This window comes from Archocentrus centrarchus, chromosome 8 (assembly GCF_007364275.1).
Source record: "Archocentrus centrarchus isolate MPI-CPG fArcCen1 chromosome 8, fArcCen1, whole genome shotgun sequence".
NCBI lineage: Eukaryota > Metazoa > Chordata > Actinopteri > Cichliformes > Cichlidae > Archocentrus > Archocentrus centrarchus.
The window spans coordinates 29,646,113-29,701,369 of NC_044353.1; the positions used below are offsets into that span (position 1 = coordinate 29,646,113).

A 55,257-nucleotide genomic window follows, 5' to 3' on the forward strand; every position below is an offset into this window, starting at 1 on the left:
ATGAACTGTAAGATCATGTGAAGTGATGAGATTTGATTGTTTTGCCATTGTGATAAAGTCCTTGATGTGGATCACTAAATGCTCTGCGGGAGCATTAGTCCTGAATGCACCATTAATGTGATTCTTTTAAGATGTGGATTCCAAATTTTTTTTTTTTCAAAATCTACGTCTTGATCTTTGCTCTTCATTATCATAATAAAAAGCACAAGATCAAATTTGGATTCACTTAAGCAAAACTAATTCAAGTGACCCACCACCTCCCCTTCCCTTCCATCTCCCTCTTAGACCCATTTGAAGCCCACGATTAGCATTTTTATGAATAAATAACAGTTTGATCTGTGCTATTTTTTTTTTTTAAGAGCATGCATTTAGAATAGTTTTTGAGCCAAATGCATGTAGAATTTCCATACCCAAGTTTCTAACAAGGCCTAGATGTTCTATTGCGCTGTGTGGCCCATTAGGTGTTGTTTGGGCACACTCTGGGAGAATGATTAATTCATCAGTGCGCCGTCTTTAAATATGAAGATGCTCTCTTCTGTCCTGACAACAGAACTCACAGTAGGAGGGCTTTCTTTTTTGACTAAAAAAGATTAATGCGCAGGGTTCCTGCTAACTATAAATATTAGCAGTTACTAATTATGCTGTGCAGTTAACTATAGTCAGGATTTTAATGAGAAACATCTGCAGCGGCTGGAAGAATCCAGGAAAAACAAACAAATACCACGCACAGTGCGGAAATGGCCATGACTAGCGATATGATCTGAAAACCTCACATGAAGAACAAGTACAAAAAGTGCATGCTGTTCACCATGTTCATTTAATATGGCAGCAGGCCCATATGCTATGAACATCTTGAGGGGCAGAGGGATGACTTGCCTTACATAACTGTTAACGTTGGCACCATCTCAGCAGGAAGCAGAGAAGAAACCCTAATCTAGGGATTCACACGCCATTTTCCAATTATTTTTTTTTCAGATAGATTTGATTTTTGTTGTTGGATTTAATATGATACAAAATATGACATCTGGATTTCTAAATTACTTCCCTATTACATCCTCCCGCTGCTTGATATGCAAATTCAATTATAACTGAATTACAGCTTTCCTCATTTTGTTGGGTCGACTTCACTCTGGGAATATGTCAAGGGCCCCTGAAGGCGCCCTGAGGGACACCACTTTAAAAGCAACCACTCTCAATGCCTAAACCTATTCCCGACCGACCGCGGTGGGTCCTCATTATCCTGCTCATGATGTTATCATAAAACAGAGAAATATTTTTATGTGCGCCCTCTCTGCGTATACGAGGCCTGCAGGAATATCATAATCTAATCATGGCTCCAATAAGCCTATGTCTCATTCTAACAAGATCATGTCCTCTGTATACTTCAGCTGCTCTTCTCATGCTGCACACACACACACACACACACACACACACACACACACACACACACACACACACACACACACACACACACACACACACATGCACACCAGTCAGGTCCCTTCTTTTTGGCTCTAGCCGAACAACATTGACCTTCCATCCCGTCTCTGCTCTCCACCACTTGACATCCAAGCAACACCTCCTCCTCACACTACCCTATCCCCACCTCTACTCCCACTGTCTCTTCCATAAAAACGCCAACATTTTATGTGGCCCCCAACCCACCCACTACCAACACTACATCACCTCTCCAGGGGCATTTGCAGGAGTATCATTGTCTAATCATAGCCCCTAATAAGTCCAAACAGCATCCTGGTGCTTCCATGTACCCTGCAGGCTCTGCGAGGCCAATACCCTCCACACCATTCCCAGACCCCTCCATCCCTGCTTCCCACCAACACACACAAACACACACAAACACACACTCCAGCACCCACAGACCACTTCTCTCTCTCCTTTCCTCTATATGCCCCACATACATCAGTATGTCTTTAGCACTGGCTGGGCTGTACAGGCAGAGAGAGAGAAGAGACAGAGTATTAGTATTCAGAGCACAGGGAGGGGAAAAAAAAGGGAGAGGAATCGAGCAAGCAGCCGAGAGAGTGAGAGGGAGGGGATAGTGAAATAGAGAGGAGGAAAAAACACAAGGAGGGGGAAAATATAAGAGAAGAACACGGGAAACGGGAGGGAAAGAGGGGAGGGGAGAGATATCATATTGTTCATTTCTCTCTCTTAGTCTGCCATCCCGGTTGCGCGGCTTATTGCTCGGTGCCGTCTTGGAGAGAAGAGTGAGAGAGAGAGAGGTGAGGTGGCCAGAGCGGAAGAGGGCGGAATGCCCCTTTACAGGCGTCGCATCTTTGACTAAAACAGCGGAGAAGCTCATAAATCGGAAATTGGTCAGAGAGGAGGACACTGGTTTCTGCAACACCAAGGTAGGAAGATATTCCTTTTTGTCGCTTTTTTTGCCAGTGTGCATGCGGGTCTGTGATATCCGCGATGTGTGCGTTATTCGCATCATATCTCCTTTGATCCTGCATCCCGCACTGTGCTCTGCTGAATATGCCCTAAATCTCACAGCATGTGTCTATTTTCCATGAATATTTAATGTAGATTATTTGTGCATCACTCTGGCTCTTCTGTATTACATTCTGCCATTGCTCGGCATATTCAAGCCTATAGTGGGATGCATGTTGTGTGGAGGCAGTCTACAAGGTAACGGAGGCTGGACTAGCCTATATGAAAGATAACAGTAGCACAAGTGTATTACTGGCAGCTATCCTCATTGACGACAGTGATTAAACTTTTTTTTTCCACGAGAACGTTATGAGATATGAGACGAACAGACAGCGGGGTGCGCGCACGAACACGCAGAAAACACACAAGACAGGTTGACGTGCGTAAGACGTGCGTAATCCCCCGTCCACCCACACCCAGACCCCAACCACCGTACCCTACTCCCCCTCACCATCAAAGGCACAGTTGCCTTCCCACCACAGCGAAACATATTTATGCAAATGGTCAAAAAAAAAAAAAAAGCCGCTGAGACACACTGACTCACCGACTCTTACATAGTGCTAGGTGAAAAATGAAGTGAAGGCGGCCCGTTGTCTGTGTGTGTGCGTGTGTGTGTGTGATTACACTCCCTGTCTGTAAATAGGTCCCGCTCTGCAGCTCCACGGGCTGTGCAAGAGACAGGAAGAGCAGTACCAGTATCCCACGGTTCCTGGCTGGCCACTTGCTCTCTATTTCCTGTCCCATGTTATAGATAATTTAAACACTTGCAGCTTCAACAGACCCAGAGTGGCAGAAAGCTGTGAAAACCTCAGCAGCAACCTTGATATGTGTGAATGGTGGATAGAAATAAGTGGGGATAAAACGAGACACTGCCTTTTTGAAAGTGAAGAGGGTGTTTGGTTGCATGTTTATAGAGATATATGGTCTTTAGCTGATATTAACACTCACCCACCTCATGTTATTTATTGGCTGAGAGGGTTTCCAGGAGCTATTATAGGACTGGCTAAATTGGAACAACCTCGAGGCTGAGGCTGAGCAAAGCTATTACCTCTAGTCAATAGACATTAATATCCCCATGCTCAATCTCGGCCTCATCCAGCGCTGACTCTGTCCCGGTGAAACCGCTCCACTGGAGTAACCAAAAAGATGTGTTGTAGTAGCCCTATCTGTTTACCCTTGTGCATCAATCCGTCACAGCCGAATGAGCAGAGAGGAGCGATGATAGCATTGTCTCAGGCAGACATCACTGTGGCCTCAAAAGGAAGTGATGCAAAACAGAAAAGGAGGATACGCCAGCACTGGTGGAGAGAGGTCACGACCTCAGTGCATCAGGCATACTCCTGACGAATAGGGAATGATCTAAGGATACACGAGTACATCGATTTGAGGTGGTACACAACATGATACAGCCCAGCAGGGTAGAGCAGAGCCGACAGCATCAAAGTCCAGAATAGAGAGGAAGGGGTCGCAGGGCCAAGATGCCAGTCTGTGGAGTGTTACAGACTGGAGATGTTACTTTAAAGAAAGAAAGGAAGGAAGAAAGAAAACACTCTTAATGTGAAAACTGCCAAAACAGAAGAAGCGTGAAATTTGCTTAAACACTTAACCAAATTAGCAGACTTTAAAACAAAAAAACCATCAACAAAGCCATTCAGGGTTAAAACAAGCGGTCCAATTAGAGATGACTTCCAGGTACAGATGAAAACAAAAGAAAGAGCGTGGCAGCAGATAGAAAGACCTGAAAGCAGGTTCAATGAGATCTGCCTGAAACATCCTATTAGGTATAACCAATGGATTAGTCTTCTTTGTCTACAGAAGCATTATGTTCTGACACATAAAAAAAGGCTCTGACTGGTCTCTGTTTTGCAATTATGAAGGTGTTCAGTTTCAACCTCCATAAAAATAGTTTGACATTTTAGCAATAAACAGTAATTCCACTCAGGCAAAGCTAAATAAAGAGAGAGGAGCTAAATAGGAAGAATGTGGGTTTTTATGATCTTGTACCCTCCCAGACTGCAGGGTGGGGGTGGGGATGGAGAAAAAAACCCCAAAAAACTCGAGGTAATACTACAACTACTGTTTCCAGTGATGATAATATTGATCCAGGTGCCTCTGAACTGGAAAAACTAAAATTGTAGAAGACCTGCATGCGATAAATTTCATTCAGTACAAAGACAAATATATTATTATGTCAAATGATGATATGGGGTTGCAATAGATCAAAGTTTTGTGGTAAGCATCTTAATGTCTTCTGCTTCTTATTCAGCAGACGGCAGCGACTCAAATGTCTTATCACTGTAATTCCCAAACCCGGCTGAGGTGTGTGATTCTTCTGTCGGAGGCAGATTCCACATACAGATTTCAGCTTTCACTCCCGCTCTCCAGCATGATCCTTGTTACTGAAAAACCTGCCCCCTGGGTTTTATCAAATTCACATTCGCCACGCTCGAGGATTCCTGTTTGTTTGTAGCAGCTGTCGGTGAAATTTCTGAGCGAGGGAGAAAAACCCCTGGAATTCTTGTGTGAGGGAGGTGCTGCGCCAAAAAATAAGAAATCCAATACTCAAAAAAACAAGAAAAAAAAGTGAGGGAGTGAATTCAATATTAGATAAATATTTATTACACTATGCCCCAGCAATATGAAATGGGAGTACTGTGCTGAGTTGCTTTTTCACTCACACTTTGGACGTGCGTCCTCTTCAGAGCTTGTATATTTTATGTCTCGGCTCTTCGTGCACCTGAGAGGAGTTCCAAACCTGTCCCTACTGTGCAAATACAAGAATGATCCCTTCATTAAAAGGGAATGCAAACATAAATGCCTCATCTGCTTCATCACCACTTATCCTAAGTGATTAACTGGAGGGGGTGGCCAGGGGTTTGGTATCTTAGTTAAGAACACCTGTGTGGCTTTGAGCTTGTAGTCTCTTTCTTACTGATACACCTCTGAATGTGGGTTTATATCCATTAAAGCTACTAACGGGTGTCTAGTGTGACTGGCCCTTTTTTTCCTGGACAGATTTAGCTCATGATCTGATTGGCTTGCTTCATCTCATCCAGCTCCCATTTTCTTCCCGTTATGCGATTGGGCAGGACTGATTGTTTTTTCTTTCTCCGTGGTGTGATTAGACTGTGACCTTGCGCGCCGTCCTGTCTCCTCTGCCCAGTCGGACAGTGACCTTACTGGTCTACTGGTCTGTGTTGTGGCATATTCGTTCCCTGTGTGTATTGATCCCAGGCAGAACAGCAGTCAATGGAGCGTCTGTGGGAGGCTTAGTGCTGCTCTGTACAATAAAGTAGGAATGTGCGTTTCTGGGCATGCCGCTATCTGAGTTGAATGCTCCATCAACATGTTTCTGAAGGCATATTTATCTGTGAATAACCATCCTCTGTAAATATTTTGCTTGTAGCAAATTACATTGCCCAAAACCTTGATTACCATTGTTGCTGTGTCACCCTCACCGCCAGCTTCCTGTTTTTTTTCCCCTGCCCTTCTCTGCTCCAATTTTTTCCCCCTCCCTCTTTATCTGTCTCGCCTCCAATTTAATGTCAGCATCTCTCTTATCCCTCTTTCTCCGTCTCCCTATTCCACTGTCTCTTGGTATACAGTCGTTCTTTCTGTCTGTCTCCTCCATTTCTTTCTTGCCTCTCCCTCTTGATGCTCTCACTGGCATTTGAGGCGTACAGTTTTGTGCCAGACAGCCATTTCCCAGATTGAGATATCCCAGGTTTTAAGTCACTCAGACAGATTTGCTATCTTAATGGGAGAGAGTAAGGGTGGGGTTGTTGGAGGAGGGCTGTGTTGCTTTTTGATTTGCCAATTTTGGATTAATTTCTGTAATAGGTTGTGGTGAGATGGAAATATAAATGGACTCCATATTAACTGAGTTTACTGCACTGATAAAATGATCCAGCTTGTTTTATTGGTGTAAATCTAATGAAATGGTTTGTGTATAAACTACTTTTTTCGTATGGAAAAGTTTTCACATTTATCTGGTAATTTTTTAAAATGATATTTACTTAACTTTAACAGTTTCCAGTGTCTATTTTTAATTAAAACAAGTGAGATTCGATGTTTGGGAGTAACACGTCTATCTACTTACTTTTTCAAATTAAGCAACATTATTAGTGAAATTTAAATAGGATAACTTCTCATTACTTTTTGACTTGTATGAAATTAGTTTGAAGAGCAGTGAGTCACTGTTGACAGAGATCAACAACATGGCACATTTTACTTCCCAGTTCTCTGTGTTAACAATGAGAACAGCATCACTCTGATCACACATATCCGTGCTGACTCTGGGACTGAGCTCCGTCCAGCTACCCATTGCACTCAATGCATCGCAGCCTTGCTAATCTAACATAAAAGTAAATATCAGTCAACCTGGGCAACTGAACTGTAAACATATGGAGTCCATAAGCGTTGCTACTGCATATTCCCAACACCCCCCCCCCCCAGAGAAGCTATAATATTAATAAGCAACTGCAGACTGTAGAAGGCAAGCAGGTGTTGGTATTGTGTATTTATCCAGGTGTCTCCTGAGTTTAGTATAAAGTCCTTCTAGAAGCACATCTTGCAACTCGGCAGCCATCTTGGCAATGCCTTAAGAGAGGCCCGATATAAATGTTGGTGGTTACTGGGATCTCAGCAAAGCCAGAGCAGCATTTACCAAGACGAGGAAAGCCGACACTTTAAGCTACATTTGTTAAACTCGAACATCAAATCAGTGCTTCAAGTCAGAGTGGAGACATGGAGAACTATAAAAGCTGCCATGGTCAAAGTCCAGACTTTCACGAGCCAGTGCCTGTGACAAATCCTCTCAATCTGATGGCTAGAAAAAATTTGCAACATCAGCTCGTGGCAGCAGACAGGGCAACAGCCCAGGGAAGAAAGCTGGCAACCAACATCAAAAGATGGTCTCTGACCTGGAACCCACAAGGAAAAAGAAAAAGGGGACAGCCACGAAACACCTGGTGTCAGGACCTCATCACAGACATCAAAGTGACCGGACTGGGATGGGAATGGGTGGTAAAGGCGGCTCAGGACGGACATTGCTGGTAGGCAGTTGTGGCTGGCCTGTGCTCCAGGAGAAGTAAAGGGCCTTACTAACTTTTAACTGGGATATAAAAACTGCTCATAAAAAAGGTTCAAAATGTAAGGGCTCAATCCTGATTACCAACACGAACAGCATTTTTGTACATTCTTTATTCATGCTGAATAAATTCCATTCTGATTCACATTTCACAAACAATAAGCCATGTCCACCAACTTTCCTGTTACAAACTTCCTGACACAGCTTCTCAAGAAGTTACAATACCTGTTTATTGTTGAAAGCAAAATTCCAGGTGGGGAAAATATTCTGGACAATCCATTTCCTCAAGCTTTGTGATTCCATTGGAGCAGAGAAACCTGAACAACATGTTGCTTGCTGCCTGAAGAGCCTGCACTTGAAAAAAATGAGGATTCCATAAATATATCTTTGACAGAGGACCTATTTGCTAATAACTGTATTGCTGGACTCTGCTAGAGTAGCTTTGCATAATTCACTGTTCAAAAAAGCTATCTTAGCTCCTCTCCCATAAAGCCAACTTTCCTTTAAGCCAACCTTCTCCTGAGTGGCTGCCCCTTGCAAACAGATCTGAAAAGCAGGTGGGTGTGGCTTCTGTACTCACAGCAAAGGCTGTGTGCCTATGATGACCATATTAGCGATATCCGCTCTCACTTAGTTCATACACAAGAGAGGTGAAGAAGAGAGTGGAGGCAAGGTGGAGTGGATGGAGATGAGTGTTGGGGGAATTGTGACAGAAGGAGATCAGCAAGAGTGAAAGGGAAAGTTTACAAGATGGTAGTGAGACATGCTATGATGTAGGGTTTGGAGACAAAAAGGCTGGAGGCAGAGTTGGAGGTGGCAGAGTTGAAGATCTTAAGATTTTCATTGGGAGTGACCAGGGTGGACAGCATTAGAAATGACTATGTCAGAGGTAGAGCTCAAGTCGACTGCTTGGGAGACAAAGTTAGAGAGGCAAGGCTGAGATGGTTTGGACACGTGCAGAGCAGAGATAGAGGATGCTGAATAGGGAGCTGCCTGGCAGGAGGAAAAGAGGAAGGTGACAGAGGAGTTTTGTGGATGTAGTGAAGGAAGACATGCAGAGGTTTGGTGTGACAGAGGTGGATGCTAGAGATAAAGTGAGATGGATGGAGGCAGATGTAATAAAGAAGAAACTGGGAAAACCGTAACAGGTCACCTTTAAGAAAAAAAATTATACGTGTCTTGAACAAACTAAGATAATGAGGTATATTCAAGACACTGCTACATTTTTTATAGTTAATGATCCTGATTTAACCCTGTTCCACTTCTTTTCCTCAGATTTATTTTTTTCAGTGTATGGACTGACCGACTTTCATAATGTGATAGTTTCTCAAAACAGTCCGAGGGCAAACAAGACAGGGAAAGTGTGTTTCTGTCTTCAAGCAGAGGAACAGAAAACTTGAAAGGGTTTGGAAGCATTTCTTGTTTCGGATCTTGTTCGGAGTGAAATATGTCTTTGCCTAATGCGGTGATTGATTGAAGGCTGGGAGACAGATGGACACATAAGGAGCACTTTGCTAGGGAGGTGCCACTCAGTGCACAAAGACTGACGCTGACATTTCACAGAACAACATACATCAAATGATCAATAGTCCTTCCCCTGTCTGACGAGGTACCTTGCTTGAGAAATAGGACTGCTGCTTTACAAGGACAAAACAGCTCAGAGGAAAAGTGAGCTGACCTCTCACCACGAACGTTGTTTTTCCAGTGATTTATTATCCAACCACACCACTTGTACAAGATAAGATTTTTGCCAAGACGTGTTCAATACTAGTGGTTTTTGCAGCAAATCTGTATTATCAGACACAACTTTGCATACATTCTCTTTGGTGAGAGTCCTAGGAGACTCACACTGTAAGAAGCTGGAGTTTGGGCACTGACCTGTTTTTATTTTGACAGAATGAGATCGAAAATAAAGGCTGAAGTGCTCTAAAGAAGGCCTGTTTCCTTTGAATGAAAGGCTCATGAGCAAACATTTAAGGGAGTCAGACGTAATGCATCTAAATATATCCCGGTGTGATGTTTGTGAGATTTTTGAGTCCCCTGTTGTCTTCATGCACCTTACTGATTGTTGGGCTGTGCAACTAATTGAATTTTGATTTTGATTTTGGCTCCAAATGATCACAAAAATAGTGTAATAACCAAAAACTGAAAAATCATTTGTCACATTACGCTCTGCAAGTAAACTCGTAGCCCTGATTTATGCTGCAGTGTTGAGTCTTTGTGAGACCTACAACGTAAGTGGCCACGTACGGAAGTGGCCAGTGAGTTGCCGGCACTTAGGCTTGTGCAGATGCATTTTGTGTTAACTGCTGTTAATTATAGAGTGGGAAATCTATGCTGTAACCCACATCGTAACCTGACCTGCACCTCCCAAGAAATTTTGGGGCAACACAGCCCGCAGCATTGGCCTGTTCAGCACCATCGGTTCCTCCTGTGCATTCCCGGCTATTTTTACAGCAGTTTTTAATTTATCAGTGATAGAATAAAATCATCATCTTAATATAAGGAAAAATAATCAGTATTCAGTAATCAGTAACCAGTATTTGCTGTGTCGGCCTGAATAATTCTGATTTAGTATGAAGCTGGACATGTTTTTTCTTTGCTCTGGACTGTGTTGGGCCAGCCTGACTGGAATCAGGGGCATAGAATTATGTAGGGATGGTAGGGGCACATCCCTACCAATATCAAATAACCTCCGTTATGTCCCTATCAGTCACGGGGCATGATTAGCAAAGGATGGCAGGGTGATGTTCCACCAACATTTTCTCTGTGGGTGTAATTAGCATTGGACTGGACCCCGATTTGTCACCCCCCCACCCGGAAAACGTTTTGAATCAGGTTCCTAACAATGCTAATATCAAACCTTTTGAATACATGTGCAGGATCTGTCAGTATACTGTGGCACTAAAATGTGAGCAAAGTTATTTGGTCTAAATAACTTGGTCCTATTTCTTCCTAGTATTTTTAGTCGTGATAACTGGCATAACCTTTCTATTTATTTATTATTTGTGTTTCATTTATAATGTATTTATTTATATATTATATATATATTATTTATATATTCTTTATTTTATTTTCAATCTAGTGTTTATTTTCAAGAGATTGTAGAAGGCCACTAGATTTCGAGGTATTCACTGTTCTTTAATAAATGCAAAATTCAATAAATGCAGTGTTTACAAAGTCAATGAGTAATCGCGATTTCAGTATTGACCAAAATAATCGGGATTATGACTTTTTCCATAATCAAGCAGCCCTAACTGATTGAGTGATTCCTAATGTTCTTTCAGGTTCTGTTGGAAGGCTTTGAAAAATATCCACAAATCTGACTGGCCTCCAGTTCCCACTGATGTGCTGGCAAGGCCAAGGACACCGACGCGTTCCACCAATTCCTGTTGGAGCTAGATGACTAAGAACTCAACCCAACAGGCTCCCATTTCTGATCTTGGAAAGATTAGGAAAATATCAAGATAAAGTTTATGCATGCACTGCAGGTATAACTCCACGCTCCAAAGCCAAATCTGTCTGCAAAGAAAATTTCACGCACAGTGTCTTCATGCAGGCTTGCAACATGGCCCAGAACTTGAAGAGTTGAGTACAATAAAGGTAAAAACACACAAATGATATATTTAATTCTGATTTTCCTTTCAGTACAATGTGAATTTTGGTACACATTTTTTTTTAATCTGTGAAAAAAAAAAAAAGCCAGAAACCAGGCTTACTCTCTTGAAGTGTTTGTGGTTTCAGTACATTTATGTTTTAGAGACTCGGTGCAAGAGCGCTCACAATTATCTAAATTACTCTGTAATTACTGTAAAAAGTGTTTTTGTTTGAAGCGTGACATACGATTCCAAAATGTCTGACCCACTGGTCAGTTTTAGACAACAAACTAATCATGTATCCCCAGGAGATAATTGACAGCAAGGCCCTGTGCAATTAAGTGTGCACCATATTGAGTGAAGGCTCCTGCATTATTCAAACCAGGCTGCTGTTTAAGGCATAGTAAATGAAACTCGTTCTATGTATTTCTCTATAAAATACACAGTTTCTGCTGTATAATGTTGCTCATAGTTTAATTTCTTCATTTCTGCAAGTGGTGTGTAAATGCATATCCATCATCCATCCATCCATCCATCTTCTTAACTACTCAATCAGTTCAGATTTGCAGTAGGGCTTCAAACTGTCATAGAGCAAATGGTAGGGTACACCCTAGATAGGTCACCAGTCTCTGGTGACCTGGTGAAATATACATATACTTTGCAATTCTAACTTCATTTAAGTTTAATCTGAATTAATTACTTTTAATTCAATTTGATTAAGAATCAAGAATCAAGAAGAATTTAAATATTATTTATTTAGTGACATTTCACAACAACTAATCATCTCAAGTTGTTTTATTTTGAAAAGTAAAAATCCTACAATATTAGAGAGAAAACCCCAACAATCAGACAGCAAACACTTGGTGACAGTGGGAATGAAGATCTCCCTTTTAACAGGAAAAGACCTCTAGCAAGGAGAGGCAGTAATCTGCCACAGCAGGTGGGGAGTGAGGGAAAAGGTAAGAGAGAAAAGAACAGCACAGACAGAGCACGAACAGCAAACAGGACTAAACCCGAGCTACAGGAGAGAGAAAACAAACGCTAACGTAACACAGCATACAACCCCAACTTGGAAAACGTTGGAACGCTGTGTAAAATGTGAATAAAAACAGAATGTAATGATTTGCAAATCTCACAAACCCATATTTTATTCACAATAGACCATACTAAATACATTTTTAAGAAAAAATAAGGTATATTTGAATAGATGGCCACAACAGGGCCATATTGGCTGTAGCTCAGTAGGTAGAGCAGGTCACCTACTGATCAGAAGGTCAGCGGTTCGATTCCTGGCTACTCCAGGCTACATGCCAATGTATCCTTGGGCAAGATACTTAACCCCAAGTTGCTCTCCGACCGTCCCGTCGGAGTATGAATGTGTGTGAATGATAGTTAATTAAAAGCACTTAGCTTAGTACATATGGAAGTGCTTGTATGAATGGGAGTGCATGGGTGAATGTAAACATGTTGTAATAGCGCTTTGAGTGCTCTGACTGAGTAGAAAAGCGCTATATAAGAGCTAGTCCATTTACCATTTACCTCTTTGTACCATCCCCTCTTCTTTTAACAAAAGTCCATAAATGTCTGGGATCTGAGGAAACCAGATGCTGGACTTTTGGAAGAGGAATGTTGTCCCATTCGTGTCTGATAGAGGATTCTAGCTGCTCAACAGTCCTGGGTCTTCTTTGTCATATTTTTTGTTTCACGATGCACCTAATGCGTTCAATTCGTCAAAGGTCCGAACTGCAGGCATGTCTATTCAGCACCCAGACTCTTCTACTACAAAGCTATGCTGTTGTAATAGATAATAGTATGCGGTTTAGCTGAAATATGCAAGGTCTTCCCTGAAAGAGAAATTGTATGTTGCTCTAAAACCTGTATACACCTCTCAGCACTGATGGTGCATTTCCAGATGTGCAAGCTGCCAGTTCCATAGGCACTGATGCACTCTCACAACATCAGAGATGCAGGGTTTTGAACTGAGTGCTGATAAGAAACCAGATGGCTCTCTTTATTCTGGAGGATGTGTTGTCCATGTTTTCCAAAAAGAATTTCAAATTTTCAATTGTCTGACCACAGAACAGTTTTGCCTATTTTGTCTCACTTCATCTTAAATGAGCTTTGGTCCAGAGAAGGCGGTGACATTCTAGATCGTGGCTTCTTTCTTGCATGATAGAGCTTTAACCTACATTTGTGGATGGCACGGTGCACTGTGTTCACAGACAGTGATTTCTGGAAGTGTTCCTGAACCCATGCAGTGATTTCCATGTTTGTTTTTTTATGCACTGTCGCCCGAAGGCCCGAAGATCACGGGCATCCAGTATTGATTTTCAGCCTTGTCTCTTATGTGCTGACTATTTTGGTGATAATATGTATTGTAGATTATGACACATTTAAAGTCGTCACAGTTTTAGATTGAAGAACATTATTCTGAAATTGTTCCACAATTTGTAGGTCCATTTTTTTTGCAGACTTTTTTTTGCAGACTGGTGCCCATCTTTGCTTCTGAGAAACTCTGCCTCCCTAAGATGATATTTTTTATGCCCAATCATGTTACTGACCTGTTGCCAATTAATCTAATTAGTTGCAAAAAAAAAGTTCCTCCAGCTGTTTATTTTTAGCATTGCTTACTTTTTGAGCCTTTTATTGCCCCCAACTTTTTTAGATGGGTTCCTGCCATCAAATTCAAAATGACCTTATTTTTTTCTTAAGATGATACATTTTCTCTTAAATATTTCATGTTCTGCTGTGAATAAACTATGGTTTTATAAGATTTGCAAATGATTGGATTCTGTTTTTATTAGTGAACTAATGTCATCCATTGTCGTGCGCTGTGCTCTCCACGTGAAATTACACAAAAACTGTTCAGTGGATTTTTCTCAAATTAGGCAGAAACATTCATTGGGGATCAGAGAGGAAAAGATAAGCTTTGGGGTACCCCCCCAACCCACCCAACCCCGCCGCGAGTGTGCCAGAAATAGCACTTTGCTTAATTGTAGAAAAACTGTTCAGTAACTTTTTTTCTAAGTTCCCACAATTATTGGTAATAATAATAATAATAATAATAATAATACCTTGAATATGAATGTAGTTTGATTGGGCTTGAATCATTCTGAGGGTAACCCCCCTCGCCCCCATTGTACATGCACCCAAAAAAATGAACCTTTGCATACTTTGCAATTTCTTTCTTGAAGGATACACTGTAATTTTTTCTGGTAGTGATTGTTGAATGTTGAGGGATTCAGTATAAATTTTGCCACCACTGATGCATTTTTTGTACCCCTAATGCCCCACCAAATCACAATTATGTAGATTTTTTTTATATAAATACATTTATTACAAATACATTATGAATGTTTTTATGAGTGTCAATGTATTCTGCAAAAACAGAGTAAAATAGAGAAACTAGAGTTTGATTCTCTATAGGGCTCCCATGACCCCCAAAATGGGGGGTGAAATCATTCATTCTAATTGGTTATTCTCAGTTCCTGAAAAATCAGTGATCTTTTTGTGTTCTAGTGATTATTGCTAATAATACCTCTATTTAAAAAATAAAGTTCTATTTGCTGTGATCTTAACAATGATGCTCCTTGCTGTTCCTATCATGTTCCAGGGTTTTTTTTTTTAATCATCTTACTGGAACTATGAATGTCCACAGGACTTCAGGGTCTTCGTGACCCTATTTTTTTTTTTTTTTTTTTTACATTTTGGAATTGACATTGTATAAACACAAGGCCGAATTAACTTAGTTAACTTAGAGTTTAATCCACTGGACCCCACACATCTTCATTTGAATTCATAATGCTTACATATAGCTTAACATGTCATATAAGGCTCATTAATTTATCAGTTTGGGCTACTGACCATATGGTGCCTTTATTTGCCCAAGGGCCTTCTGTTGCCATCTCTGAAAAGGAGAGGTAAATAGAAAGTCATTTGTGATTCTCAAAGCATTTGAGCAACGTGCCCTACCTGCAGGAACATTCAAGATATTCCACATTTGTAAATGTTAAGTTTTTATGTGTATTTTCTACCATGACCAACAGTAGGGCCTATGGCAGTACCTAAATATTAACCACGCATCGGAATTTAGTTTTTTCCTCAACCAGATCAAATTTTCTCACTTTTCTTGACTTTTCTCCAATGACTCTTCATAGTGTATGCTAAAGCAATAATATGGAGGCAATCATCTATCAGGGATATGCTGATGGTTCTGGCATCTTAATGGCTAAGGTGACCAGTCTGCTAGAAACTTGATTTGTCTGCTTTTATGTCCTCACACTCACATTTTCTCTTATTTTATCTCTTTCAGGGAAGGTGAGAGGGGAGGGTTCTGCTCACTCATACATGGGCACATCAGTCTGGTCTCTGTGATCCAGACCAAGACACCCTGCAGAGCCCCTCCCGTTCTTTCTTCATCACTGCTGCCCCACAGCTTCCTCTGCCCAATCATTCTTAGCTCACACCTTGTAAAAGGTGGACAGCCCAAAACTGTGCTTACCCAAGCGCCGTCCGATAGGTGTGGGCGGCCAGGGCTGCGCTGTCATTGGCTGACTGCTGGTGAGAGTGCGATGCGGATTGGAGGATGTCGGGGGACTGGGATGAAGACCTGTGTAAGAAGGCGCTGGTGTTGGTGGAGGAGCTGTGCTTCAACACGAGGGGTTACAGCCAAAGCGAACGCTGCCAGGAGTTCAGCTACCTGCTGAGGGGTCGGAACAGACAGCTGGACACAGGTAACACACACACTTGGAGCTTCTTATGAACATAGACTGTATAAAAGGTGGAAGTAGCTTCCAGATTAGGAAAGTGAAATCAATGTGGAAATGCCTTAAACTTACATTCTCTTTAATGGTCAACAGGGGGCGCCTCCTCTGGTTGGAAAAACATTTTCCGTTGTTTAGAAGTCAGAGGGAAAATGGCCCTCCGTTTCCTTCCTTGGTTACCTCAATAAATGCCTTTTGAATGATGTTAGAGGCCATCCATTAGTTCCACTGAATAAAACAGGAAGTTCAACTTGTAAATTTCTATTATTAACCCAGGGTATCCAGAGTATGAAGTGCTGTCTGTTACTAAGTCAGATCCCCCCTTGTTTGTCAAAGCATCATTGCAGCAATGGCAAAAACCATCAGCTAGAGGCTTCAAAATTTGTCTTTACCACCACGGTGGGTAACACCACAGTGGCTACATCAATATGTATAATATATATAGGCTATGCTTATGAATCACTTTTGGCAATTTATTGATGTAGTTTATATAAAACCACAGTGCAATCTGCCTCTCTCTGCTTTATTCTGGGTTTAGACAATATGATAGCACCCTGATTATTCCCAGAAGACATAAGGTATCAGTCAGCAACAAAAATGGATTGCATGGTGTATAATAGTCAACAGGCTGAAATTAATGTAGAGCTTGTCTGAGCATTCAAAGTGCTTTCACACTACACATTGACTTCACATATTCATACAGCCTTTATCTGGGGTTCAGGGTCTTCTCAAGGAATGCGTTGACTGGAGAAGCCGGGGAGTGAACCTTCTGAGCCACAACTGCAACTGTAAACGTGATGAAGCGAAAGAGTAGTGATGTTGCTGGTGTAGCTGAAGGGGACTGAAATGAAGTCATTGTCGAAATCACTAGCTAACGCTTCCTTGCTGATGACGTCAAACACATTGTGATGGAATGATTGCTCTGTCTCAGTCACAAAATAGTAAGATTTTATTACTCTATAATCACCTAATGTGACACAGCAACCAAAAAGCAAGAAATATTAGGCAGTCTGTGCTCAGCATTGAAGTAACACTTCACTCGAGAAATACCCTTGAAGTATCAAAGACTCACCCCTGCACTTGGCAGTTTCCTCCTTCACGCTGAGCAGGAACAGCCTGATTTAATTCAGTTTAAATGTACAGTAAAAATAACGAGCTCTCACCGTGGACAAAGTATCGAAACTTTTCAAGCATCTGCAGCAGAATAAATATCCCCTCTGATGTGCATCCATATGCTCAGTATATTTCAAAAACTCACAGTCTTAGCAAAATATGACTAAATATTCAAAAACTTGACATGGGTGCTCTGTATGTTTTGATACTTTTTCCACCCACCCATCCAAAGTTAGCTTTGATTTGCAATTTAATGTATTCAGAAGGACCACAGCGACTGAACTCTCTGAGGGAGGAAAATGAGAACTTAACAGACACCTTTCAAGCCTGAGGGGAATGTTTGATACTAAAAAAAGATTTGGGGTATTGCTTCAAGGAACTGCTCATTTTAATATAGACATCATCGAAGATTTAAGTATCCCATTAAGGTCTAAATGAGGCTTTACACCCAAAATTTTCTTATAACACTGGAAGTCTTTTGTAGGTTTTGTCCCCAAAGTGGTAAGAGCAAAAGATTCTTTTTAGGATGACACGTCACGGTGACTTTGAGGTATGATGAGGCAAATGTTAAGAAGATTGCTCACATTTAGAGATGGTTAGAGGTACTCTGCACTCACAACAACAGACCATGAAATATTCATGTGCTAGACTGAAGTTACTAAGGTACAAGTCCATCCCATTTCTTTTATGATCCCCAAAAGAGTGTTGCATAGAATTCTGATTGTTACCTCAGAGCCGAATTTTTTATATATATATATATATATATATATATATATATATATATATACACATATATATCCTTAAACCAGGTCCTTGTGGCTTTGGCACTGTGTGCAGGTGCCAAGTCCTGTTGGAAAATGAAATCTGCATCTCCATAAAGTTGGTCAGTAGCAGGAAGCATGAAGTGCTCTAAAACTTCCTGGTAGACGGCTGTGTTGACCTTGGACCTCAGAAAACACAGTGGACCAACACCAACAGATGACATGGCACCCCAAACCATCACTGACTGTGGAAACTTTACACTGGACCTCAAGCAACGTGGATTCTGTGCCTCTCCTCTCTTCCTCCAGACTCTGGGACCTTGATTTCCAAAGGAAATGCAAAATTTACTTTGATCAGAGAACATAACTTTGGATCACTCAGCAGCAGTCCGGTCCTTTGTGTCTTTAGCCCAGGCAATATGCTTCTGACACTGTCTCTTGTTCAAGAGTGGCTTGACACAAGGACTGCGAAAGCTGAATCCCATGTCTTGCATACATCTGTGTGTGGTGGTTCTTGAAGCACTGACTCCAGCTGCAGTCCACTCTTTGTGAATCTCCCCCACATTTTTGAATGGGTTTTGTTTCACGGTCCTCTCCAGGGTGCGGTTATCCCTATTGCTTATACACTTTTTTTTGTACCACATCTTTTCCTTCCCTTCGCCTCTCTATTAATGTGCTTGGACACAGAGCTCTGTGAACAGCCAGCCTCTTTAGCAATGACCTTTTGTGTCTCGCCCTCCTTGTGCAAGGTGTCAGTGGTCGTCTTTTGGACAACTGTCAAGTCAGCAGTCTTCCCCATGATTGTGTAGCCTACAGAACTAGACTGAGAGACCATTTAAAGGCCTTTGCAGGTGTTTTGAGTTAATTAGCTGATTAGAGTGTGGCACCAGGGGTCTTCAATATTGAACTTTTTCACAATATTCAAATTTTCTGAGATACTGAATTTGGGGTTTTCATCAATTGTCAGTTATAATCATCAAAATTAAAAGAAACAAACATTTGAAATATATCAGTCTGTGTGTAATGAATAAATATAATCATTCACTTTTTGAATGAAACTACTGAAATAAATCAACTTTTTCATGATATTCTAATTTTCACACAGCACGTGTGTGTGTGTGTGTGTGTGTGTATATATATATATATAAACACACACACTTTAGCAGACTGAGTAGGTACACCCTGCTGCACTGTGGAGTGAGTATTGTGCGTAGGTTCTTAGTGAGGTATTTGGAAGTGCTCTGTGCTGTTATGCAGATTAGCATGGATCTGTGGCTCAGCATAGATTAGCCTGGATTGCCTGTGTGTTGCCTCCAGAGATTTGGATGGCTCTGGGAAGAAATGTCATGCCATGGTTTCAGGCGTTGGCCCCTACCACTTACCAGCTGTGAGTTTTCAGTGTGTGCTGATGGAAGTCCACGATCCCTCAGAGGACCGCGACCGCCAAAAGCTGTCAGTGAATGACTTGTGTAAGCAGCGGAGATGTGTTTGATGTGGAGCAGTGTACGACTCCCAGTGGGCTTGCATCAGTTGCTGATTGACAGGGAGACTCAGTCCCTCTTCACGGCGTACTACAGAGGCCTTCTACCCACACACCTACCCGCCTGCTGACTTGCTTTTTATGCTTTGTGGATTAGCGATAGATCTTTGGCAGGATCAGTGCTCAGGAAGGTACAGCGGCTGCCCTAAAGAGAGACAAATGGAGGAGAGTGGCTTGGCCCCCGACGGTCCCTGCACACATTTGATCACAGCCACGTCTTATCAGTGCACCCTGATCTGCCAAATGCACACAACCTACTCCACTGGTTCCTCGCTTTGTTTTTTCCCCTCTAGATCAATACATTAACCTTTCTCATCTTCAGACTCCTCCCCTCTTTAGGTTTTGCTCTAAATCACTGTCAGCTTGTTTTCTTCAATCTCTCCCTTTCCCTGACTCTTTCTCTCTCTAGCATTTCCTGTTTGGTTTCAAGCCTTTTACACGTGTGTGATAATTGTATCAACTTTATCAACCCTCCCTTGCCCCTCCCCGTGCTCTGTAGAACCAAAAAAGAAATAATTGACCCAGTCAGCTTAAATGTCTGTTGCAACATGTGCCCCAATCTGTTTTCAAGCTTTTCTCTGTCTGTAACAGCCCTGCGTTTTTCTTCTGTCTCATCACTACTGTCTTTATTTCATTTTTGCCTCATTCCTTCACCATCTTTTCCTCTTCTCCCCTCCGTCATTTCTTCCTTCCTGTCTGCTGATCTCAGTCATCATGTTCTCTCATGCTTTGCTTTCTCTTTCTTTTTTCCCCCATTCTTCATTCCTCACTTCCCACCTCATCATGTTCTCCACCACAACCAATCTATGTCCCCTCACCCATCCTCCACCTCCACAGCCCCCCAATCATATCTTTTGAACAAGTGCTGATTAATGACATACAGGCTGATGAATAATTCACCAAAAAGAAGCTGTGGCAAAGCAGGGGGGAGACAGATAGAAGGTTGGGGTGAAGAACAAAGAGAAAGAGAGAGCATGCAGAGGCAGACAGCATGGGAAAAGAAATGACAGCGAGGAAAGACGGGTGTTTGAGGGGATTACATAGACGTGAAAAAGAAAGTGAGGGAGGGCGGATGGAGACAGCAGGCGAACCGAGTTCCAGAAGACGTAGCCCTGGGCTGAAGGATTGGCTTCTGTTGTCTTGTTTTCATTCATTTGCTCTCAGTCTTGTTGTCAGCCGGTTACAGATAAAATTTAATTCTTCTTTGTTTGATTTAACAGTGCTTATGTCTTTGTCATGCCCATAAAAGCACTCTGAAACAAAGTAAATTAAGAGGAAAGGGAGGTTAGGGCCTTTGTGTGAGACTTTTGGAGGTTTGGAAAACATTTTCTTCTGTGGGTGAGACAGAGTTATTCTACACAGAGGTCGTGCCTGGCCCGCCTGCAGACAGGAAAGAAGCTTAATTGGTGGCCCTGTGGTCTGGATGCAGCTCAAGAGGGCAAAAGGTAAAAATTTTTACTCAGATGCCGCAAGGTGGAAAGAAGTACACAGTCTGTGAAATCTGAACGCTGTGTCTTGGTCTACTTACAGTTAATGAATATTCATGTTCAGGGCTCTGAGCTTGTAGTCCATTGTGGGATCTGATTGGTCCTTTTGTCATGAAAGTCATCAGACCAAAAGATGCTATTTATAAAATGACTTCACATGGTTCAGGATAATAATAAATATTCATTGTATATCTGGTCTATTTATTTATAAGTACTCATAGAATATTCATAAGGTGTTTACAAATGTATAAATTTATCATGAATTTACGAATCAGAGGGTCTGACATTCGCAGATGTACCCACTCCTCAGCAGAAGTTAGAAAGTTCCCAGACTCATGTTGCCTCTCCTGCATCTGCGCTCTCTGACAGAGGCTGTTGCTGGAACTGTCCAGCAATTGGTGCTGAAATGGCTCTTTTCTTTTATTCTGCACACTTTCTCCATACGGATGAGTCATACTCCACCATCCCAAACACCCACATCCTCACCCTGACATATCCACACACAGCACCCCCCCCCCCCCCCCCCCCCCGACACCCCCACCCCATTCCATGGTCACAATCCTCCAGCCGTCACAGATTAAAAAGCTCATAACCACGAGGAAATTCGGGATGACATTGCATAGAGGCATCACTGTGGGTGTTCGTGTTTTTTTAATTGTTCCACCCCCACCCCCACCCCCACCCCACAAACCCTACACCGCCTCCTCCTCTTCTTCTCTAAGAACATCCACTCTCCCAACATTTGCCCTCATTTTAAGCTCAGGATTCAAATTTGGGATGTGAGCTTCAGGGGATGGCTGCATATTGCAATTTACGCCTAGAGCAGGTTTCCTTTCCTGCCTCTGCTGCTCCGTGATGTGTGATTTGCAGTTAATGTGATGTTTGGAATGATGTGTGCGTGTGCTGTTGATCATGTAGTGGCTTATTGTTGATTTCTGAGACATATGTATACATAATGTGTTAATATATTAATGTATAAAATACCAGACACATACTGATAAGCAGGTTGCTGTTGCCCCCACCCCCCACCCCCTGCATTTTTTTTAAATGTCTCAACCACTATTGGGTTATGTCTTGGTACACACAGTCATGTTAGAATTGATCTTGTGGGCATGCTCAAACCACTGCTGAACATAGACTGTATACAGAAATGTACGTAGCTACTGTGACATTTTGTTGTAAAGCCTCGATCTAAACATTTTAGCCATTGCAGTCTTGGTTTTTTAAACCGGACATGATAGGCACAGACTACATTTTACTAAGAAACTCATGGTAGCAATGTTACAACTGGACCTAGGGAAAATCCTTGTGACAACATGAAACATGAAACTCTCCTCTCCCTTTAGCCTTTTTACAGGTTTATTTAGCTCTTGACTTCAGGGGCAACTAATGTACTGCAGCCTAAGCTTACCTAACCCCAAATCAAATGAACAAACAGACAAGTGATTAACCTTACTCCTTGCTTATTAAAACATGCAAAAAAGGATTAAATAAAAACACTTGCCTGTCCCTACCAGGGCTGTTACGTTATTAGTATGATTGAGGTTTACAGCCTACACATAAGTCAAATGAGGATCACAGCATACCCTGCTTTATCGTCTTTTTTTATTTTAATGGGCACCATAATGTACCAAATAATGATCGTGTTGTAGACAATTAGACATGAAATTTGCAAATGAGACCATCACAAAAGTATTTACTGAGAGCCAAAGTACTATTTCCACATAAATTTTGATACAGCTGGATGCCTTTGTGAAACCAGATGGGTTGCCCCCTGCTGGCCTTTAGAAAGAGTCCAGGATTAAGGTATTTCTGCATTGGCTTCTCTTTTCAGATGTCTGTATTCCCGGTTAGCATTATTGCTTCACAGTGAGAAAGTCCTGGCAGGGCTGAGCTTGCAAGGATATTCTCTTAGAAATTGGATCAGAAACATTCAGGGATAACCCTGTCAGTTTCAGCCCAGTACAATCTTGCAAAAATCTCAAGAGTCTCACTTGTTGGTTAAATAAAGGTTACAAAAAGTGTACACTCAAAGAGCTGTTGTCTTCTAAGTGTTAATACAATTTTCATCTCTTTACCTTCTTCTTCCGGTTCTCTGCAGAGATCTCTGTCAGTCTGCTGTCAGTCATTGTGACATTCTGCGGCATCGTCCTCCTCTCTGTCTCCCTCTTTGTTTCCTGGAAGCTCTGCTGGCTACCATGGCGGGACAAGGAGGGGGGAGGTCTGAGTCTGACATCAGGGTTGCTGCCTGGAACTGCTGGTGTCGGAAACCTTGCAGCTGCCGGGGGCTCGTCGCTCTTACCCCCGCTGCTGCAGAGGAAAGAGGGCCACTCCTCATCCTCATTGTACCCCACACTTGGCCAGCAGGGCCAGCACCACCCCCATTTCTCTGATCTGGTGGGGCTGGAGAGGGGTGAGGTCGGAGGGGTAGTTGGAGGGCCACATGAGACCCAGGAGCACTCCTACCTGGACATGGATTCCTACCCCAACAATGCTGGTGAGACAGAGGGAAGACTCACAGATATTAATCTCAGCCTGATCGAAAGAGCAATGCAATGGCTCCGTCAATAACATCATTTTAATATACTCACAGAGTACTGAATTTAATACATTTACCTGCATGCTCTAAAATAATTTGTCTGAACTGCACCACACAACTGTGATGAATACTGACCATTACTCTGTGTGTGTGTGTGTGTGTGTGTGTGTGTGTGTGTGTGTGTGTGTGTGTGTGTGTGTGTGTGTGTGTGTGTGTGTGTGTGTGTGTGTGTAAATGGGTTTCTTTCAGTGGTGCTACATTCTAGGAATATTACTTTTTCATCTTACTGGGCAGGTCTTTTATTACAGACATTTATTTAGTAGTAATGTTTAGAATGAGTGGCACACAGCAACTTTTAGCATCTAAATGACCAAAATCTAACTGCAAATTAATTTGTTTATACTTAAAAATTTTTGGACTATATGGTGCTGAGGAGTGACTTATTGCAACTGAAAGACCTTTGTTTCTGGCCAACTGATAAATGTATCTTTCCAGTTATCTTTGAATACTATAAATATATAAATTCACTAGTAGCTCCTTGGCTGCTAAATTTTCCTCTGCAGCTATTTTTATCAGATCATGCTCGCAGGAAACACCTGCATCTAGATCACAGGTGTCAGTCTCATTTTAGCTCATGCGCCACATACAGCCTAATTTGATCTCAAGTAGGATGGACTGGTAAAACCACTGCCTAATAACCTGTAAAGAGACCCTGTCCAAAACATTCCTTTTCTTTGGTGTAAAGCTGTGCACATACATTCTGAAAACAGTCAGATTTAATCAGCCATCCATTTATATAATAGATGATGAACAGCCGGAGATGTCTCAAGAAAAATGAGCGCCATTTCAGCAATATGTCTCTGTTTTTTTCCCATATTCAGTCACTCTTCTGTCATTATAAAGAAACACTGCAAAATTAAGGAAACACACAGTCCATTAATGAGCTGCAGCTCAATGCTTCCTTTTGTGAAACAGTAAAAATTCTCAAACCTCTGCAACTTTCACGCTTTGCAAAAACCATTCAAGGGGCCAGTTCTGGACCCCCCACACCTGCTGCCCTAAACAAAAAAACATGAGCAACAATTAGAGGATGAGCTGCCACTATTTTGATTATCAGTTAACTTAATATTGTCCTTGTCTCAAATTCCCAAATTGAATTTAATATTAATATTAAACATATTAAGGATGCTCAATGGAATTTGCACTGCATTATTATGATGGTAAAAAAATATTCACTATGAGGATAATAATGCAATATCTGTAGAAAATGTGGAAAAAGTAAGTGCTAATTATTTTAGAATAATATATCATTATTAGTAAAAATATAATAATTATAATGATAATAATCAAATTAAACTGTAGCTTTGTTTTTTTTTTAGCAGATTAAATAAACTCAAAATCCAGTCAGCAATAGGGTTACTATACAAATATTTAATTTTCAATTTCAGATATCACAATTATCATCAATACACGATTAATGCATTAATGTAATTTCGCTCTGATTTAAAGCTGTTTATGCATACTCACTGATTTCTGGTGTTTTGACTCAACAATAATAAAAAGGTGGCCTTAAAACAGGCGCCCAACTTTAAGACGTCCTGTGATGATGGGCTGTTTGGAACTGGCTTGTCAGCTGAGCTCAACATTAAATAAAAATAGGCAGCAATTAAAATAAGAAGCTAAAATAGAAAATTTTGTCAGAGATATTTTGGACCTGAATTTATAAAAAAAACAGCTCTTAGTTTTCATCCTTGAGTTTTATTTATGCTGGCTGTCATCTCTGGCGCACGCTGTTTATCATTATTCAATATCAAATGTTTGCTGGCTGCCTTTATTGCAGTTTGATGTAGCCTTGTTTCACATCTCTCTATGTCTTTAATGCTGGCTCATGTTCCGCTATTGTAAATATGTCTGCTCATTCCTTCACTCCCCTCTGCTGGTAAATCACTGCCTGCTAAATCAAAGTACTACAATCAATGAGATCAATGTTGCTGTCAAAAATGCAGGTCTTTAGTGCCACTGTAACAAAACAAAACAAGCGTGTGAGTCACCAAAGATTTTATACTCCTGTAGGAACTCTGAAGCTGAGTCAGACGTCTCCAGACGTTCCCAACTCAGAGGGTGGAGCCCATAAAGACCTGCCGAACGCTCACTCGCAGCAGCAGGTCACCTCGCGGTCAGTATCGAGTGTGTGTGTGTTTATTTTTCATTTAAGTCTCTTAGTCCTGACGTTTTCGCCCACATATTCAAAGACAAAGTGGTGAATAAAAACAGGAGGGAACTTTAACCTCAGTGCTGGTGATCATTACCTTACATCCATTAAAAAAAACAAATCAATAAGAGGAGGACTCTACCTTTAAAAATGTTTTTTGAAAAGCAGTCCTAAAAATCACATTACTCAGATAATAGTGGTTTTAATCTTGCTCTTCTTTAATGAACACTTTTGAGGTCTTGTTTTGAACAGTTTTGCATGATGTCTCACCTTATGAATGCATGGATTTTTTTCCAAAGCAAAGGCACAAATATTAACGCTACAAAAACTAAGGTGCACAGTTCCTGACATTTTTATGTTTTTTTTGAAGAAAATCATCATCATGCAGCTAGCCTTACTGTCTTAAGCCTGCTTTTATTTATATTTTATTTATATATTTTCATTCATCTAAGCATGCCAATTTTATTGGAAAAATATGTGTACCAAAGGTGTGGAAATTCTGAGGCAAATATAAACTGTGAGTAAACTCCAATTTAGAAGGTTTACCCACGACTACATCTCTGATAAGGCTGCTGAATCACTCTGCTGCACAGCATCTTTTTTGTGTGTGTGCATATATATCTGCATTCGGTGCTGTTCACTTAATATTCACCCTCTGAGCTCTTTTATCTGTGTTTAGGCCCAAGCCCATGACTCACCAGCTCTCCAGTCCCGATTTCCACGGAGAGGAGAAGGAGCAGGTAACCAGCATTGGGCAGATTAAACCAGAGCTCTACAGACCCAAGGGCGACCAGGGTGATGGCAAACAGGGCGACACCTGCGGCAAGATCAGCTTCCTCCTGCGCTACGCCTTCAAGTAAGTCAGCAAGTCTGTACCAAAAGCAACCTGCTCACCCTGCCAGTGTCTTCTTATGTAAAAAGTGGAGAATTTTAACATTAATAAATCATTTACAATATAAAGTTTTATGGTAAATGGTGCTGCTATTACATCACCACACAGTCAGGCTGCACTAGCAGTGAGGCTGTTATTGACTGTGCATACTGTGCATACTGTGCTTTCAGCAAAGAGGTAAAAACACACGTACACAGTAAACTTTTCTTTTCTATCATAAGACATTCAGCACAATCCACCACAGAATGCAACAGCTTCATTAGTTTTGAGCGTTACCACACTAATATATATGTATATTTGCATTTTCAGTTATAGATTTGCATTTGTGTTGAGTACTAATAAGCACATATGCTAATTAATGGTAAGATTAAGAAATATGCAATGCAAATGCAGAATTGAATGGCAATCCATCTTACAGTAGTTGGGGAATTTTAGTCAGGAGAACTGGCTGTAAATTGAAGATGTAACCACTAAGATCTCACCCATTGGTTTGTGAAGCTCTGCTTCGTGAACATTTTGGGATGTGACTGGAGAGTTGTATAAGTACCAGAATTTTACCATTAATAAAGTATTTGTTATTTTCAGGTGATTCCAGTCCATATGTGATATGTTACATATGAGGTGTAATTTCATCAAGTGTAATTTCATTATGGTCATTTTATGACTACATGAAAAAATCCCTAATTTCTGCTACTTTTGGCCAAAAAAGTGGATTGGAAGAATTTTTGGACCTTTATATCTTAAATCATGGACTTCCTGTTGCCCTGAAAAAAAATGAGGCTAGCTAAGACTGCATATTAGATTAGAAATATATGCTTTTCTTACCTCTTCAGAGTCCTTTCTTGAAATAAAGGGAATCGCAAAAACACCACCTGGACCTTTTGACAGTGCCGAAGTTTGGAAAAAAAAAAAGTTTTTTTAAACTTCTGTAAATTAAAATTTTGAATTTCCATGAATCTGAGCCTGTGATATATTGGTCAGAAATTATTAGAAAATGACAATAAATCTGTTTAAATATACATAATATTTATTTTCTAGGACTTATACACTGCTAAATACAGTTTTGCATAGGGCAAAATCAGGGGGGTACCCGACGTGCCATATCTCAAACACCGTAAGTTGAAATTTTCCACGATCCTTTTTGACAACAAAATGAAACAAAAATAACTTGACTTTACAATGATTTTGAAAATTTGGCTGCCAGTACCCACTATTAGCACAGCTACAGTGACAGTGAGACAAATTATTAATTATATATTTACCTGATACTCTAATAGGTGTCAACACCACAAATACAGTTGAGAGGTCCAGTTCAGTGGTTAATTTAGAGGAGGTGATGCTGAGCAGACATCTGCTGGCTTAAGGATCTACCTGTTAGCCACCTGCTCCTAGCTCCTAATTAAATTGGGTGAGTTATAGAAAAAATACCACTCTGTACAGTTTTTATGACAGAGGAAATAAGCTCTAGAGACCAAAACCATTTTTAGCAGACTAAAAGATGCTTGTTGGTATTGGGTAAGTTGGGTATTTTATTATTGGGAGTCTATAAGGATTGACTAGCCTCACCTCGAGTGGCCACTGCAGGTATTATAATTTCTAGCACTTTCACGTTGTCTTAATTTTTCGGCTCTGGAAGTTACTGCCTGGTCTGGACTAACAGACCAGTGGTGCCATGCATAAAACAAGACCACTAGCCTGGTTAAAAGATGAGCAGATGAATAAATTCAGCACCCTGTAGATTCTTGTGAAAGCAGGGATTTGTATGTGTAGAATTTAAACCCTGAGAACAACTTCTCAGCTTTGTATGATGAAACCAAAACTGGTCTGAACTACCAACGCGTCTCTGTTGAACGCCGAACCACTTTGATCGTGCAAGGTTGTAAAGCTGTTCAAATACTAAGTCAGGTGCCACAAACAGGCACTGATTTGCTGGATTTCTTCATGGCACAGAACAAAGAGGACGCTTCTCAGGAAAATATCTTCCAGCGTGTTTCTCCACTTCAGTAGACACAAAAAGAAATCCTCCAACTGAAGTAGAAAATTGAGCTCGACACAGCAAGCGCCCTCATTCTGAAAAACACCAGCTAACTTATCACTAGCATGAGACGTGAGAGTTGTTGTCTCAGCTGTGCTCTCATTTGTTTATGGTAATAAACTGAAATATTAATGTTTAAAAATGTGAAAGTGGTACCATTAAATGTGACCAAGCTTCATCTGTGTCTATATATACTGTGTGGCACAGACTTTGTCCTCCGCAGTTGCTTTCATGTTGTTCCTTTGACGGCACTCAGTTGAATGCTCTCTGCTGGAGAGCACGGGTCTGCTGGCTCTAAGTGTTTAGCTGTTGGCTGCCATGCTGTGTGGACTGGGTGTGTACATGAATGTGAATGCAAGTCAGGTCGCTGGTGGGTTGTGGGAAGGAGTGTGTCTGCTGCTCAGCTGGCAGCCCCCATCTCTGCCTGCCTTGACATGTAGAAACACTGCGATGGGCGAAAGTGCTGATGGTCAGAAAAGAAAGGGAGCGAGAGGCCGTTTCAGTCATGAATTATATATGGAGAGCCACTTTAAACAGCAACCATGTCAACACATAATAACGCCAGACTGTGTTATAGCTGAAGTTACAGATACAGAGAATTAGCAAGGGAGCTGGTTGGAGGAGGGGGGGTAGTGGATGGTGAAAATGATTTGTGTGTACCTTTTTTCCCCATTTATACAGTCACATGATAACATGGCAATCTGTACTCGCTTGGCATACATTACATTGCTTCATTAAGACCAATGAGAACATGTGAGTGAAGAGGAAAGGTCTGAGACGTGGCAAAACAAGTGTGGGCAGGTGTGCATGCACGAGGAGGTGTGTTAGTGTTGCAGCTGTGATAAGATTGGTATGTTAATGTGTGAAAGCCCGCTGTTTGGAGTGTAACAGTCAGAACAACAATGTCAGTCTTCCTCAGATCCTGTGGGAAAGGCAATTCTATTGACAATCCCATTAAAAGCTGACACATTTCCTCTGTGGGAATAACAGCTAGCTTTTGGGCATTGTCTGCCAGGAATAAGGCCGTGAATTTCACTCCCTGTTCGAGCAGTAATAGGTATATTCTCTGCAGGATGCCTCAGGGATTGTGTAAAAAACCTGGGGTTTGGTTCAAGCTCATGTATTGCGCTGTAAAAAGACATATGAGTGCAGGAAAACCTGCAGCCATGTTATTCTATCAAGTAACAAGTAATGGAAAATTCATAATAATAAAGGAGAAGTAGATTTGTTTTTTTGTGTGCACAAGCTTCCTGTCATTTCAAATTATTGTACATAAGAGCGACGCTGTGAACTGCACTGATGTATTGTGGTGACTGCAGAATCTTGGCTGCCAACGTATCCCAAAATCATACAGAATCAAGTGATTATTAGATGCAGTTTTTAAATGACTTTCAGGTTCGTTCATGTTAAAATATTTTCCTGCTTGGAAATCTAATTTCCTGCAGCAGTTCTTCTCCCTGATTCGATGTGATCGTAAACTCGTAGGCATGTTTATCCGATCGCTGTAATTGGATGTGATACAGAGGTAAACACATGTCTGGATCGGCCACGGCTGTACTGAATGCTCCACATGAACAGGAGACATTACAACTGCCAGGGTCACTGCTGGCGTTTGCCCTGCTGATCCTTCCTCGGCCCCAAAGTTCACGCTGTTCTCCTTAAGCAGCTAATGAAGTGCTGACACACTGGTTAACTCGTGGAGACACAGTCTAACGAGGTCTGATTAAAAGCCTCCGAGCCATCTTCATCTTCATCTGCTAATTAAATACATAATAAATGACTTGGGAGATGCAGCCATGATGGTGTGATGGCGCATTCAGATGTCAAGGCATGTGCGTCAGCCTGCTTGTGTGTGCGTGTGTGCGCGTGTGTGCGCGTGCGTGTGTGTGTGTATGTTGCATGCGTGTTTCTTTGCGTGATGAAAAAATACTCACAGTCCAGCTACAGTGCTTACGTGTGCATTTATGAGTGAGCGTTTGCTTTGTTGACATGAAAGAGTCGGAAGTGTTATTTTTGGATCAAAGCTGCTGACAGTATGATTTTTTATTTTTTTTTATTTGGAGAAAGAAAACATGTCATATACATGTACAATATAAGATTCTTTTTATTTTCTCCTCAAGCAGCACTTTGAGCTCAGGATATTAAAACCTTCACAAGGCCAGAGCCCGTATTAGCTTTTTGGCCACATAAAATAATTGCGAGGTTTCTGATACTTTGATTAGTTTACTGGAAGAAAAATAATCAGAAACTATTTTAATAGCTGACTTATTAAAAAAAAAAATCCACTGGTGCATAATGTTAAAATAATCAGCAGATTAATGGTTAGTGAAAGTAATTGTTAGCTACAACCTGTTTCTATTTATGTATTTATATTACAGTTATAATTGAAAAACATGCGACCATTTTACATATCTTTAATGAAACAATCCTTTAAACAGCAACACTATTGATTGTGACATTTAGTTGTATGAAAATACCCATCAATCAACGTGGAAGTGATAGACACATGCAAATGTTGGTGTGTGACATACACTTTGTTCACAGTTAAATTACCAATGAAATGAAAACAAAAAAATAAATAAAACAACCCATGTTGCTGATGATCACGCTCCATTCAGGATTCCTTTGGGTTTGATTTCCTAACCCACCCAAAAACACTTGAGATCTTTGGGGTTGCACATCCTTTTTAATTCAATCATTTTAGTCCCTAAGAGGTAAAAGCTTGCAGTATGTAAAAGAAAAACAAATGTCTGCTGCACTGCTGTAAGGTATAGTTCTCAACCTGAGCCATACATCACACATTTAATCTTATTAATGAGAGTAATGTAAGGTGAACAAATATAATATCTGCATAAATACTACAAGTTAAAGATTTTCTTTAGGATGATTTTATTTGAATTATTTTCAACTACACTAGTCGTCTGACAACTTCTTTAGATTCAGCTCAGGACCTCTCCTGGAGCTCGTACTCCCTGTTTGGGAACCACTGCCTTAGGCAATCACTGTAGTATTGATTAAATGTACGAGAAATATGCAATCAGTCAAACAAATGTGTTTACACTGATGGCACTGGCAGCTCAATGCTTGCATGTTTTAGTATTTTTTTTTTGTATGGATTTTGAATCTGTCTCTTGTGTAAAGCTGCAGCTAATGACTTATCAGACTAATTATTTTTTGATTAATTGTCTGTGAAGTATGAGAAAATATGAAAAAGTGCCCAGATTTCCAAAGCTGACACCTTCAGATCGCTTGTTTTGTCAGACCGACCGTCCGAAACCAAAGATGTGATTTATTATCACGTGTGACAAAGAAAAGCTGCAGCTTCTCACATTTTAGAAGCAAAGTTTAAACATGCAAGCCTAAAACATTTGTTAAAATGATTAATCTATACTGCTGTGAAATATATTAATTCTCTTGTTATTGGGTGATAAATTATTCATCTTTTCTGCTCTACACTTATGCACCAACATCTCTATGACCCAAGTGACTACAGATTAAGGGGTACTGTGTTAAGGTTAATTAATGAGCTCAGCTTTGGACAGACGCGCTGGCTGAACATCTGTGCTTGCTGTGCTTACATTGCTGATAGTGCAACCAAGATACAGCTGCACGGATGAGACACAAACACACACACACACACACACACAAGCTATTCTGGATACTCTTTGCTCTAGAGACACTGAACCTCCCACGCCATTATGCGTGTATGAGTTCTGCCTAGGTGTTTGTGTGTGTGGGGAGGCTGACCCTGTCTAGGTCTCATGTGTGTTTGTGTAAATTTGGGTGCCCCTTGGCTTCGTGCTTTTTTATATATAAGTTTAATGGAGTTTTCTGTGTATGTTTGTCTCAGTACGGAGCAGTTGGTGGTGAAGATACTGAAAGCTTTGGACCTGCCAGCGAAGGATGCCAACGGCTTCTCTGACCCTTACGTGAAGATTTACCTACTGCCAGACAGGAAGAAGAAATTCCAGACAAAGGTGCTTCTCACTCCCACCACACTCATCCTCTGTGGCAAACTGCTCACTTAATGCTGTGCAAAAAACAAACAAGCTAAAAGAATCCCCTCAACATTTAAACAGCAGGTCTGGCTTTTTGTTTTCTCTCTGCTTGTTTCCTGGTGCTATTATGACCCAGCCTCCCCATGGAGAATCATTACAGCTCCACTAATGTAATCTAATCTAATCTGGGGCATAATTTATTCAGGATAATGTTCTTCAGACTATTACAGGGCTCTGCTGCTCAACTCCTCTGTGTTATTCTGGTGTTTGAGGACAGCTGAGTCAATATTTGAGTACATTTCAGGACATTCTGTACCAGGAAATGTACCCTTAGCCCTTGAAAAATCCTCCTCTCTTTTAATTTATTCTCTGTGGAGAGGCTCAGAACTTATGAGCTCAGTGGCCTCACAAATATGAGTTGTCGTTCTCTGTGTTAGCCCTATAAACATCACTGGTAGGGCCCTGTTTCTGAACTTGGGGATCTGTGTAACGTGTAAGTAAAAACAGAATTAAATGATGTGTATTTAACACTGACTGAGCAGGGGTGTCAAATTCAGTTTCTCCAAAGGCCACAATGGGAAATGAGAATCACATCAAGGGCCAGATATGCTTTAATCACATCGAGGTCTATTGACACTCGACAGTCCACACAGCAGTTTATTAGCCTTCATAACCGTTACTCAAAAAAAAAAGATCTTTGATCATGTAGCTCACCTTTGTCATACAGCAGAGATGTCTGCCATGAAACCTGCTCCGTCTCTTTGAGATTGGGCCATTGTGCTGCAGCTGCATTTCAGTTCAGCTACATTCTGAAGCCTTCATTCCCAGTCTGTGAATCGATATCTCAGGTGGATTCAGTCATCAAAATGACGACGCAAACGGTGTTCTTTGAAAACAGAAATTGTCTCATGGCAATGGATAAAGGGGGCTCTCTTCACACCCAGCTACACTGCTGTTTAAAAGCCTGCAGATCATGGCTTTACTGAAAAGATTTCATTGGATATTTTATTTTATTCTTACTGTAGATGATGAAATCCCCAATTTTTTAAAACTTTTTGACCATGGAGTCTTTCACAGCTCTCCATCTTTACTCCATCTCGACTTACTTTCTCTTAAGCATTCGATATTTAGAAGTCCTGTTGTCAGTTAACGCTATTGATTGGGAGACGTTCACTACATGGTTCGCTTTTGGTCTTTTGCAATTTTTTCTCATCAAATTTAAAGGTACAGTGTGTAAAATATCACCGCTATATATCAGTTGGTTGCAGATTACAGTCAGTTGAATCCTGTTTTCTTACCCTTATCAATTCAAGTGCATAATCCAAGCTACGGTGGCCACAAATAACTTTGGCTGCTGTTCATCTGCAGTGAGTATATTTACTCTGGAAAACTTTGAAAAAAGGCTGTAAAACTTTGTGTAAGGAGTCCGAGGTGAGTCCAAGAGTCAGTGAAGCTCAATTCTGTCCAGTGACAGCGATACTGAGGTGAGGTTGTGAGAATATCCTGACCTTTCCTGTTGGTAAGCACTGCTGCCACTGTTAGCCTCTATTAGCTGCTGTTAGCTGGCATTAGTGAAACTTTCTTTGACGTGGCTCTAACATTGTTGGACTTGGGCGCCTAGCAAATAAATTCTCACATGAGAATGTAATCAAACTGTTTTCCAGAGGCAACGTGTGGTTTTAGGACACTCGTTCCTAACATAAGCTGGCATAATGTTAGCTTATAATGAGCTGCTGTTGTTGTTTAGTTGGATCACTGTCAGCTGTCCGGAGACGAGAGGATCACATGTCTAATCTGCTGACAAAAAGTAACTGTGACAATTGTGTGTAAATAAGCACGTTTATGCACGTTTTAGAGTTTCAGTTCTGGAGATGAGGCTTGAGGTGAGGATGAGGATGAGGATGAGGATGAGATGAAATGAAAGTGAGGGAGGAAAGACAGTGAAAGTGGAGGAAAGTGGTGAATGAGGAGAAAGACATAAACTGAAAGAAATGATAAAAATATACATGTACAAATATTAAATGGACATGTATAGTTTGCAAGAGCTATTTGTGATCTTAAAATTGAAATTAACATTATGACCAGTGTATTGAAGATGACGGGGCAACATGGCAGCTTCCACAAACCTCCTATGTATTTTTAATGGATGACAATGCATCAATTTGCCGGAAGATGTAATTACACACTCATCAATGTGTATTCATGAGTAAAACATTCTCAACATGACTGCTCCTCCCTGAGCCTGGGTCAGCTGGAGGTTCCTTCCTGTTAAAAGGGAGTTTTTTAAGGTTTAGTAAACCCTTCCTACATTCCTATAAACCGACCTACTCTCTTACTACAACTTGATAAATGATAAAGATGATGAATTATGTAGCTGTGCAGTACTGATGGCGATGAAGGTGATGACGATGAGATGAATGTACAGTACCGCACAACCATGAAGAGCATTACAGCTCTTCTGAAGGCACCACTCCATCAGGTGCTTCAACAGGTGGTGCAGCATCTTCGCCCTCGGCTGTTACTTCTATTTCCACTAAAGGGGTAGGGGGCAACTGATCTCTTCATCCGAGTGATGAACATAGTTATGGGGAGTTATACCTATATACCACAAAAACCCAAGATATAGGGAAAATTCTGCAATACAGAATTAGATATATTTTTAAAAAAATACAGTGAAGCTGCAATAAGTAAATGGCAATATAGCAAGGGATGTAATTACTGTATGGTCTTAACCAGGGTTATAATAGTTTTGGATTTTACATTATAGTTTAGTTTTAGTTAGTTTTTACTTTTTTTTCTCTAATTCAGTTAGTTTTAATTAGTTTTCAGAGCGGTTTTTCTCGTTTTTATTAGTTTTTATTTTTGGTTTCATGCTTAGTTTTAGTTAGTTTCAGTTAGTTTCAGTATTAGTTTTAGTATTTTCATACCTAATCAGGTGCAAGACTCAAGGCGCAAAAGTGAATATTGTGTAATGAAAACTTCACAAAAGATACCGTTTAAAGAAATATATTCAACACCCAACAGTTCACAAGACATGCTAAATTTGTGTAATATTAAGGACACACATGAACATCAACAGGGAGAAACAAAGAAAAACATGAACTCCCAAACTCAATAAATTCTACAATAAACTCCTCAATAAACTTCAGCATCAGTGCAGCAGATTAATAACGCCTACCTGTGGTGTTAAACAAAAACAAACTCTTTGAAGGAGTCAAAGCTCAAATCCAGCTGCATCCTGATGTTCTCACCACCTGATGCTGCTTCTCTTTTGGAGCTAGCTTGGTTAGATGCTGCTAATTAAACTTGCAGGGTCTTTGTACACAACCTACGGAAGTGTCCGACCTCATGTCCACATTTATGCTTGTGTAGCTGGATTGTGTGTGTTAATTACCTTGTGGTCGTGTGCAGGTGTTTTATATGCAGCGCAGGCTGGGACTTCTTTTTTGGTCCTCGCTCTTTGTGCTCAGTTTTTTGGCTGCAAACATATTTGTCCCTGTTTTTTTTCACTTTCTTCATTCCTTCACGTCCATCCTGATAGTTTCAGCAGTCTCCTACCAGGAATTTGCTGACAGTTGTGAGTCCTTATATTGATGCTTTGATTATTATTCCTGATTGTTATTCTCTCACTGATAAAGTAGCCGGAAACGCACAAGGACGCAACAGTTTGAGGTGGACTTTGATGTTGCTGGTTTTTCCTGACTGAGAAATGTTCCGCACATTTTTCATCTCCACAACAAGACTTTCGATTCTATCTGTGCTCTTGTACTCAAAGAACCTCCATACGGGACTCTGCCGCTTTCTCGGCAGACCGCAGCCATTACAGCGTGGTGAGCGCACGCACATGCGCACTCACACAGTTGTCCTGTGGCGCTCCCAGCTTAAACTCGGAGAGCAGAAAAAATGATTTCATATCAATCCACAAGGCTTAAAAAAGAAAAAAAACAAACCAGTAAATGAAAGTCAGTTTATCGATAATTTCAGTTAGTTTTAGTTAGTTTTGTAAACTCACAATTCAGTTTTAATTAGTTATCGTTTTTTCCTTTTAATTATAGTTTTTATTTATTTCAGTTAACGACAATGTTTTTTCAATTTCAGTTTTCGTTATTTCGTTCGTTTTCGTTAACTATAATAACCCTGGTCTTAACCTTGCAATATAAAGCACCCAAAGGCAACTGTTTGTTGTGATTTGGTGCTATATAAGTAAAATCAAATTGAATAAATTGAAATGAAATTCTTTTTTTCTATTAAATAACTTAAAAAATGACTTATTGTAACTTTAAATATTATATTAGTCAAAAAAGAAACAAGTTTTATATTGTCAAATACGTTTTCAGTCTTTGTTTTAAATCTATTTCTCAGTACATCATTTTAATCCCAGTTGATTGGTTAGTCACTGGCAGGATTGGTAATTTGTTCACCAAACACAAATGCACAAATCAACCTCGCTGTCATCGCTGTCATCGCTGTCATCGCTGTCATCGCTGTCATCAGTGTCATCAGTGTCATCAATGCCTCGACTGACTGAAGCTGACTGAAGCTGGACTGCTGCCATGCTGGATGTTGGCATGCGTGTTTCATGTGCTTGGGAGCACCATTTCTGAATGTTTGTTCTTGGTGGAAATCTGACTTGACAAACGTAACAAGATGAGGTGCTCCAATGTGTATTTGTGCCATCCTTGCAACACCCCACCCTGCGGCTGTTTCAGCAGGACAATGCCCGTCCCCACACTGTCAGAGCAGTGCAGGGCTTTCTGGATCTGCAGCATATCCAGACACTTCCTAGGCCAGCATTTAGTCCTGACATGGCTCCTGTTGAATATGCCTCAGACATGCTGGGTTGATCTGTTTATCAGAGGCAGCCCCAAGCATTGCACAGCTGCAGGCTACAGTCGTCCAGTAATGGAGAATAATTCCTCAACAACATTTCTGGACACTTGTGCAGTCCATGCACAGATGGGCGATTGCTTACATCACGTCCAGAGAAGGCCATTCCTTCTATTAAATGTCTTCTATATACATGCTATATTAGAGGCTTAGTATATACAATCTGCATTTCTTTTTTAACTAGCATGTTTTCTTTTTCTTTTTTTTGGAAATGGGGTTGCACAGCTTTGGGATAAAATGAATCAAATAGGGTTGGGAAAGTGTGAAAAGTAAGCTTTCAGTGACAATGAAACTGTATGAGTTGGAAATTTCTCCCTTTTGTGTGACTGTCTCCTGCACATCAAAAGCCCCTTCAACCACTGAAAAGCATGAATGCTCCAGTCATTTGCATAATACAGCTCCTCTTTTGTTTGGAGTGCAGGTGATTGTTTAATTTCAATCACATCCTCACTAACATTGAATTTTTACACCACTCATATTTTGCAACGCTTTTATCCCTCCAACCGATTTCAAAAGAGAAACACGCATCACCTACATGTAGATGTTAGGGCTTGTGTTACGGTTTCAGAACTCAAAGCGCCTCCATCAGCTGCATGTTTAATCCAAAGCTAACAAGTAATCATCAAGTGCTAATAAGCTGGAGTGACAGACCCGCTTATGCAGTGACAAAAGTTGGATTTGGAAAACTGTGTGCATCACATTTTAATTTTCACATGCTTTACAACATGACATCATTCACATCAAATGCTTTCATAGCAAATAAATCCCACTGGTAAATAGCAAATAGCAAAATTATGTGTTGGAGACTGAATGAGGTTGAAGACAGATTTACAAATGAAGCCCACGATGTGCTACAATATGGCAAGGAGGAAATTATAGCTGTCGTCTTTCCATGAGACTGAATTGATGTGGTGTGAAAAGAGTTATATAAGATATGGTTTAAAGAAAAGCACTGTACCTTGTACATTTTAGGCATAAAGAAAACATCGAGTTTTAAATTTAGTTTTAGGTCTTTATTTAATTTCACAACTATGATTGGGTCTTCCATCCCAAAGGCAAAGGTGAAATTCACTTTTCTCACCCTAGCAAACGAAGAAGGTCAGCCAGTGTGTTAGATGATAATTATGTTGCCCAAGGACATTTTAGCAAGCACACCACTCTATTAATCACATCCCTCTGTCATATCCTGTGTCCTAATATGTCCAGTTTTTGAAATATTGTCAATCATTAAAAAAAACAAAAAAACATCTAGATATGGGGCTGATTTTGCTGCATTGATTCCTATAAGCAGTTAAAGCTTTTAAGTTGTCAACAAGAAGCTCTCTCTGGCTTCTGATTTGTTTCAAACAAAAGTGAAGAAAATGATTTGAAAACACAACCTGCTGAAACTCAAATTCAACAAAAGATTAAATACAAAAAACAGCAATAAGGCCTCAGTGTCAGAGGTGTGGCTTTAAAATACAAGGATCCTGGAGATTACTGCTTTCAAGGAAAAGGATTCAGAGCAAATACAGCTCAGTTTGTGTCTCCAAGGAAAGCATTTTGAACCGTTTGCATTGTTTCATTCAAGTAACACATAAAAGCCACAAGACAAACTCTGAAAAATTCAGCAGGTCATTTGAAGCCACAAATCCTCAGTGACTCCCCTCCTCTGCTGAACCACCCCCCCCCCCCCCCCCCCCCCCCCCCCCCCCCCCCCAAAAAAAAAACATCCTGTTTGTTTGGTTGAAGAAACAGAGTGGCACTTTGTGAAACCGGCTAAAAATACTTTACTTTGTGGCAGATTAAAATGATTTTTCATAGATTCTGCCAAGGCTTCTGGGTGCATTATCAAAAGAGCATTAACTATTGTCAAAGAACATGCAGGGTTTTATTTTTTTAACGCATTTTTAAAAAATGTCTTGGGTCTTTTACTGGAATGAAAGAATCAATAAAAAAGGGGCAATGAGAAAATAACTGTTATTTATGTATACATATATATGTTTATATAAAAACACAGCCTAGAGACCAATAAGCAACCACATTGGGAAAATTTTCCCAGCAAGTTGGCATTGGGTTGCTTGCAGTTTTCAATTTAAGTTGGTTGGAAACAGGTATATAGTGCTTCACTGAAAACTTCCTTGAGATTCTTTTGGTTGGAAGCAGATTGCTGCAGTTCCCTGTAGTCTGCATGGAAGATGCCCATTCATCTGCAAACACACACAACCTCCTCCCCGAGCTGTAGTGAAACTTGAAAAGGCAGACAAGTCTATGTAAACTGCAGGCAATGGCAGCAATCTGCTAGTGACCAAAGCAATCACAAGGAGGCTTTCACTGAAGCACTGTTTACCCCTTTGCAACCAATTTCACCCAGTGACTACCAGCAACCTCCAGCAGCAACTTAACCAGTCGAGGAATGCACATTTTTCCCTAGCAAGCTGTGGTTGCTGGGGGGGGTCACGGATCAGTCTGTTGGCCTGTGTGACTGAGGCCTAAAATAAGCCATTCTGGATCCCTTCCCCCTCCCTTTAAGACAATTTTTTTCTGATTGGCTGCCTCTTATAAGCAAAATGTTAGAACTCACAGCTCACAAGTAGAGTTGTGTGCTGAGAAATAACCATATAAGGATATCCTCTCTCACTGACATCACACAGAGCCAAGCGTCATTTGAGGTAGGAACTATTGGCTTACAGTATAAATATTGCTTGCACTTATGTGAAACTTTTTTGAGTTATTTTAGATGATGTCATTGGCATTGCTTTTTAGTAACAGCAAACTATTGAGAGACAGCAATGAAAATATGGGCAGTAGCACTCTTATTACAGTGCAAGTCCAGAGTCTGTGAGCCGTAAAATATAGGAGTCTCTTGCTACTTATTCATTCCCCATTCCTGCATGAAAATTTTACCTACCCATCAATTATTTCATTGGCACCACATGAGTACAAAATATTCACACTGTATTTTTCCAGCTATGATCTAAACAGTAAATTCTGTCTGTCTTTCAGGTCCACAGAAAGACCTTAAACCCAGTGTTCAATGAGACATTTCAGTTTGGCGTGCCGCTGAATGAGCTACATTCCAGGAAGCTGCATTTCTCCGTGTATGACTTCGACCGCTTCTCCAGACACGACCTTATAGGACAGGTAGTGGTGGACAACCTGCTGGACTTCAGCGAGGGCAGCGGGGACAAACCCATCTGGAGGGACATTGTGGAGGGCACTGCGGTAAGAAATAACCCAAAATAGATGTGCTCATTTGGAGGAGATCCCCACTGTAGATTAGATTTGATGAAATTTGAATGAGCCTTGTGGTGCATTTGGGCCGATGCAGCTGCAAATTATGGGCCAAAGCTGTGATAAATAGAACTGAACCAGAAATGGAGCATATCAGACCTGACACAAGTGACAGCTTCTATTTGAGATTTTAGCTCGGAAGAAAGAGAAAAGAAATATAGCCGTATAAAGGCAAGAGGCAGACACAAACACAGTGAATCAGAGTTATTATTATCATTAGACCTTATTTTTATTATATTTTAAACTTTTATTTTTAATTCAGTTTACTTTCAGTTTTGCTCATTTCAACTTGTTTTTAACATTAACAAATTACTTTTATTTTAGTTATAATTCATTTCAGTGTCAGTTTTATTTCTTTATATTGAAATGTGAAGAATGTGCAAACCTCAGGCTTCTTGTGTTCATATATTTAGCCAAATTGGCAACTCATAAGTTTCAAAATTTTTTATTGGCAGATAAATGCATTTTTAGTTTTGGCACTGGAGCCACTGCCAAAAATTTTGACTGTGACTGTTTTTTTGCTGTTGGACAAAAAGATGCATAAAGTAAAAATGTCAAATAATGACAACAGAAATGCAGTAAACAGAAAGAAAGGAGTAAATCATCTGCCTTTAACTACATCTCTTGGGTACACTCACACAGTAATTTGCAGGTAGGTTATCAAAGCAACTTGAAGAACGTGCCACAGTTCTGTGGATTCCAGTTGTCTCAGGTGCATCTTTGTCTTGATGTAATCCCAGACTGACTCCAGGCGGGACCAAACCATCTGTTTGTCGTTCTGGTGGCTGGAGATGGCTCTTTAGAACTCTGTTTGTGCTTGTTGTCCTGCTTCAGAATGAATTTGAGGCCAGACATCTCCCTGATGCTCACGTGTGATGGAAAATAATCTCCCCAAAACTTCTGCACAGTATTTTACATGCATGTCACTGAGAATACAGAATTAATAGTAGAAATAATATCCAATTCAATAAAATCTGTAATCAAAGTGGCAAAATACTTACAAAATATGTTATTTAAATACCTGAAGTCAATGCACTGATTGTTTTTTGTTTTTTTTTTAAGTTTAAAAATCTGAAATTTATCTGAAATGATGTGGTCTGGAATCCTGTCTTTGGAATTTCCAGATCATTAAAAACTGTAAATACATGATTATTGAAATGTTTTTGTGGCTTCACAAAGACTCAAAAAGCTGTAATCAGGTTTCTGCAAACATTTCTGGACTGCTGGCCTGCTGCATAGGTTCATTCAGAGTCTGGTAAAGTAACAAAGCAGCTCAGAAGAGTCCAGATAGATTACTGGAAGGGCAATGTGAGCCACTTTCAAACTTTATATCAGGCAATGTCCAAGTAGATTTATATGAAATATTCATAGAAGGCTATTAGCAAATTAGTTGGAGCAAAGTCTTAAAAAAATTTTGGCATGGAGGTTTAATTTATTAAATAAGTTTAAAGCATCAGCGTCTTGGCTTATTTCAGTGTTTCACTGGGGGAAGTATTGATTAGTGAGGCTCAAAGCCACTAAGGAACCATCACACCACAGTGTGATCTGAATACCGCCGATGTCATTACTGAGGTGCCACCGAGAGCACGGGCAGATCAGTAGATAGGACTGGAGGGAGAGATATAAAAAGCCCGGAACGTCGTCGCTTCTGTTTAACTCTTTCCTGCTCGGGGACTTTGACAGATCGGTGCATGATTCATTTACAGTGACAGCACTTCCCCTGTGCCTGAACGCTCCTCCTGTCCACATCAGAGCACCTGCTGTCACCCGCTGTCAGTCACAGATGCAACGCTTTTCAAACCACAGATAGCAAACCACAGAACTCCTACCTCTCTGCTTCTGATGTTGTGTGTGATATGTCTGACCTTGCCCCATTTCTGAGCTCTGCTTGCATTTATATTGACCTACAGGAGAAGGCTGATCTCGGGGAACTTAATTTCTCGCTGTGTTACCTGCCTACCGCAGGCAGGCTCACCATTACAATCATCAAGGCCACCAACCTCAAAGCCATGGACCTGACTGGTTTCTCAGGTAAAGGATTAACACATTCACACACATCATGCTGCCACGAGACCTCCAGCGAGGACTCTGACTGGAAACTCATTTACAGGAAAAATATGACAGAAAACAGCTTAAGCGCTGTCCTGAAAAACAGCTGCTGGTGATAAATGTTTCTTTCCTGAGTGCTTTTAGCTTTATATCTTGATCTGACTGATAACAGGCCAGATGTACACTATAATAACGGGCATGAAGCCGTGCAGAGATATTTTTCTTCTCTGGGTAAACATCATTGTTAAACATGGTGCTAGATCCTTTTCGATAAAATAGTAATTTACATGCCATTTAGCAACAAATGAAGAAGAAAGTTTTCTCTAACAGAGGCCGCCCCCACAGATCTGAGTGTAATGCAGCTTTGTGACACGTGGTGTTGCATCTGGGTGGAGGAATCCTGCTCCTGTTTTTCTAGTGTTATCTCCACTTTCAATAAAACCAACAGGCATGCATGCAACATGTTTTCATAAGGTAATTTCTCAAAAACTAATAAGTCACTTACAGATGCAGACGAAGCATGAAGAGACAAATTACTGCAAATCTTTGCCAAATATTCCCTGAATATACAGAGCGTCATCTGTAACTGTGAGAGCAGAGCTTCATGGAGTAGAAGTGGAGTATATATGACCTGAAGGTATAAAAAGCAGACATAGAAATGTGATTTCAAACTCCAATATTTAATTAACAATTATATTAAAAAGAGGTTTTAGTTATCCTTCACTTAAAAGCTTGATGATTGCCCTCTCCGATTAAGCGAGATCTGAAATGTTAATGATCTCACGCTGTTATTATTCCACACTGATTCCGACATGATTGCGGCCCCTGAAAGATGCTTAAATGCAGCATAAAAACAGAATCGTGGGTGTGTGTGTTTTCCTTGGCTGCTGTCGTCAAGCTGCACATGTTGAATGGATAACTGAGGTGATTCAACCTGTGCTGCTTTTCTCCCTTTGTGTTCTTAATCCAGCTTTGCCAAGGTGACTTGATTTTCATGCCTTTTATGTGTTACAGATGCGGATACCTGTGAACATAATACCTAACAGGGTTCACAGGAGTCTCCTCTTATCTTATTTTCTCTGCTCCCCCCTCCTCTCTCTCCGCCTCTTTCTTCTCCTTCTTTGCTGCTTCCCACCACACCACCCCCTCTTCCTTTTCCCACCACCTGCTTTCTTTCCCTTCCCATCTTCCTTGTCTTTCTCTCCCTGTCTCTGCTTCAGATCCGTACGTGAAGGCCTCTCTGATATGTGACGGGCGGAGGCTAAAAAAGAGGAAGACCTCCATCAAGAAGAACACACTGAATCCCACGTACAACGAGGCGCTGGTGTTTGACATTCCCAATGAAAATATAGAAAATGTATCTATCATCATTGCGGTGATGGACTATGACTGGTGAGCAAGCTGAGGTGTTATTATATTCAAGCGTGCTCCAGGGGATTTAAGATCAATTGGACCATTGCTGTGAAGTAGCTGCTTATTGAATGTGCGCTTTGCACATGCGGCACGATGCTGCTTTTGGGTCATCACATTTTGACGTGCTGCAGCTGTGTTGAACACGATGAGGGCCCCCTTGTGAGTCAGCCTCCTTGTGGATGTTCCCTGTTTTACATAGACGGGCACCTCATGAATAAGAATGATTTATGCTAATGGTGAAGAAAGAAGTGTAACCCTGCCAGTGTTTGGCTGTCTGATGCTTGCAGCAACACTTGGCTGCTTGATGTGTTTGTGTACAAATGCGCCTCCTCCCTATTATGTAGCCTGCCCTCCATTTGGCATCTCTATAGGTGTGTGCTTTTGTATGTTTGTGCTCATGCCTGCATCCTTACTGAAGAGATTTCATACAGGCCTGTGTGCATTTGCGAGCTGCTATTCAATTTCCTTCCTCAACTGCTGTATTCTTTTCCTAGTACTCACGGTTGATAAATGAGACTCTATGCTTGCTTCTTACAAGCCCTGTCTTCCTCTCCTTCTGCTTTTCTAATCCCTCTCTTCAACCCCTTCCTTTTCTTTCTGCTTCTCTCTCATCCGTGCTCCCGTCCCTCCCACCCTTGCTGTGTGTCAGCATTGGTCATAACGAGGTTATAGGGATGTGTCGTGTGGGCAGTGATGCTGACGGTCCAGGGAGGGAGCATTGGACTGCCATGCTGGCCAATCCTCGCAAACCAATAGAGCACTGGCATCAGCTTGTGGAGGTAATGAGCATACAATCATGTCTGCTTGTGTGTGTATCCATGTGTTCTGAGTATATGCTTGGGTACAGAGCATAACTATAATGTTTTATATCATATGATGATAATTATGCATCATTAGAAGTAGTGGTAGCATTAAGAACCCTAATACATGAAGAATAGTGGAGTAGCAGTGACAGTAATATAGAAGAAATGGTATGGTTTCAGTGGAAGCAGCATCAGTTATGGAATAATTATTCAGCTTTAATTTAACCTATTCCTCTCTAATGGGTCCAGGCTATCTGTTATAAAAGCACAACCGACAGCCTTTTTCCAAAGCTTGTAGAGCATGGCACATTCTCTTAAGAGGCCACATAGTACTGCTTTGAGTGAAACTGAAGCAGCTGTTATTGCATTTAGATTTTGTTGCATTGGATTTGGTACAAAGGGTTCCCAAACATCTGCGTTCCTCTGATTTAGTTCTTATTAGGTGAAATTTGAGAGGTTAAATCCTCAATATTCACTGGAGTTTATTTAGATTAACTCTGGAATGGTGATAAGATTAAGAGGAGTTACTGCATTTCAAAATTCTTGACCCAGTGTTTCTGTTTCACAGAACTCAAAGTTGTTTATTTAAAAAAAAAAGGTTCAGTTGTTAGTGATTTTATTTGTTTTTAGAAGTTAAGAAAAACCAAAAACATTCTACCATAGGAAAAGTCCCATCTACTTAAATATGAAAGTTAAAAAGTAATTAATATGCAGGATGTGCCATTGTGTGGAACAACTCCTAATCTCTATAATGCATAATTCTATATAGATAAACGTAGATAAACTTCATCAATTCAGGCAGACAGATTTTTGTGTCTTTCTTCGGAGACAGGTAAACTGTTTCCCACACTGCACATGTCCCCCATATGAAACAGCTGCTGGCTCTTTCATATTAATTGTTGCACTGTTCCTTTAAAGTGGCAGTTCACCCCAAACTAAATATATGCGCTTCTCTCTGGCATGTAGTGATATTCATCCATTTCGATTGCTTTGGTGTGAGTCGTCCGGTTTGGGAGATTTGACTGCGGACTGTAGAAATGTCTGCACTTGCCTTGTTGTGGCGCTTTAGAAACCTCTGCAGAAATGTCTCATTGCAGAAACCTGGTTATTCACAAAAATCCTCAAACCCGAGCAGCTTCACGTAGGAGGCATTTTCTTTCTACGGAACAACACCTGCCAGCCAAAGGAAGTGTGCAGCTAGCTACCGTTACAGCTCAGCTGAGGGAGACGCCATTAGTGTTTACATCCTGTCACGCTTTCACAAGCACGAGCCTCTCGTCACAGGTAGAGGCGCTTTGCCTTCTGCGCTGTGATGTGGTCGGTGTAGTTCAGTAGACACAAAATAGTCTCTCTCTTGATTTCTAGAAAATAAGATTTCTTTTATCTAATTTATTTTTTAGCGCTCATAAGAAAAAATGTTCATTTCCAACTCCACTTTAGTTTTTGTTTGTAGCTTCTGGTTTTGCATTAGTCAAAGTTAGATTTGCTGATTAACTGTTCCTCAGTGTATGAGACATATGACAATACTTCCAAAAGTGTGATAAAACAATAGCTGTCGTAGTGGTGCTTCAGCATAAAATATAACATTTATTTAATGTTTTTCCCACTGAATGTGTTGAAAGTGTTTTCTTTGCCAAATGTGTTCTTCCTTGCAGGAAAAAGCAATCGGTACATTTGTGTCAAAGAGTTCTGCCACATCCTCCCCAAAGCCACACATCGTGGTGGACAGTCCCCACTCCGAATAAAACTGTAAGCCTCTTCTTTCCACAGCATGGTTTTTAAGCATACTGTTATTTTTTTTGGCATCATTTGTGTCATCACTCGGGTAGCAATAAAACATCTCCTGGATTTCAGCTTGTAAAGTGGATGCACCTTTTGGAAATCGTAAAGTGTAGTAGGATGTGTACGTGACGTGTAGCAGATGCAGATTTACACCGGAAAACTAGTCAAGTCTTTAAAAGCATGACCTAACTGGGAGCGAGTGATAAAGTAGAAGCTGTGGAGCTGTCAGATGTAGGAGCTCTGAGGCACAGGCATGTGTATAATCTCGATGTTATGGGTTATATAATGCATCTCCCCCTCCTCCCTTCAAACGTACAGTACTGCATGCTGTTTATATATCTTCTCGACCCCCCCAACTTACTCTTCCTTAATCTGCCTCTCCTCCCTTATTCCCTCTTTCCTCAGGTCATTATCATCTCTACAACTCCAGACTTTCCTTTCTTTCTTCTCATCTGTGAATAATTCTCTCCATCAAAGAAAGAGAGACATGGAGACACTGCTAGTGTCCAACTGCTACTGCTGTTCTGCTCCTGCTAATGAATCCTTCTACTCCTGTGCTGTCTTTACTGAGCTGGAGGGAAGAAAAAAAAATCAGCTACATCCATCACAAGCTACACTTTTGAGCATCAGACTACACATTTACAAACACATGTGGACACTACACGGTACAGTGGACTGAAATCAGGTGTACATTTTGGGATTTAGCAAGGAAACACACACCTAACCACACACACACACACACACACACACACACACACACAAATAAATACACAAATACAGAGTTTGTAGTATGTGAGTAGTCTATGTGTGCTTCAGATTAGTGTAGTATTTCATCTAGAAGGAGTGTGATGTGACAAAATTTTCTCTCTTGAAAACTAAAAAAAGTAAAAAGGAAGCCATCATAGAGTGGTCATTTCAACCAGGACCAAAGGTTCACGCCCTTGTACAGACTACAAAAGAAGAAAATCCCGATGTCGATATTTTTCATTTGGTGTACAGTATATGCCGTTCTGTATAGGAATACATCTCATGTAGTACTAGCAGGACGAAATACCCACCGTGGATTCTCTCGGCCATTTTGGACGCCTTCTCCAGGGTTCCTACCCTCTGGTTTCAGAGTTAACTCGCTTATTTTCCCCAGAGGAAAGACGACGAGGCATCCAGTGGTCTTTATTGATGTCAGAAGAGCGAAAAATGAGGACGGACTCATTGGTCCACGCATGTTACACAACCTTGAAATGTGTCCCTCTTCCTCATGCTTTTTGTCACAGTCCTCATGGTGCTCATTAGCATTATTTTTTTATTATTTTGCACCATCATTTGTGGGAAACAGTATACATGCAACCATGTGGAAATGAGTTTATTCATGCTATTTTTTTTTTTACAGTCCACTGAGGATGAGATGATGTGAGACATGAACTATTTGATAGACACCGGCTTTCAGGCCAAACCGCCAGACTTTTCCTAATGTAGGACAAAACGGGCTCAAAAAATCCTGGCTCTGGGATTGGACCAGCATCTGTTTGGAGTGCACTAGCTGGAGGATGTATCCTATGCTGAAGGATATCACCACTCTAATTTATTTTTCAATCATTCCAGGACAATTTTTTTTTTCCTCTCTCAAGCTTCAACTGACAAAATTGTTAGTCCATATCATGTCTCTGACAAGACTTTAGGAGGACACACACGTCCGTGTTGCTTAGTGTGTGTTTCTGTGTTTGTGGGCGTGTTTGTTTTGTATTGTGCGCGTCTGTGCGTGTGCGTATGCCTGTGCGTGTCACTGTGACCCTGTGTGTGACATGTTTCTGTGCTCACCTCCTCCTCCTCTTCCTCCTCTTCCTCGTCTTTTTTCTCTCTTGCCTCCCTCACTCCTCAAATCCCGGCATCCACAGACCGAAAAGCCCGTCTTGGAGCCAACTTTGTGTTGTGTCTTTACAAGAAGCCATTTTCTGCGTGCGTGTGTGCATGCATGCGTGTGTGTGTGTGTGTGTGTGTGTGTGTGTGCGCATGTGTGTGTGTGTGTGCTAGAGTGAATGTGTATGTACTATATGTGCCTCATTGCACTAGGTGGGGAAACACTGTCTTTCATAGACATTAGTTTGTATTGTCTATGTCGTCTCTGAAATCAGCTGCCAGTCATTCAGCCCTTCTCTCCTCTCTGACCCTTCTGCCTGATGTAAGTAACTGTGTTGATTGTGTACTTCTTTCAGTAGTTTGTGTACTGTATGTCCGAGGGAAAAACAAGATGGCACCGGCATTAGTAATTTCAATTTTTGGGTGTGTTTTGATTACATTCATGAGAAAAAAAAGGTTGGAAAAAAAACCCCAAAAAACAAAAACATATTAAGATAAATTTAGATCCCCTTAAAGGCGACACAACAGGGAGGAGGTGTGAGAAATATCTGCACTTTTTGTGTAAACTGATACAGACTTTACAAAGCCGTGTCTGTCACCACACTGTAACCTCAGCAAAACAGTACAACACCTCACTACAGCTACTTGTATTGTTGCCATTTCAGTCTCATTCTCACACACACAGACACACACGTTTACTGAGGAGTGTGTTTGTGTGTGTGTTTGTGGGGTGGAGGGGGTGTTTTCCTCTGGATCAAGGAAGGTATCAGGAGGTTCAAATTATATCTGAAAAGTATTTTGTGTTGTTTGTCAGATGGGGGATTATTGATCAGCTTGTATAAGCAGATATGGTATTGATCCATTGGTCTGGAGGCCCCATAACTCTCCTTTCCCAGCCTCTCACTCTGCTTGTGTCTACCCTATTTAGCCCTTGTGTTACTGCGTTGCGTTACCCTTGTGATAGATTATGAAACTCATACTGGAGCCAGGAAATTCTCCTATTCTCTTCTTCCCTCTGCCCCCCCCCCCAATCCCCTTTCTGTTTCTGTCTGTCTGATTACTCATTCTCTTCTCCAGCAATCCTTACCTGTCCTCCTGCACCTCTCCATCACCTATCCATTTTTCCTGCTCTACTTTCTCTCCATGCTCCTTCAGCTTTCTCACCCACCCCACCCCATCTTGCCCTCTTTCCTCCTCTCTGTGTATGACAGCCCCCTTTCCATCTTCCTCTCTATTCTCTCCCTCGCTGTCTTCTCTCGTTTGTGCAGTTCCGAATGGTCATGGGGAAACATGTTTGCATGCTTATATTAACATGAATGATGTCAACTTGATGCAATGAAAATTATATAAGTGATGCTTTAAGCAAAATCTGACAAAGAACTTGATACTAATACTACTAATGATGACTAAAAGGAGATCTAGCAGATGTTTATCTCTGTGGTCAAAACCTACACTGATGAAAAAGGATTGTTTATGCTGTATTTGTCTTTCTTGAATTGGTATTCCTTTTGATTTACATTTGTTCTTTTTATATATAATTTATTCAAGAGGTTTACTTTTTTATTGGTTAATGCTGAGTATTCGATTGAGAGGTTAAGCCAGGGCGATGGTTTCAGTCAGGACAGCTGTACCAGGTCGCAGGATGTCTGTGGATTTGTAAGTAACAGTGTGGCTGAAGTAATGATCATGGAAATAAAGGATATGTATCATCCAGCCTTCTGTTTCTGACTCCTTTTGATGCACTGGGTTGTCATAGATGCTAGGCAGTGCGCTACATGCTATTTATAACATACAAACCGCTTCACATGTACAGAGTGTATATTTGCCTCAGGCAAAGAAGGTAAGACCTGAACAGAGACTGTCTGAACCCAACTTTTTTTTTTTTTTTTCTTTTGGACTCTCTGTTGTGCATTATGTTGCATGTAATTTTTCAGCCACTTCATCATGAATACTTTATTGTGGCTACATTTTGCCTAAATGCAAAATGGAGCACAGTTGCCTGCCCTGCGGGCTCTCCCACATCTGCCCTCCTACTTCTGTTTTGTCTTCCTTTATTTTAAAAATCACTCATATCATTTGTCATGTGGTTATTATCCCTTGTTAAAGCCCACCAGCAGCAAGCTGCACCTCCAGTGTTTCAGCAGAAAGCAGAGTGAGGAGGAAGACCAAGCTCGAATGTGCAGAGGAATGACAGAGAAGGAGGATTAGGAGGGGATTAAACAAATGAAGGAGGATGAAGAGCCAGAGAATGCCAGCGAGGAAGAGAAGAGGAGGAGGAGAACACAAATGGGAAAACCTGGAGGAGAGAGGCGATTGCTGCATGCAGGATGTGTGGAAGTGGAGACAGGAGGTGGAGGAGGATAGTGCTGTATATAGACACACTCATAAAGGGGCACCTGCAGCATACTGACAGTGTTAACAGTTCAAGAAGAGCGAAACACACACGTGACATCGAGCAGTTAGCACAGCTTTAATGGTGTACACTCTTGAGCAAAAAATGAGAGGAGGGGCTGGGTGGGGGGGCTGCTGTCTCCATGGCAACTTTCCCACCGTGTTAAAAAAAAAAAATCATTTAGTCGGAAAGACATTTCACTCAGTTCAGTGAGCTGAAAGAGGCAGAGAGGAGGGAGGGAGAGAGGGGGGAAGCAAGTGAGACACTCTGTGTGTGTGTGTGTGTGTGTGTGTGTGTGTGTGTGTGTGTGTGTGTGTGTGTGTGTGTGTGTGTGTGTGTGTGTGTGTGTGTACGCATGCGTGCGTGCAGTATAGAGCTGTTTGTATGATGCTGGAGGGATTTATCTAAAGGTATCTAAACACTGACAGGCATGCATTAACGCTTACTGCAAACATATCTGATTATTAAATATAATGATAATGAATTCGCCTGCATCATTAAAGATGAATGCAGTAGCTCCGGGTGATGCTTTGGTTTTACAGTTTTCTTGACAGGACCATCTGCACAGAGCCCGAATCTTTATGTAACATGTTGAAAATTCACTTTATGCCATGACATTAAACCTGCGTCTCCGGTGCGCCGGAAACCTTTACGTGACTCCCCAACTTTTGCTTTTTCATTTCAAAAGTACTGCTCAAGAGGTATGCCAACCTTTTTTATACGGCCACTTATTATGCCACATATATAGTTTTAAACATTTTATTCCTACACTATAAATAATACCCGAAACCTTTCAAAATAATGAATTCAATGAATGCATGCAAGCGGAAACCTCAGCCAGCAGGAGTATTGGAGGAGCCTGCTTCTGCAGGGAAATGGCGTATTAATACAGGAGGGAGCCCCAGGATCTGACCTTCTCTACAAACCACTGCCATTGAGGAACCTGCTGATGAACAGAGACTCATGTAAAACATCCTCTGACATTAAATTGCTGTATGCATGGCTTTAAATGAAGAATGCTAAACAAGAATTTAAGAGTGCAAGTTTCTTTTCAAGATGAGTAAAATAATTTTGCTGTCTTAGAAATTGAGGTAAAATCCATAATTAAACTATTTCATTACTTTTCATTGCTGGTACCTGATTCGATCACAGCATCCTAAAAACTCTGGGCAGGGGTGTGTTCAGAGTGGGGCGTGGGGCAGCACTGCCTCCCCGAAATATGACTGAATTAATTAACTTTGGATTAAAGACACAAATACAATTTAAATGTACATCTACTTAATTTAAATATGTCCATGTTATGCCACTTTCTACTTTACTATATGTTGTACTTTGTGCATTTATTTTAAAGTTTTAGCTGTGTTTTGTTTCAGAAAATTTTAAACTATAAATCTACTTACAGTGGGGGGAAAATTATTTGATCTCCTGCTGAATTTGTAAGTTTGTTCACTTACAAAGAAATGAACTGTCTCTCATTTTCATGGTAGTTTAATTTTAATGACGAGAGACAGGATATCAACCAAAACTCCAGAAATAACACAGAAAAGTTATGAACTGATTTGCAAGTCACTGAGTGAAATAAGTATTTGATCCCCAAGCAAAACATGACTTGTTGGAAAAACCCTTGTTGCCAAGTACAGCAGTAAGATGTTTCTTGTAGTCGGTCACCAGGTTTGCACACATCTCGGGGGGAGATTTTAGCCGACTGTTCTTCACAGAAACTCTTTAAATCCTTTAAGTTTCTTGGCTGGCACTTGGCAACTCGAGGCTTCAGTTCCCTCCACAGATTTTTGATAGGATTGAGGTCTGGGGACCGGCTAGGCCACTCCATGACCTTTATGTGCTTCTTCTTTAGCCACTCCTTTATTGCCTTGGAGGTATGTTTCAGGTCACTGTCATGCTGGCAGACCCATCCATGACTCATCTTCAAGTCTATTTAATGCTAAAACATTTGTTCTGTCACTTAAGTCAGATTGTGACTCTACTGCTTCACCGCTTCGTGAAACAGTTATTCAGTACTGAACAATTTTTAAGCTTGTGCGCGGCATCATTTTTCATGTATTACATCTGTTTCAGGTTCCAGGGCTGCACCCAAAATTTTCAACACCAGTTTTCTATGTTGTATATAGTTCTGATCAAATATTACAATTTCCTGTGGGTCCCTTTTTCCTTCCCGTTCCTGGAAACACCTCTGACTCTGGGCAGGTCCGGTAACCTATTTGTGTGGATGCCAGTGCATCAGCATGCTGGCTGTGATTACCTGTTGTGAGGCGACCATCTGGCCCTCAGCTTCCCAGCTGGGTACCACTGTCAGGAGACGGATTGTCTTTACCACACCACCTGGACCTTGCAGACATAGATAGCTAAGGCACCAGCTATATTTCTGATTCATATTTCATTATGTAATTCTCTGACCAAACAAGAAACATAATGGGAGAAAAAAAAAAAAAAGGAAAAAAGAAAGCACTGTCTGGTTTTCCAAAGGCACACAGAAAGCAGGCCTTCTGTAATTGCTTGGCAACTGCTGGCATTGTGTGTGTTGAGGTTCAAAGCAGTGAGACACACGGTATATCCCTCTGAGCGGCAGAAAGCATCAGAGTTGCAAAGTAAAGGGATGCCTACGCAGGCACATTCACACACATACACACACAAACATTCATCATCCATTCTGTCAGTTTAATTTGGCCATGATGCTCATTCAAAATAATAAAAAACTCTGTGGGGGAGCTAATGTTTGCATCCAGGGGGTAGCCTCGGGCATAAACCCTCCCTCAGATGAACTTTCTTTAGGTCGCCTGAAGCATTCTTGCTTACTGACGCCCAAATGGAAAAGCTGCTTGAGCCCACAGCTTGTTGCCCTCCTTAGAATTTGGGTTAAATTGATGTGGAGCATTGTTTCTGTGGGAGGGTTTGAGCTTGATTAGCTCTGAAGAGCTTTGCTGAATGCTGTGCTAAGCTGACTGACTGGCTGGCATTACCACAGGGAAGGGGATGCTATTGTTGGACCCACAGAAGCAGCATGCCGATGTGTTACAACTACAGGTCTGCCTCTGGTGTGTTGTGCTGATCTGACAGCAGTTAATGTGCCGATAGCTGCTGTGGTAATTATGTTCTTGTTTCCAGCACTGAGGTTGCAAAGGGAACGAGAAAGTCTTTTTATAGAACAATGAAGTTATGAAAGCATGAAATGCACAAAAATGCAACAACTAGGTTAAGCATGTCAGGTCTAAAAAGCACAGTTTGCATTTTATGGTTTTGTGGTGACGCTGTATTTCTCAGTATCATGGATATTGTCTCTGGAGCTCTTTCCATATGCAACTTAGTCACTCTAAATTTGTGCATACTACAGATCAGCGGTCTAAAGCTGCCTGACACAAAATAAAAGGAACTTTAGGTTACAATATGTAGCCTGCTCTCTGATAAAGACCATCTACTGTACTTCAGATATTTGCTGACATCTGCTGGAGATCTGGTTAAGAAGCACTTGGATATCGCCGGCATTCTTCCTCAGAGCCCTGTTTGAAACATAAAAGGAGAAAATACTCAGTCTATTTTTCCTTTTCGTGGCACAGTTTACTCTAAAACATACAGATCATTTTCTGAGGCCAATCTGTCCTCCACTATGGAAAATATCATATGATGCACTCGTACATTTATAACCTTTCACAGTTCGATTTCTGTCTCTTCAGTGCTGAGATTTGTATTCAGATTTGTATTCAGCAAATTGACACGTGATTCCTCCAAGGGAGTTCTTTCAGTCCATCTGAATGTTCCTGTCACTGCAGTCTGTAATAGTCAGCTGTGTAATAGTCATTCTTTCAGAGTCTGGATTTTTAAAGTTCTGTGTCGATTCTCAGTTTTACCCTTGAGGAAAGCCCTCTGGCTGCCTCAGCATGGTCGTTAGATAGATTTAAAGAAAGATAACAGGAGCCCCTCTTTATCACTTATACCACTGGCAAAGCGCTGAGAAGCAAAAATGAGGTTTAGAAGTCTGAGCCAAGATGATATTCACTGATGACCCTGCACCTCCATGCTTCATTATGTGGGCCAATATATATTGAGGCCATTTCATTTTCAGTAATTGCTTGCAAGCAGCCAGATAGCAGACACGTCTGGGTCTGCTCTGGGCTGCTTTGGGCACTTACACATCAGTTATGGCAATGGCAAATGTTTATGGGCCAGACGCAGTCTAAAAGTCATGAACTGGGTTACACAAAGTTAAGTGTGGGCTGGATGTGGCCCAAACACATATTTATATCTTAGGAAGGGACATAAATGGAAAAGTATCAGCACTATGTGAAGAATTGAAGCTTAGACTGTTAATT

The 55,257-nt window shown here is 41.0% G+C and overlaps 1 protein-coding gene across 2 annotated transcripts; it reads left to right on the plus strand.

The window, feature by feature from the left end:
* The first annotated feature begins 2,146 nt into the window (after positions 1-2,146).
* On the plus strand, positions 2,147-49,753 carry syt3 (synaptotagmin III). Of its 2 annotated transcripts, XM_030736097.1 has the most exons (13): positions 2,147-2,372; positions 10,831-11,146; positions 15,452-15,872; positions 22,905-23,300; positions 25,416-25,518; positions 26,234-26,410; positions 32,332-32,458; positions 40,352-40,570; positions 42,550-42,670; positions 43,909-44,080; positions 44,751-44,880; positions 46,560-46,653; positions 47,092-49,753. In XM_030736097.1, the coding sequence occupies exons 3-12, from the start codon at positions 15,725-15,727 to the stop codon at positions 46,647-46,649; spliced, it is 1,683 nt and encodes a 560-aa protein (XP_030591957.1). In that variant the 5' UTR covers positions 2,147-2,372; positions 10,831-11,146; positions 15,452-15,724; the 3' UTR covers positions 46,650-46,653; positions 47,092-49,753. The 2 variants fall into 2 exon arrangements, with proteins under 2 accessions (XP_030591957.1, XP_030591958.1); XM_030736098.1 differs by lacking the exon at positions 10,831-11,146.
* Positions 49,754-55,257: the final 5,504 nt, after the last annotated feature.

Excerpts from the sequence above, each read along its gene's own strand:
- syt3 (XM_030736097.1), top strand. The coding sequence starts at position 15,725 with ATGTCGGGGGACTGGGATGAAGACCTGTGTAAGAAGGCGCTGGTGTTG. Across the intron at positions 15,873-22,904 it reads GAACAGACAGCTGGACACAG|AGATCTCTGTCAGTCTGCTG; the intron begins GTAACACACACA and ends GGTTCTCTGCAG. Across the intron at positions 25,519-26,233 it reads CAGCAGCAGGTCACCTCGCG|GCCCAAGCCCATGACTCACC; the intron begins GTCAGTATCGAG and ends ATCTGTGTTTAG.